At 35.1% G+C, this 60,948-nt stretch overlaps 1 protein-coding gene across 2 annotated transcripts; it reads left to right on the top strand.

Moving 5' to 3' along the window:
- The first annotated feature begins 942 nt into the window (after positions 1-942).
- EIF3E (eukaryotic translation initiation factor 3 subunit E) lies at positions 943-55,501 on the top strand. Of its 2 annotated transcripts, XM_019467856.2 has the most exons (14): positions 963-1,074; positions 3,864-3,967; positions 5,209-5,323; positions 7,004-7,121; positions 9,755-9,797; positions 11,467-11,571; positions 17,128-17,253; positions 17,927-18,051; positions 34,408-34,534; positions 35,590-35,691; positions 37,025-37,134; positions 54,043-54,145; positions 54,435-54,569; positions 55,324-55,501. In XM_019467856.2, exons 3-14 carry the CDS (start codon positions 5,266-5,268, stop codon positions 55,360-55,362), a joined length of 1,191 nt encoding a protein of 396 aa, XP_019323401.1. In that variant the 5' UTR covers positions 963-1,074; positions 3,864-3,967; positions 5,209-5,265; the 3' UTR covers positions 55,363-55,501. The 2 variants fall into 2 exon arrangements, with proteins under 2 accessions (XP_019323400.1, XP_019323401.1); XM_019467855.2 differs by lacking the exon at positions 3,864-3,967 and having other exon boundaries at positions 943-1,074.
- Positions 55,502-60,948: the final 5,447 nt, after the last annotated feature.

Raw genomic sequence — 60,948 nt, 5'->3', positions numbered from 1 at the left:
CTGCGGCTAACTAATAGTCTGTGTTGGAGCTATACTTTGGGAGTTGTCAAGGTATAGATTGCACTTAAAGCCCTTAGGTTGAATGATATCAACTAGGGCATTAACATAGAGAAAAGCTCCAAGACCCACAAGGACTCCAAAATGAAGAGGCCTGAAAGATGAAAACGGACTAGCAAAGGAAACTTGAGAATAAAATCCACATTCCTTATCTTAATCATGACATAGCCCTTTTCAGAGTCGTTTACCTTACTGTGTAGTCACACAGGATATTTAGCTATTGGAACATACCAAGTCCTTTCCTGTCTCATGGCCTTTGTGTTTGCTAAGCTTTCCACCAGCATAGTTTTACCCTGGCTCCAATTTTCGTGGCTTCCTTCTGTCAGTACAAACTCTCAGTTAAATTGTTACCCTAAGTTTTCTCTTACCCCCCCCCCCCCCCCCGCCAATTAAACAGGTCCAGCCCGACCACCCCCACTAAATTATGGCTTTTACTATAAACTAAAATTATTTCACTTGTTTCCTGTCTAGAAACGCATCCCACCATAATTTAACAAACGATTACAAAATGATCAATATATGCCAAACGAAACCTCAGGTCTATTCCTTCTTGTACGCAACTTTTCGGAATACAGGAGCCTCATTATCTTGTCCTCTGCCGCATCCCAATGTAACCGACAATCCCTCAGCAATCAATTCTCAATTTTCAATATTTATTAGCGAAATTCACTGCAGGATACTGACAAACTTTCAAACGGAAGATCTGGAGCCCGCAGCTCCGCCCAGTCCCAGAGTTGCCTAGAGGAAGGAACTACCTTACCTTGGCACGCATGCGCCGCTGTTCCCGGAGCGCTACGGGCTGAACCCCGCCCCTTTCTCCCTGGCTTGTTGAACTACTGCTCATGCGCAATGTGGGGCCTGTCTGTTCGTTTGTCGGCGCTATGAATAAAGTTTTAGTGAGCTCAGACTCCCTTTTTCCTTGCCAAGATGGCGGAATACGACCTGACTACTCGTATCGCGCACTTTTTGGATCGGCATCTAGTCTTTCCGTTGCTCGAATTTCTCTCCGTAAAAGAGGTGAGGGGGGCTTTGAGCGCGAGGAAGGCGTGGGAACGCGTGATACACTGGGGAAGGCCGAAAGGCGGTGACTCTAGCCCTAGGCCTGACACGTGTGAGGCGGCCGCCAGTTTGGTCCTGGATCGGGCAGTAAGGATTTGCTGGTAGTTTAGCGTCTTCTCAGTTGATTAGCACCGCAGAATTCGGTTGTGAAGAGAGGTGAAGTGACAGTAGGCAACTTAGGGGGAGAAAGAGGTCTTTGCTTCACTTCTTGACGTGACGGTGCCGGAGGGACTTCCGCGTCGGTTCCTCTCGGAAGTTGATCATTCGCCAGCTTCGCTGGGGTAATGCTTGCTTCCAAAAGCAATTTGGTGTGTGAGAGATTTTTATTTTTCTTTCAGAAACTGTGGGAAGGATGTGCTTGGCTTTGTTTTTGTTTGCTGGAACTTTGGAATAATTTTCCTACCCTTATGTGAAATAGCTAGACTTTAATTTCCATAAAGTTGTGCATTTTTCCCTTAGAGTTTTCCTGGTCTTTCTTGCCACTTCTAGAAGCGTGGCGTATTTTGTCGGATGGGGACGCCCTCCTGCCCCCGCCAAAAATTGGACAGTTTTTACTTAACAGTGCTTTTTTCGGTGTATACAGACTTCGAGTAATTTGAGTGTTAACATTCAGTTAGCTACTCAGAATATCGTGAGATTAGTCTGTGGTTTTGGTACCTCATTTTAAAACATCTCAACCCTAAAAGTTTTGATATACTGGTCTTAGTTATACCTTGAATTTGTTGGGAAATTGATACATTTTATTAATTATAATAAAGTAATATTATTATGGTGAAAGGATTCAAATATTGGCCAGAAAAGTAAATGAATTCTGCATGTGAACGCAGATTACAACATAAGTTTACTTAGGGAATTCTAGATTTGGGGAGTAGATTTGTGTGTCCCAAAAGCAATAAGACCAAAAAGCCCTTCAAAGAAACATAACATTGTTCTGATAACTTTTCAAATCTTCCTGGTAGTTACGGTTCATTAGATATGTGTACTCCTCATTCACCTGATCCTTTTCGAAATACATAACACAACTCCAAAGTTGTGATGTTAGGGAACAGCAAAGTTCCCTTACGGGATTGTTAGACAAATTACATGAGATAATGCATATAAAGTACTTAGCCTTGTGGGACAAAGTAAGTACTCGTGAATATTTTCTATTCGGAGGGTAGGCCATCCTGTATGAGAGAGGAGTGAGGCAACCACTTGGGGTTTTGAGGAGTGAGGTAAGGACAAGAAATGGGGACTGAGAAAACTGACCAAATACAAGAATTGGTTAGTGTGGATGACCCAACTGAGATTGAAAATCATACATTTATAAGAGCTCATGCCAGTCACTCTCAGATTGAAAGGAGCATTGGAAGATGATTGAAGTAGTATCAACATGTTTGGAGGTAGACATGTAAATATATGTCATTTAGAGATGGATTGCTGATCAGCAGAGAAAAAGCACAAATGTGATTGAATAGCATTGTTGCCTGCTCTTGAAACATTTTATAGTCATCCTTAGCCAGAACATAGAAAACAGATGATTTTTTTTCCCCAGAACTAGGGATTGACACTGAATTGTATTTGGTTTGAGAAAATGGATGGAATCAGTGATACTACTACTAATGAGGAAATCTTTGAAATAGCTAAAAAATGATATCTAAACTAATGTGGTGACAACGAAAAAGGGTGATATAAAAATGAGAAAGAGCAGAGGGTACAATGGGATGATGAAGCATTTTAATGATATTGGTGACCAAGATGATGAATTTAAGTTGGAAGTCTTAGAGATGAGGTACTAAGTGAAAGTTGTGAGATAAAGAAATTTTAAGGCTTGAGGGTTTTTTTTTTTTTTAATGTTTATTTTTGAGAGAGCGCAAGCAGGGAAGGGACGGAGAGGCAAGGGACAGAAGATCCGAAACAGGTTCTGTGCTGACAGCAGAAAGCCTGATGTGGGCTGGAATTCAGGATCTGTGAAATCATGACCTGAGATGAAGCTGTACGCTTAACCGACTGAGCCACCCAGGTGCTCCAAACCTTGAGTTTTTAAAGATCTTCATTGTGGATGTTGGATTTTGTGGAGGATGACAGCAGGAAGAGATGTCAGAAGAATATTTTCAATCTCTTAAAAAGTTGGAGCTGTTTCCCAGAGATTGATAGACCACAGATTGGCAAACTATAGCCCGTGAAGCAAATACAGCCCTTTGCCTGTTTTGTATGGTCTGTAAGTTAAAAATAATTGTAACAGATGGACGTTTGCAAACATTTTCAGTTATAGAACACTGACTTTATACCCCAATTGAGTGAAACAGTTCCCACCCAGAAAGAATGACATTCTTCTCATTAGTATATCTCTTTTACAAAAAAGTTTACTCCATTATTTTTTACTTAGAAAAGAAATTGTGGAAACTCTTACAGTACTGATATAGCCTATCCTAGATTTTTGCTTCTTGGTTTAAAAGTCTAAAATATTTCCTATCTACCCTTTACAGAGTAAGTGTGGGTGGGTATAAGGCAGAATTTAGAGAAGGTGATATAAGCAGATGCAGATTTAAGAGGCTAGTAAGGTCTTAATGGCAGAGGAGCGATGCTTTGAATCTACAGTAGAGACGATGCAAATTAAAAGCTATCAATGGGGTGGCAAGAAGAGGTTGACACACTAGAGAAAGATGTTTTCACTCAAGATTAGGTTCTCCTGTTTTTTTAAGTAAGCTTTTTATCAGGTATAACATTCATACAGAAAAGTGCCAAATAATAATGCCTTTTTTCAGAGTGAACCCACTTGTGTGACCACCATCCAAATCAATAAATAAAACATTACAAACATCCTAAAAACCTTCCTTCTGACCTTTCCTAGTCATTACACCCCCCAAAGGTAAGCGCTAGTCCTAGAATAGTTTTGCCTGGTTTTGAAATTAAGCATTGTAGTGCTTTGTATGATTTATTTCCTTCACCACTGTGAGAGTCATCCAGGATGTTAGGGTAACTGTAGTTCTTTCGTTCCCAGTGCTGAGTATTAATATGTTAGATGAGTAGACTACAGTTTATCCATTCCAATAATTGATAAACTTGGCTATTACAACTAGTACTGCCATGAACATTCTTGGAAATGCCCTTTGAATATATTCCCCCATTTCTCTTGGGTATCAAGGATCAGAATTACTGGGTGAAAATGTATGTTTGATTTTAGGAGATAAAAACAGTTTTCCAAAGTGGTTGTACTTCTGCCAGAAGAGTTAAGTGTTCAGTTACTCTACTTCTACACCAACACTAGTATTGCCAGTTTTTTGTGTGTGTGTGCGTGTTTTTTTTTTTTTCAAATGTGGCTTTAACTTGCATTTTCTGTGTGATTAATGAAGTTGAGAACCTTTTTCGGTGTTGGCCATTTGATTATACTCCTGTAAAGTGGGTATTAAAATTTTTAGCCATTTTCAATTATTTTTCTTATATTCTGTAGGAGTTCCTTATATATAGTTTGGAAGTTTCAGTTTTGATCTCATAGCTGTACCATTTGATCACCTTCATCTTTTCACAGGCAGTGAAATGTGGAATCTTCTTGTGTTTTTTCTTTCCTTGACAAAATTAAATTTAGTATGCAGATCTTTTGCTGAAGCCTTATCTTGGTAACTGTTCACTTAAAAAAAATTTTTTTAATTTTGATTACTGTCTCCTTAAATACTGTATAGGATCCTTACATGTTGCTCATTGCACTAAACTTCACATTTATGTGAGTTCGCTTGTGTGTCTGTTTGATTCCTGTAGTATGGGTTAAATTGTTTCTTGAATTCCTTGCAAAGCAAAAACCTGATACGACATGGCTGACCTAGAGAATGGGTGCTAGTTCTGTTTTAGTGGTGTGGATGGGTAAGGATTATGAAGGATTCAAATGATTTAGCAAAAAAAAATATGTGGGGGTAGAGGAGAACCCACCTCAAGGAGAGATGGGTAGGCATCATGTGGATGTGAGAGATAACTAAGAAGGTAAAAAATTTGAGTTGATTGCTGGTGTGGCAAGGAAACCACTATATATGCTTATCAGTAGAGTTGGTGTGGATATTTATTAGTTTATTTGTGGGAACTTAAACATAGTCATTAGAAAGTAATTTTCTCTTGCAGATCTATAATGAAAAAGAATTATTACAAGGGAAATTGGATCTTCTTAGTGATACCAACATGGTAGACTTTGCTATGGATGTATACAAAAATCTTTATTCTGATGATATTCCGCATGGTAAGTTTTGTCATTTGGAACTACAGCTTGTCTTGTGAACTGAGGATATGTGTGTTAAAGTTTTGTGATGTATAAAAGAGCTTTTAGCCAAGAGCCTTTAATGCTATTTGAGGTTATTATGGTTTAAAAGTTCTTTGGATGAAAGGTAATGTGAAGGTTACATGTCATCTAAAGTATATTATTTTCTCACCACAAAAAGTGTGAGACTACTTTAAAACATGGTCTTTAAATATTTTCAGTTTATAGTATGTATCATCAAAATTGTGCTTATGAATGAATTGTCTCCTTGGAATTATCTGAGAATGTGGCTGTTTTTGGTTTGCTAGTAACTTTTTCAGTTAGCATCTGTGTGCCTTAGAGATTTTTTTTTTTTTCCCATCTTGAGGCATCTGGGTATAGTCACGGTTCTCATAAATAATGTCCCCAGTCCCAGCATCGTCAGTTCACCTGGGAGAGCTTGTTAGAAATGCAAATTTTGAGGTCATACCCCAGGTCTACTTAATCACAAAGTGTTGGCTGAGGCCCAGCACTCAAATTGGAGAACTGCTGTGGTATGGTGTTTTCCACGTTTCCTATGGTAATAGATGTTCCTTTAAAAAAAAAAAAAGTTTCCCCGTAAGTTTGAAAAATGCTGTATTATTTCTTTTGTGAGCATGTTATTTTAAAAGATTCTAAGAATGCTTTCAGTACATAAATACAATTTATTTAGTTTAAATTGACATTTTCCATAATTTAAGCACATATCCCCTTCTATGTTTGAGAAACATTGTTCTAGTAATACTTTTTAATGTGTAACACAGAAATTATTATACTAAACATAATCACCTTTTTTGCTTATATTACAGTAAGTGACAGTAGCTCTTTAAATTTTAGTTTGTGATGAAAAGGTTAACTTTTTAAAAAAATTTTTTTAATGTTTATTTTTGAGAGAGAGAAAGTGCGCGCGCGGGGGAGGGGCAGAGAGAGAGGCAGACACAATCGCGGAAGCAGGCTCCAGGCTCCGAGCTTCCAGCACAGAGCTCGAAGCGGGGCTCTAACCCACAAACTGCAAGATCATAATCTGAGCTGAGCCGAAGCCACCCAGGCGCCCCCAAAAGTTAACTATTTCAGAGTAAAAGTTTAAAGCATGCCTGCAGGGTAGGTTATGTTCAAGTTTTCTGTGGCTCTTCATAATGCAGTAAAAAGAAACTAGAATTGGGTTTGATAGATTACAAAAGTAGGTTTATAGTGAAAAGAGAGATTATTGGTTGGATTTAAATTCCATTCAGTCTAATTGAAAATCTATAGTAATGTGTAAACCACTCTGAGTCTCTGTTCAGGAACTCCGGGATAATACTCATCTGAGAAAATTCATTGAGAACAAATGAAACACTAGGAGTAAAGTATTTGAAATGTGGATTTAGATAATTTCTCAGCAGCCACCCCCCTCCCCCAGCTGTATTTGTATATTCCTCAGTTTTCCTTAAGAATAAGAAGGGGACTTCTTTATGTGCTTCTGCATTGCTAGAAAGAAAAAAAATGGATTTGCGAGACTTACCGGGTTGGTGGTTCCTGGCATGTGAATATACTAGGGGCAAATAAATCTATGTACAACTGAAATAAATTGAAATTTTTCCAGAGATATTCTCATGGTGAGCAGTATAGTTCAACATTATAGTACTCCTTTGCATTTTTAATTAGCTTTGAGAGAAAAAAGAACCACAGTTGTTGCACAACTTAAACAGCTTCAGGCAGAAACGGAACCAATTGTGAAGATGTTTGAAGATCCAGAAACTACAAGGCAGATGCAGTCAACCAGGTAACCTCCCTTAATTTGAATTCTAAAAATTCTTTTCTGGATTAATACAAATGTTAATTCAAATTTTATTTAATATCCCATCATAAAAGTTCAGGGTTTAATTGATAACTTTATCTGTTTATTTTCATTTATCCTTATTGTGTATGGAACAGGAATTCCTTAATAAATATTAATACTAATTTTTTTTTAACTTCTTTACCAGTTCCCCAAATCTGATCATGCTACAGCAGTTCTGCCTTCCTCCCCTCTTCCTAGGGGACATTTGGCAATGTCTGGTGACATTTTTTCATTGTCACAATTGGAGGGGTGCTACTGGCACCTAGCAAGGAGAGGCCAGGAATGCTGCTAAATATCCTACAATGCATTAGACAGTACCCTACCCTCCAATAAAGAATTATCCACCCCAAAAATGTCAGTGGTACTCAGGTTGACATACCTGTGCCTGGGCAATACCTAGAGGGAAACCTGAGCTCACTTTATCATTTGGCTACATTCTCTCATATCCTTCCAACCTCATTGCCCAGCCCACGGAGGGAGGGTGGTGTGGAGCTAATAAAGTTATTTTATTCTTAACTTCTCCTTAATTAGAAATAAACATAGTGCTTGGTTTCCAAAGAATGCATATTGACTTACTCTGTCTTAATATATATCATTAATTGAAGCCCTTTGAGTTATTAGAAACTTTTTAAAATAAAATCTCCTACTAAAATTGAATATTGCCATTGTGGTAAATCTTAGCTACCAACATATTTACTAGAAGAATTGCTGAAGATCTTGCCATGTTGTATCTTCAGCTTTTACAATATATGGCCAAACCAACTATTAAGAGAGATTAATTCTAAGTTGTCATTTGTGATCTGGGGAAGTGTTACTAGATAATTTTTAACAAGACAGCAAATACTACACTATTATTATACCATCTTTTAAGTTTATTTTTCAATTTTATTTTTATTAAAATTTTTTTTTAATATTTATTTATTTTTGAGAGAGAGAGACAGAGTGTGAGCGTAGGAGGGGCAGAGAGAGAGAGAGGGAGATCCAGAATCCGAAGCAGGCTCTGGGCTCAGAGCTGTCAGCACAGAGCCCAATGTGGGGCTGGAACTCATGAACCTTGAAATCATGACCTGAGCCGAAGTCAGACGCCCGACTGACTGAGCCACCCAGGCACCCCATCTTACAAGTTTATTTATTTTGAGAGAGAGAGCACACGTCTACGTGTGTGCATTCAAGCTGGGGAGGGGCAGAGAGTGAGGGAGAGAGAATCCCAAGTGGGCTCTGAGCTGTCAGCGCAGGGCCTGACACGGAAGCTCAAACTCACGCATGGTGAGATCATGACCTGAGCCGAAATCAAGAATTGGCACATCACCCAGGAGCCCATATACCATATTACAGTGTAGCCTGCTATATTACTAACATACACTGTGTTATACTACATATATATACACAGATTATATACACACACACAAACACAGATAGCTATACGTAAAATATATATGATTGCTTAGTAAGATAAAGCCATCTGTGTGTGTGTGTATATGTATATATATATGTGTGTATATATATACATACATACATATATATATATATATATATATATATACACACACACACACACATACACACACACGCTACATGTATACACTTATAATGATTTAGGCCTTCAGGTCACATGTAAATGCCCACAAAGGAACAGCTGAAATAATCTAGCTGTTAGGGGACAATCAAAAATTTAGAATTTAAATTCGAATTTATTCTAGTCACTTAAATACGAGGAAGTAATGAGATTAGGGTTGAATAAGATGAATATAGATTTATTCACCAAATATTAGAGAGCACTCCTTGCAGTTTAATAGGCATGGCATTGAGATAAATGAAAGAATGGAATTGTTTTAAAAACTTGTAATTAAACTACTTATTTTCAAAGTAATAACCTCTTCCTGCCAATTTGTTTTTAAATTTTGTTCAACATACTGTATTTCTCATACTTTCCCAGAAATACCCAATCAACCAAAGGACAGTGATTACATACTAAAAGGTACAAGGAGTATAACACAAGTAATTCACTATGATCCACAAGAAATGTTAAGCTTTTTTTGAAATCTTATGTTAAAAAGTTATACATGTTTCATATTCAGTATTATAATATACCCATGTTGATTTTGGTGATGATATATTCCTTCCCCATTAAATCTCAAGTAAAATTATGTTCCAGAAAAGCATTCCACAGCATTCCCTCTCGTGGTAAGCATAAGAAAATGTTTCCTTTTTTGAAAATGCCCAGAAAGTGGGTCACTGTGCCATCTATCACTTGTTCCTTGGTGTCTTTGTCATCATTTTGTCTTTTACCCGCCTGGCAACATCTTAGTTATGCAAAGCTAATTTAAGAAAAGTTAAATTGGATTGACACTGAGTTGGATAATAATTATACAGGGTGTGTAGCATAGATATATAAGTTAAGCATAATTGATTAATCTTGTAATGTTCTGTTTATTTGATTCTGGAAGACTTACTTTGTTTCTAGTGTTTAAGTATTAAGATATTTAGATGGCTTTATGTGGGTAATAGGAATGTTTGGATATGCTCATTTTGTTTTCTGTGGCCTATCAAATCAGTAATTTTTGTTTCTAATTTAGAGATGGTCGGATGCTGTTTGACTACCTAGCGGACAAGCATGGTGTAAGTGGTATTTTAAAAATTTCCTAATTTTCCCATTTATAATTCATTCTACTTTAAATCATTGTTAATGCATTTGATGGCAGTTGTATTCATGTTGGCAATGATTCCACAAATCTAACAAAACATATTTAAGTGATATATTGGTCAATAAAGGGGCTCTTTCTTATCTTTAAAAAAAAAATTTCTTTAGGGCACCTGGGTGGTTTAGTCGGTTAAGTGTCCAACTCTTGGTTTCAGCTCAGGTCATGATCTCAGTGGTTCGGGGGTTTGAGCCCTGTGTTGGACTCCCTGCTGACAAGGGGGAGCCTACTTGGGATTCTTTCTTTCTCTCTCTCTATCTCTCTCAAAATAAATAAATAAATAACACTTAAAAAAAAATTTCTTTAGTTGTCCTGTTTCAATAAGGTTAAAGAATAGTGCTGTAAAGACAGGTTTGTGGCTTAACAAGAATACAATTTCCAGATTGACTTATTAAATATATGATATGTTTTCAAAACATCAGTTTTTAAATTGGTGCTGATAAGAAAATGAGATGCTTATACTTACCTTTATTTTTTTATAAATATTATTTTGAGCGAGAGTGTGAGCGCAAGTGTGCTTGTGAGTGAGGTGGGGCAGAGAGGTAAGGAGAGAGAATCCTAAGCAGATACCACACTCAGGTCATCATGGAGCCCAACATGGGGCTGGAACTCATGACCCTGAGATCATGACCTGAGCTGATATCAGGAATTAAGGGTCAGATGCTTAACTGACTGAGCTACCCAGGCGCCCCACTTAAACTTACCTTAAATCATAGAAATTCTCAAAACTTTTTATTTTTCCTAGAATACTCAAGTAATAGGTACCATTTATTTTTGATGGATTAACAAATAAAGATAGAACTAAATTTGAATTAGAAATGCTTTGAGCAGTAGAATTAAGTAATACTTTGGCTGCCTTGTGGAATATAGTAGCTCTTGACATTATCGAGGTTTTCATAAATACCCAATAAGGGAATTTTATTGTAGGCTTTTCTAGTCATCTCCCAGTCTCCCTTCCCTTGTGTTAACTCAAAGCATAAGGATTTACATATAATTAATTCTTTAACTTGCATTCAAGTTTTATCTCTCATTTAACAATTACTTTGGCAGGAGGTATGCTGACCACTGTGCAAATTATTCTTTCTGGTTTCCATATAGAATGTTTGGTGTATTTGATAATGTTCTAGTTCGGAGTCCTTCTCTTAGATTTCTTCACTTTCACTTTGCTTGCATTGCTAATGTTAATATTTCGTGTCATTTGGAGGCCAGTTTTCACAGAGAATTGAAGTTTACTGTACATATTTGTACAGAATCACAAGACTGTATAGGGATGCATATATTTGGTAGTTATCTAAGCTCATTAACCAGCTGGGAGACCTTCCCACTGCAATTCAGATTTGGATTGCAACAAATTAGGTATTATAGAATTTGTAACTCTTTGAGACCAGAATTGTGAATGCTAAATCCACCAATTCCTAACATATGTTTTAAGAGTCATATGTATTTCTGATCATGGATTTTGTTTTTGTTTTTTGTGACACTTGGCATACACAGAATTGACTTCTAGGGACGTTTAAAGGAGTGAATGGTTTGAATTTTAAAACTCAAAGTTAGAAATAGAACTGATGCTTTTTCTTTTCTTTTTTTAGTTTAGGCAGGAATATTTAGATACACTCTACAGGTATGCAAAATTCCAGTATGAATGTGGGAATTACTCTGGAGCAGCAGAATATCTTTACTTCTTTAGAGTGTTGGTAAGTAATTTTTTTTTCTTTCAGATTTTGTAGGTTTTACTTGCTTTGTCAAAACATGTCTATAGATTTGAGTCTGTACATTAACTTTTCAAGAATTCTTAGGGAAAGGAAAAAATAAAACTTTTCCTAACAAAGAACAAATAGAAATAGGAAAGCTTATATCAGGACCTCAAAATTTGAAGAAAGATTTAACTTGTCCTTGAAATCCAAAAGTAGGAGCCACTAATTTGTTATTTTATGTATAATTGTATGATTTTAACATTAGCAAAATTCTATCAATTTGTTATGTTACTGTGCAGCACAGTGAGCAGCACATTGTGGGTACTTAATAAATATTTATTGAATAAATCCATTATTCCTAACTTTAATTCATTATTTTATGCCGTATATCTCCCTTGAGTTTGTTTTAAACACTGTGGAATTCTTATGATATTTGAAAAAAAATTACACCTTAATAGTAACTTTTTTCCATTTACTTCTGTACTCAGCTGAGTTTAGAATATGAAACTCTGTGTGTGTGTGTGTGTGTGTGTGTGTGTGTGTGTGTGTGAGAGAGAGAGAGAGAGAGAGAGAGAGTGAGTGTGTTTAATGTAGGAGGTAGGTGAGTTTAAATGGTATTATTAGAGCAAATTTCTAACCATAAAGAATCCTGTTTGTTATTTTCATTTGGCTATTTGACATGTTCCTAGATTACTGCCTTTTTAAAAAATTTTCAATGTTTATTTTGAGAGAGACAGGGATCAGGGAGGGGCAGAGAGAGAGAATCCCACGCATGTTCCCACGCATGCTCCATGCTCTCAGCACAGAACCCATAGCCTCATGTGCGACTTGAGGAACCATGAGACCATTACCTGAGCTGAAATCAAGAGTTGGACTCTTAACCAACTGAGCCACCCAGGTGCCCCTAGATTTTAGGGCTTTTGTTTGGGAGGAAGGAGAGTTCCATGAAGCCACAGAAAAAAATCAGCATTTGAAATGAAAAGATCTCTTTCTCATTTTGCCTTCTGTGTAGGTAATTGTATTAATAAATGCCTTGTGGAGTTATCAAAATACCCTTGTTTTAACTAACTTCTCATTTGAAGAATTACAATTTGTTACCTTGGGTTAATAAGCAAGTACCTAAGTCTCTGATTTCTCTAGTTAATCCTAGATGTTGGGAAATGATCTCTTAAGACAGGGACTTGACTGTTTTCTAACCTTGGAAGAGTCTGTTTCTTCTGTCTCTGTTTTCTGGTGCCTTTCTTTTTTTTTTTTAGCCGCATATGTCAAAAGATGTAGGGCTGCTATCTTTGGTTGTTTTCCAGGAAATTAAATTTTCTTTTGGGGGGGAGCAGGGAAAGGGAAGAGATTGATATGTTATTAATTCAAATAATTCCTACACTTAAAAAAAGTACTTAGAGAACTTCATTTTTTAAAACTACCATCTATCCTTCAAAGAAATAAAGATTTTCAGTTTATTTCCAAGTTTGATTTGAAAAAAAATTATTTTTCTCTTGCTCCCGTTTGTGAATATTCTTAATTTGCAGATTAGCTGTGGTTAGCTTGCAAGTGCATTGAAGGTAATCAGTGATGCTAAACTTGTAGTGGCTTATCAGAAAATTCCATCAGTTTTACTTTGAATATTATGAAGGATTTAGGAGAGCAAAAGTTGATTACTTTGGAAATGTAAACAGCTTAGACCAGGATTGTAAAATCAGAAGCCTGATATGATTACAGGTACATGAAAAGAGTTGGTTATTCATATCATTTGTTAATGCTGGGAGTGAATTTTGAGAATGAAGATTTAGTGTCATGTTAGAGTTCTAGCACAGTAAATTTATTGTTGCTGGTCAGTGAGTGAATGTGCCATTTTGCTAAGACATGGAAACTTAAGGTAACTGCTGGAAATCCAGATATTGAAACTCTTCTAGCATATCCATCCTTGAAAGCAGGTCGGTATGAAGAGCCAACTGTAATGACATGGACTTGAGCCAGAGTAGTACGCATGAATCTTTGGGGGATTAAGAAACTTTCTATGCTGTTACAAAAAAGCTTTTATCCTAACAAATATAACATTCTAGTCTTAATAGTATATTATATGTAGTAATATTTTGTAATTAGTCTGACAATTTCTACAAATGCTCGTGAAGTTTTTATACTTATTTTTTTTTTTTTTTTAAATGTGAAGATCTAAGTTAGTTTCCTAACTTAAAAAAATCCTCAGTTTTAAACCTTAGCATTACCTAACAGGTCTTGTGTTGGAACTCAAATGACATTTGTTAGGTGATTGATTACCATGATTTGAGCACAAAATCAATGTTTTACGTTAAGAGCAGTTAAACTAGAGTGATTAGATAGTGCTTAGAAATTAGGTGAAATTTATTTTTAAATTCATGTCCCATCTGTGTGACAAGACATTTGAGTAGCTGGGAGTTGGTTACTTTCTGTTGGCATATTGATGGAGGCTAACAAAGCTAAGTTTTAAAAAATGAATAATTTTACTTCTCCTTTTCTTTTGTTTGGATAGGCATTACTATAAAATGTATGTATATGTGAAATCTTGTTAATAGCAAAGATTAAAAATCCTGGTTTTGATTTGGGATGAATAATGTCAGTGTTTTACATGTTAGTTATTTACTTTTATTTTTTTGTAATAGCCTTTTTTTTTTTTTCATTTCTAAATTCTTGTCTGGTGGTTGGGTATTCTTTTAAATCTATAGTTAGGGAAACATAAGATATGAAAGAACCATTGTAACTATGATCTGAGATTAGAATTTGACTCTCCAGGTGACCTATTGTAGGTCAGTGTTGTGTAAATTAAAGCAGTGTGACCTCGGAATCTACCTTTATTTTTAAAAAGTTTGGTGGTTTTTAGAATACATCAAGCAGTGTTTACATGCACCCTATATGGTTGTACTCTGAGAAATGCATTAATTTGGAATGAAATGGTAGAGCAGATTTAGTAGGAATTTTTGAACGTTTTTGTTTTAAAAGTTATTTTAAAAAATTAATAAAAGGTATTAACACTGTATTTTAATTATTTTGTGAAAATCTGCCTTCTCTGTGGCCTCTGACTCTAAAATATAACCCTCCCTTCATCCAGCAGCTATTTGAAATAAAAGTGATTTTAAGATGCTAGAACTATTTGTGATCATATTTTACTAGCATGGGTTTTTGTTGTTTTCACTCAGAATTTTAAATTTATCTCCTGTAAGTACATGCCATTTGGTTTAAAGGTACTTTCCCTTGACTTAAGAAAGCTTAAGTAGTGATGACTTTTGGAAGCTTTAGGATCTTAGGTGATGTTTTGGGTCTGATGTGCTCTGTTTGATAATGTTGGTGTAAAAGATGTTTGGGGCACCTGGGCGGCTCAGTTGGTTAAGTGTCTGACTCTTGATTTCGGCTCAGGTCATGATCTCAGTTTTTAGTTCATGAGTTTCAGCCCAGTGTCAGGCTCTGCACTGACAGCATGGAATCTGCTTAGGATTCTCAGTCTCCCTCTCTTTCTGCCCCTCCCCTGCTCCCTTGCATGCTCTCTGTCTCTCAAAAATAAACATTTTTTAAAAAGTTATCTGTTTCATATTGATTTTCAGATACATAGATTATCACATTTTAATACCAAACTGGGTTGTGTCTTAAATTGGTTGTGTTTTGGAAACATAAATAATAGTGTATCTTAAGATTGATGGCGTCTTAAATTTGATAAAATATTCCTCAGATTTTAAAGTAAGGATCAAACATTTTATCCTTTATAATTTGAACAGTGATTTTATGGATTTCTGTAAATCAATTTTTAAATTTCACTGAGTTTTGACAAATGCATATACTTGTACAACTATCACCATATCAAGATAAAGAATATTTCTGTTAATGCAGAAAGACCCATTATGCCCCCTTGTAGTCACAACTCACCCTGATTTTATCCACTGATCTGTTGTCCATCCCTGTAGATTAGTTTTGTTTGTTCTAGAATTGTATGTAAGTGGGATGAAATATGTAAGCTTGTGCCTGGCTCACTTTGACCAGCAAGTTTTTAAGTTTCATTTCTGTTACTTGTGTGCTTCAGAGTTGATTCTTGATGCGCCTGGGAGGCTCAGTCAGTTGAGCATCTGACTCTTGATTTCAGCTCAAGTTATTGTCCCAGGATCTAGCCACACATTGGGTTCTGTGCTGGGTGTGGTGCCTACCTAAGATTTTTTTCCATCTGCTTCTCTCCCCAACTCACACGCACGTGCTCTCTCTCTCTGTGTGTCTCTTTGTCTCTCTGTCTAAAAATAAGTAAATAAATAATAAAAAAGAGTTTGATTCTTTTTATTGGTGCATAGTGTTCCATTCTATGACTATACTAGAATTTATTTGTTGATCATTTGGATTACTTCCAGTTGTTATCTTAAAAATAAAATTGCCATGAATATTCAAGTACAAGTGGTATGTTTTTTTGTGGACCTATATTCTAATGATAATAAGAAGAATCAGTGGTTTCATGGATATGTTTCAAAATTTAATTTATGAATTTAGTGTCTGTTATTAGAGTTTGCTAAATGTTATTCAGTATATTTGAGTTAATTACTGCTGTCAAAGTCCTTAATAGGTGTTTTGGCCTTGTGACTCTTTTCCATCGGTGACAAGAAGAGGTAGGGTACTCTACCCTTTTGTAGGTTTAGATTGTGGTATAAATTTATATCTTTCATGATTAGAAGTATAACTTTGGGGATGCCTGGGTGGTTTAGTCGGTTAAGCTTCAGGCTCTTGGTTTCGGCTCAAGTCATGATCTTGCAGTTTGTGAGATAGAGCCCGCGCCTGCCTCCGCACTGACCAGCATAGAGCCTGCTTGGGATTCTGTCTCTCCCTCTCTGCTCCTCCCTGCTTGCGTGCACACTCTCTCTCTCAAATAAACTTAAAAAAAAAGTTTAATTTTGGGGGAATTAGGGTCTCCCATGTGTCAGGTTCCCCTCTTTAATTAAAATGGAAAATATTTACCTTTATAGTGTTTTTATTAGGATTATATATGAAAATTAACATTTATTGCTCAGTATGTATACCTTTGATTATTATTATTATTATTATTATCCAGTAGACCTGCTTTTCCCTCTGTCTCTTTCTGACCCTTTTCATTTGTGTCATAATTTGGATATTTTTTTCTAAAAATAATTTTTCTAAATTGTGAATAAAATTCACAAGTCTGGATTTGCCACACATTCATTCCAGTGATTTTAACAACAGATTTCCTTTAAATCTAACTGGTTTCCAAAGTTTTAGGTGCCTAAAATTTGATTAGTGTATAAATTACCAAAAATGGGTTAAACTAAAACACTGGTGCTGTGTCCTAGTTTTAAATCACTCTTTCTGATTTAGACTGAATATCAAATGGCTGAGGTTTTTTTGTAAATCAAGTTAAATGGAAGCTGTTTGAATCAGTTTAGCCAATGTGAACCAATAAGAACTTAGATAATTACAGTTTGGGGTAGAAAGCTACAGGTCTTTTAGTAGGCAAGATAGATATGTAAAGTATAAAATGTACAGCATCTTTTTTTTCCAGAGTATTCAGAATATAATTAATTATGATTGCCTAAACAGGTTCCAGCAACTGATAGAAACGCTTTGAGTTCACTCTGGGGGAAACTGGCCTCTGAGATCTTAATGCAGAATTGGGATGCAGCTATGGAAGACCTTACACGGTTAAAAGAGACCATAGATAATAATGTGAGTTACATTTTTCCATGGTGATTCTCTGAAATTTCTGTGTGACCTTCATACTTTCTGATGAGGAAAACACTGTGTACTTTAAAAAATAGAAAGGTGGGGAGAGGAAGGAAACTGTTCAGATTAGCTTTTGTTGACTTGACATACAACTCACAGTGGGTTAGTGGATTGACTAGTTTCACTGAATCTCCTTGAGAGAAACTATCAAACTTCTTTTGGCTCTTAGAGAAAAGAACTGTTTTCATTTCTCTTACAGCTACTGTGCCTTTTTTATTTGTACAGTGAAAATGGCGTAATGCTATTAGTGCCATCTCAGTAATAAGTCCTCAATAAGACAGTTTTCATCTATAATTATTTCTAATAAAAGCACTTATTATGGAGTATTTAGTTCAGTCTGCTTTTAAAATGTTTTCTGAAATGGGTATAATTTACAGCTTCTGGCTTAGCAGAATTATTGAATTTATCTCTCAGAACAGGGAGATAATTTCTAATGTCGAGATTTGTGCAGATAGTAGAGGGTCCAGGGGTTAGGACTTTGATCGTAACGGCTCTAGGGTATGCCTCAGAAGGTTCTCATTTTTAACTAAAATTCTGAGATCAGTGTTTATTCTTTTATTCTCTTGCCTCTTTCTCATATTAATATTTCCTATATACTTATTTTTTAACTCTATAGTCTGTGAGTTCCCCACTTCAGTCTCTTCAGCAGCGAACATGGCTCATCCACTGGTCTCTTTTTGTTTTCTTCAACCACCCCAAAGGGCGTGATAATATTATTGATCTCTTCCTTTACCAGCCACAGTAAGTTATTTTACTATATAATTTGGTTTTAGTCATATGAAATAATACGGATTTTTTTTTAAACTTAAAAATGTACTTCTAACATTTGAATTTGTTGTCAACCTTTTTTCCCTTCATGTGGTAGATTTGCTTATTAAAGTTTACACGTAACTCTAAATTTTTTGAAAAAAGTATACTTTAAGTTCATTGAAGTGCTATTTAGTGTGCTTCCTGGGCCAGCAGCATAGGCATCATGTAGAATCTTAGGCCTCGCCCTAGAAAAACTAAATCAGAATCTGCATCTTAACAAGATCCCAGGTAATTAATATATTAATTAAAGCTTTAGAATTAGGGCTCCATGCCAAATTACTAGAAGAAATATATACATCCTAGAATCCTTTATATCATCATTGCTCCATTATCCATCTTTTGGTGATGAGAAATTTACTGCTTTATGAACATTGTTAGCTATATCATTTTTTTAAATTTAGTTTTCCATTTGAGCTTAGGTGCCTTTGAATCTTCTTATTTGCTTAGAACACCAGAAAACAAGACTGCTTTGTGAAAACACTTCAGATATTTGAAGATAATTTTTCCTTATCTCTTCTTTCAGGCTAAATATCTATGGTTTTATCAATATTTAATTTTTCAGACTCTTTAGTATTTTGGTTGCCTTTCTTAGATAACAATGCCAGTTTATCCATAGCCTTCTTAAAATATGAATCTTCAGAATTCTAGGTTTGTTACTTAAGTTTTATAGGTTACTGGGGCAATATTAGCTTCTTGACCTGTACATGTGCTTATATAAATATAGCCCAAGATTGCAATAACACTTTAGCATTTGTTTCATGGTATGCCATATATTGACTATCTTGTTAGCTAAACTTGATATAAACACTTGAGCCATAGGTTTTGTTATATCTTACCCTAAATGAAGATGTAGTTCTATTTCACTTGATTTTTGTTTATTATTGTCTGTCAAATTATCAGATTTTAACATTTTTGTCTAAAATGCATATTTATTTTAACTTATAAAAGTATACCTCAGAAATAGTTGGTGTAATACCCTTCTGATACAAAACATCAGTGAAGATTGAGCAACCTGTTTTTAATTTTTGTAATTTTCAGTCTTGAAAATAATATCTGTGGCAATATATTTGGATAAATTGATGAGATAATCTAAACTGAGTCCCATTAATAAATGTGACTTTGATTAATAAATCAAATACTCATTTTAGTAAGATTTTTCAGACTAATATATTTGACCTCCTCAGTGAAATTGTTACCGTAATCAGTAGCACTTTGAATTTAAGAGAAATTAAGTTGTTAATGGTAATACAGATAAATAATATTCAGCGAACTGAGAAATGCCAGTAATTATTTTTATGGAAAATTAGGGAGCCAGTTTTAAATGGTGTATATTCTGTTCTCTGCATTAGATGCTAAATGTTCCCCTGAATTTGGTAAAAAGTACTTTTAACAGAAATAGACCTGTTTTATTTTACATTGCAATGTAAATTGAATATTAATGTATTTAGTCAGTATAAATGACATGGTGACCCAGTATGTTAAAACTAAACATGGGCAGAGGAGTTTTTGAAACAGGAAATTATGTTTTTCTTTCCTTGAAAAAAAGAAAAAAAAAACCCTACATGGCATTAGGTAAAAAACAATTTTTGATCTTTGCCTGCATCCCATTTTAAATATAAATGACAAGAGGTGAAAATTTATTTTTTATAACATTGTATTTATTTTTCTATTTGAGATATTTTATAGTATTTTATAGTATTTAAGCATGCCTTCTAGATTCACGTTATTCACTAATGTGTTCATAATAGCCTCATTCTTAGCTGTTATACCTTAAAGAAATCATATTTGTGGGAAATTCATTATTAAAATTATATATATAGTTTTAAAATTATAATTGTATTTGCATATTATTTGCTGTTTGTTAGATGCCTTGATAAATTGTTTATAATCTGGAAAGTTATATAAATCATAGTCTGTATGTTGAATTAAGTAAAAGACTAATGCAAAAGATTAAAAAGACAAAGCCCAAAATAACTGTAAACTAAAATAAGATTCTACAAGGTGTAATACTTGTTCTGGCTTTTAGCATAGAAAGCTCAGCAGCTTTACTTGGTAGTGTCTTAAAGGTAGATTTATGAAGATCGAAGCTGAACCATCCTCAGAAAGACTGATGTGTAAAACCAGAATACCATCAGTAATTTATGAGAAGTGTAAGTAGTAAGAGTTCTCACCCTATAGGTTTAACACATAGGAAGCTGTGTAATAAACATAAGATTGCTTTATGAGTACTTAGAACCAGAATGCAAAGTTTAATTATGTGGGTGGACTGTTAATGGCACCATCAGGTTAAGCTGGCCTAGTATATCTATCTTCACAATAGGACTATTGCACTGGGGCCAGATCATGAACATTTTTTTTTTTTTCTTTTAACGTTTATTTATTTTTGAGACAGAGAGAGACAGAGCATGAACGGGGGAGGGGCAGAGAGAGAGGGAGACACAGAACTGGAAGCAGGCTCCAGGCTCTGAGCCATCAGCCCAGAGCCTGACGCGGGGCTCGAACTCACGGTCCGTGAGATCGTGACCTGAGCTGAAGTCGGACGCTCAACCGACTGAGCCACCCAGACGCCCCAAATCATGAACATTTTTGACATATGTTACTCTCAACATTTGGATGGGCATTTCCTAGATTTGCTTTTTTATTTCTCTTTTCTTGATTCCATTTCAGATCAGTACTTCTCACTGTGCTCCTACCCCCACCCCCCATTCTGATTTAAGTATGTTAATGTCTTTTATCAAGTTCTACTCAAGTTTTATTTGGTAGCTTTCTCTTACCAGAGATTAAACTGATTAATCTCCCTCTGCTGTGGTGAATTGTTTATTTAATCCTCTCAGGGCAGTGATTCTTGAGAGGTACCTTTTGGGAAGTACTTTTGTGCAATCATTACATTTTAGAAAAGGCTTATTTACTTGTGATACTGACAATTACAATCTATCTCATGCAGTGATTGAGACACAACAATAATGGACAAATCTGGAGTATCCAGAAAAATGACTAGTAAATCATTGCAAGAAATTTGGGAATGTTGATTGGTAAAATAGCTACATATCTGTTTTTAATGTTAAACTATGCATCTTTTAGAAAAGATGTTTTCTAAGAATTTCACACAAGAATTAAGGATATATTTCTTGTTATTTATGGAGATTTAAGCAAACATGCATTCAAATGAGAAGAGATTAAAAATAACACAAACATTAATATTTTGTCTCTCTCCTGATTAATAAAACCTGTAAGATTGTCTTAAGAGTTGATTGGTATCCCCAAAATCAGGTGTGCGAGGATGAACCTGCCATGAAGAGCAAATTTAACCCACACTTTGGCCTGTAATATGTGGCTATAATCCTGACACCTAGGGGATGGGTTAAGGATAAGGGCAGCTCTTCCTAAATTAAGCCATTGGAATCACTAGGAATTGGCTTTCCAGGGTACTGCTTATTAGTAGACCCACTCTTCTGTGTTTTTTGCAGTTACGTCTGTATTTAGAAAGGAACATTAAATAGGTAGGCTTTTTGAATATTTCCAAGTAATGAAAAGCATGCAAACAAGAAAAATAAAAGTATTCAGGGGCGCCTAGGTGGCTCAGTCGGTTAAGTGTCTGACTTTGTCTCAGGTCATGATCTCACAGTTCCTGAGTTCAAGCCCTGCATCAGGCTCTTTGCTAACAGCTCAGAGCCTGGAGCCTGCTTCAGATTCTGTGTGTCCCTCTGTCTCTGCCCTTCTCCCGCTTGTTCCCTTTCTCTCTCTCTCTGTCTCTCAAAAATAAACATTTAAAAAAAAAAAGAAAAATAAAAGTATTCAAACCCACTGTGAAAATTATGTAATACAAACAAGAGGGAAACAATACAGATTAATTCCTGACAATTTTATGGCTCATATGAAATTTTAAAAGCATATGTTTAATTCATTAGTAGAACCGTTTGTTATGGATACTAGAAATACAAAGGTAGTTCAGTTGAGATTACAGAAAGTGTTAAGATAAAAATCAAACTTTTCAAAAAGCAAATAATGCAAAAATGTAGATTATTTAAAAAAACTCCAGTGTAGTTAACATACAAGGTTATATTAATTTCAGGTGTACAATATATTGACTCAACAATTCTATACATTTCTAAGTGCCCATCACAATAAGTGTACTCTTAATCCCATTCACCCATTTCACCCATTTCACCCATCTCCCCACCCACCTCTCTGGTAGCCACCACTTCTGTATAGTTAAGAGTCTGTTTTTTGGTTTATCTCTTTTTTTCTTTGTTTTTCTCAAATTGCACTTGAGTGAAATCATGGTATTTCCTTTCTCTGAATGATTTACTTCACTTACTGTTATGTTGCAAATGGCAAGATGTCCTTTTTTATGGCTGAGTAATATTACAGTGTGTGTGTGTGTGTGTACTACATTTTTTCTTTATCTACTTAACTTAGGCTGTTTCCATAACTTGGGTATTGTTAATAATGCTGCAGTAAACAAGGAGTGCATATATTTTTTCAAATTAGCTTTTTAATATTCTTTGGGTAAATTATTGGATCAAATGGTGATTATATTTTTAATTTTTTGAGGATCATCGTACTGTTTTCCAGAGTGGCTACAGCAGTTTGTATTGCCATCAGTAGTGCATAGTTCTTATATCCTCGCAAACGCCTGTCGTTTATTGTGTTTTTTATTTTAGCCATTCTGACAGGTGTGAGGTGATACCTACTTTTGTTTGATTTGCATTTTTTTTGATGAGAGATGTTAAGCATCATTTCATGTTCTGTTGGCCATCTGTATTTTATTTTTACTTATTTTTTAATGTTTACTTATTTATTTTGAGAGTGTGTGTGCACACGTACATGCTGCGCTGGTGGGGGAGGGGCTGAGAGAGGGAGAGACAATCCCAAGCAGTCTCCACACTCAGCACTTGATCCCAAAGCAGATTATGACCTGAGCTGAAACCAAGAGTCAGGTGCTTAACCAACTGAGCCACTCAGGTGCCCCTCTTTTACCCGTTTAAAAATTATTACTATTATTACTACTACTATTTGGTCTTGAGTTTGAGAAATTTTTGGTAGATTTTGTATACTAAGACCTTTATCAGATATATCATTGTTCAGATGTCTTCTCCTAGTCACTAGGTTGTCTTTCAGCTTCTCTGATTGCTTTCTTTGCTTTCAGAAGCTTTTTATTTCAATGTAGTGCCAATAGTTTACTTTTGCTTTTGTTTTCCTTGCTTCAGGGGCCTATCTAGAAAAATTTTACTATGGATGATGTCAGAGAAATTACTGCCTGTGCTCTCTTCCAGGATTTTTATGGTTTCAGGTCTCATATTTAGGTCCTTAATCCATTTTGAGTTTATTTCTGTGTATGGTATAAGAGAATGGCTCAGTTTCCTTTTTTTGCATGTGCTTGCCAGTTTTTCCCAATACTGGTTGTTGAAAGAGACCATCCTTTTCCCATTGCATATCCTTGTCTCCTTAGTTGAAGTTAATTTGACCATATAGTCGTGGGTTTCTTTCTGGACTCTCTGTTCTGTTCCATTGATCTTTGTGTGTGTTTTTGTGCCAAGTACCATACTGTTTTGATCACTAAAGCTTTGTAGTATATCTTGATATCTGGGATTGTGATATCTCTAGCTATGTTCTTTTTCAAAATTGATATGGCTATTTGGGATCTTTTGTGGTTCCATATAGATCTTAGTATTATTTGTTCGAATTCTGTGAAAAATGCTAGTGGTATTTGGACAGGGATTACATTAAATCTGCAGATTGCTTTGGTAGTGAGCACATTTTAACAATAGTTGTTCTCCTAGTCCATGAGTATGGAATATCTTTTATTAGTTTCTTTAATTTCATCAGCGTTTTACAGTTTTCAGAGTACAGATCTTTCACCTCTTTGGTTAAGTTTATTCCTAGGTATTTTGTTATTTTCGGTGCACATGTAACTGAGATTGTTTTAATTTCTCTTTCTACTAGTTTGTTATTAATATATATACAAATGCAATGGACTTCTGTATATTGCTTTTGTATCCTATGGCCTTATAGAATTCATTTATCAGTTCTAGTAGTTTTGGTGAGTCTTTCAAGCTTTATATATAGTATCATGTCATCTGCAAATAGTGAAAGTTTTATTTCTTACCAATTTGGATGTCTTATTTCTTTTTCTTGTCTGATTGCTGTGGCTAGAACTTCTAGTACAGTGTTGAATACAAGCAGTGAGAATGGAAATCCTTGTCTTATTCCTTGACTTTAGGAGGAAAGCTTTCAGTTTTTCACCAATGAGTGTAATGTTCATGTTATCCTTGAGTTTTTCATATGTAGTTTTTATTATGTTGAGATACGTTTCCTCTAAACCTATTTTGTTGAGGGTTTTCAACATGAATGGATGTTGTACTTTGTCAGATGCTTTCCCTGCATGTATTAAATGATCATTATGGTTTTTATCCTTTCTCATTGATGTAATGTATCATGTTGATTTATTTGCAAATATTGAATCACCCTTGCCTCCAGGAATACCCACTTGATTGTGGTGAGTAGTTTTTTTGTACTGTTGGATTTGGTTTGATAATATTTTGTTGAGAATTTTTGCATCTATTTTCATCACAGAACTTGGCCTGTAGTTCTCTTTTTTAGTAGTGCCTTTATCTGATTTTGGTATCAGGATAATGCTGGCCTCGAAGGATGTATTTGGAAGCTGTCCTTCCTGTTGTATTTTTTGGAATAATTTGAGAAAAATAGGTATTAGCTTGTTTAAATGTGGTAAAATTTTCACCTATGCAGCCTTCTAGGATTTTTGATTGTTGGGAAGTTTTTGGTTACTGATTCATTTTCAGTGCTGGTAGTTGATAAGGTTTGCATGCGTCTCTTGTGGGAGCCTACAGCCACTTGAGAAAACTCCTGCTGGAGGGAGTAGGCACTCCTTGCTTGCAAGGTCCTAGCTGGTCTGCTGTGGGAGGTGGTCTACAGCCTCCTGGGAGGGAGACTGGCAGAGCTGGAGGAGGTGGGCTTTCAGAAGAGGGTGGAACGGGTGAGGATGCAAGTGTCAGGAAGCGTTGTGCATTATCTGCTGTGGGAGGAGACCCGGACCTGGCTGGAGAGGGTGTGTCCACAGGAGAATGTCTGCGCTTGACACCATGTTAGCCAGCTAGGTGGAGAGTGTTAACGGCACTGGTTCCTTGCAGGTGTCCAGGTACCTAGGCTGGGAGGCAAGGGAGGGGAATGGCCCCTGCCAGCTCCTTTGTTCCTAGAGAATTCTCCCATGATTCCTGCCCTCCAGCATAGGCCCTGAGATTAGTAAACAAATCTTCCTCCTGCATACCCCAGGTGTTTTTCAAACTGCTGCTTTTATGCTGTATCTCCTAGGAGCTGTTTGTTGTGCTGTCTCTTTTAAGGGTGGGGACTCTGATTCCCCTCTCCTGGCTGTCCTAGAGCCACACCACTGCATTTTAAAATTTCAGGTGTTGAGCCAATGTAACAGGTCATGAAATTCCACCCTTCTGTTTTTCAAAACCAAATGTTATGGGAGTTTGTCCTGCCTGTTCACGCTTCTGTGCCTGGAGTGCTTGGTGTGAGGGTCCTTTTCTCTCCATTCTTCACGCCCAAGGCATCCTTCCATTTTATGGACAGTCCCTTAGGTCCCTTTAGCTCCCACCCACGTCTCTGCTTTTTTTTACCCATTTCGATGAGGCTTCTTTTCTACATTGAGCTGTGGAGAGTCTGTTCTGCCAGTCCTTAGGTCATTTTCTGGGTTATATACACTGTTTTGGGTATTACTTAGTTGTATCTGTAGGATGAGGTGAGCTTGGGATGTTCCTACTCCCAAAGGAGTAGGAATTCCCCAGAACCCCTCCTAAAAAGTAGATCCGTATATGTGCTGCCAAAGCGAGCACTAAAAAAAAGTAGATTTGTAAAAAATTTTAAGGTATGGTAGAGAGGTTCATGGTTATAGAAACCCTTAAGCTATTCTAGATAAATAGGTTTAATTCTTCGTTTATATTTCCATATTTCATATATAAAAAAGAATACATTTTGCCATTTAAGATGTAATAAGGTTAAAAAAGTATACATTTTATAGATTGTAGTTTCTGGGCAGAATACAGTGAAACTAGAAATCATTCCAAGTTGTAAAAATAACAAAGAAGACAATAAATGTTAATCATGAAACTCTGTCAAAGAAACACTTAGATTAATTCATAGCTTTGATTACTTACTCAGCTTTTAAAACCTTGATTGAAAGTACAGACAAACACAATAAAGGTGATGAAAATAAAATTACCAAATATATAATGTTGAAATTATTATTATATTAATATTAAAACTGATAATTTCATTTCAAGAATAAAGAGTTAGCAATGAAAATGGGTTTGTATGTCAAATGATATAATAAAAATTATAAGGAATACTATATATACTTGCACAATACTTTCCAAAACCTGAAATGCTCCAGGTGACACACCTTATCACATCCGTTAAATGAGGATGGAATTTTGAGGTGGTTTTGCTTTGTTTTGTCTTTCAGTGATTCCACTAAAGGATTATTGGCCGTTTGGGTACATTTTAAAGTGTTATGTGTATATAGGGAGATAGTCATCTGTCTTTGTAAGGCAAATAGGACTCTGTTGAAATATCTAGTAAGAGCTTCAACCCCCCCTCAAAGAGTCAAATTAATGTAAATAACAGAGGAGCTATTCAATGTTAATTAAAAAAGAAAGTTGACAAGGCACCTGGGTGGCTCAGTCGGTTAAGTGTTCTACTTTAGCTCAGGTTATGATCTCACAGCTCGTGAGGTTGAGCTCTGCATCAGGCTCTGTGCTGACAGCTTAGAGCCTGGAGCCTGCTTCGGATTCTGTGTCTCCCTCTCTCTCTGTCCCTCCCCCACTCGCACTCTGTCTCTCTCTGTCCCTCTCTCTTAAAAATAAATAGTAAAAAAAAAATTTTTTTTAAAGTTGACATTAGAATTGTCTTTGGAATGTTATTGCTACAAGTGAATCACACTTAAACTTTTTGGTCTTGAAACCTTTTCATGCTTGAAAAGGTTTCATGGTCTTGAAACCTTTTCATGAAGAATTGTTGAATGTAATTTTGTCTTTATTGGCTAAATGTATTGATATATATCTATACCGTATGAGATAGTAAAACTGAGAAGTTAAAAAATATATTTTATAATTGACGAGTAGTAAATTGATTACGGTTGATTTTTTTTTTTTTTTTTGAAAAATAACTTAAAAACAATTTAATGAGAACTGTGAATGTCACGGTTTTACATTTCTGCAGGCTTTTCACTTGCTGGCATGTTAGATTTTCCTATCTACTTTAATCCTTGATGTTATTTTGTTAAGAAAATCTAGTCTCACATATATGTAGTTGGACAAGAGCTGTTTTAATAACCTTTTCAGATAATTGTGAATATTCTTTTTTGCTAATCTAACAAAACTCAACAAGTAGTAATATTTTAAAGTTTATTATAATGTGGAATCTGAAACCTTATTCAGTTTTTTGGATTCTAAACTATACTGGTATTCTAAACTGTAGTGGCCCATCTTGCTCTTTAATGGATCTTGTACTCATGCTTGACTTTATAACATCATGCATTGGTTGTTTGGGAAATCTTGGATCATTGAGTTATGCAGGTATTCCAGATATGTTGACATACAATACCAAAAAAAAAAAAAAATCACTCATTAATATCACCACTAAACCTATTAGAAAAGGTTTAAAGTATTGGAAAGTAGTCAAGCTCTTTGTGACAGGTATTTTCCAAAATTCTACCTTTTTGGGAAAGCTCTAATTTTATCTTTTATTTTTCTGAAAGTTTAGGCTCACTTTATTTTCTAGAAAATGTCTACCAAATACCCAATTCTGAATAGCTTTGGTTTATCTGTCATTCTTTGTTTCAAGTAAAAATAGTATTCTGTGAGGAACACAGTTAAGCATACAGTTCAATCATATAGTTGTCCTTAAGATAACTGTGACAACTACAGTATGCAGCAGAAGAGCATTACACATACTTCCTTTTGTCATACAGAATATTATGAAGATTAGTACACAGGGATTGAATTTTTTTTAAATTAATAATCTGTACTACCTGATTAAGGACATAGTTGAAACTGGCTTTTTTTGTTTTTGTTTTTTTAACTGTAAGAGTCTGGTAGTGAAAAAAAAGTGATTACTGGTATAGAATGATGCCACTATCTTGATTTGTCCTAAGATACTCAAAAAAGATTTCATTTATTTGTTTGTTTCCAATTCAGTGAATTTTAGTGACTTTACCAAGTGTTGCAGCTGTCACTGTAAATCAGTTTTTGAATAGTTTCAACTCCCCAGTAAGACCTTCCTGACTGTGAAACTTTTTTTTTAAAACAGAAACAGCCTGTTAGCAAAATGTGGAAAATAAACTACTCCAGTAATATTACAACTTTCTTTTTTTTACTAAAATACTGTGCTTATTCTTTTCACTTGCCATTAGATCAGGTTATCATCATATTTTCTCCCTCATTAGTAATGTCTTCCTGGCTTGTTTTGAGTTTTACTTGATTCTCACTTTTTTCAAATGAGAATATACTCAGTTGGCTTGACAGATTGTTCATTGTTCAGTTATTTTTCTGGATTTTATATTCTTTAAGTAGAACAGCTACTAGTAAGAAGTGTGTTACTGTCATTTGTATGTCTATATTCAATGTGCTTTTCAGTTGTCTTTGATAAATAGTAGAAATTAGTGGAGAAGGTATATTCCTGTTTTCCATTTCTAGTAGCACAGTAATAACAATTCATTGTGTTTTGCTGGATATGTTAATTGATAAAATTGTGTTAGATTGATAGTTTTTTATAGATTGTGGACTTTAGGCTTTTTTTTTAAATATAAAAGTACTTTGTTGATAATTAATACATTTGTTCTTGAAGTGAAAGTTTAGATGCCAGTGCAGGTTAAATAAAGTATCTTGCATCATATATATTTCCATTTTTGGCATAATTTATTCTGAATCTAAAATGGAGATGATTTACACATTTTAAAAATGTTGAACTTTTAAATGTAACATTATATATAAGATAAGGTATCTGGTTTAAGATAGAGAAGTGTTCATAGGCTATTAGAGATGAGGCTTTGCCACCAAATGTAGATGCTGTTAAAGAATGTTTTTGTAATACAATGCTCTAGTTATTACTCTCCAGTTGTAAAAAGAAAGATTCAAAGTTTGAATTAAACACTCCTCTGAATGTTTAACACTCAATAAAATAAATATAAAATAGTAACATGAAATAACATAATAAAAATAACATAAATACCCTAAGAAATTGCAAGTTTTACTTTTATAGTCCACTGGGTGGTATTCAGAAGTTGTCAACTTCTAGTCATTCCTGCTAAGAAAGCACTTTTTTATGTAGGTATTTTACCTATTCTAGCTCAGGATAATGGCCTTTTAAGGTGTCCATCTAAAAAAAAAAAAAGCAAAAGTAAAATTTCATCCTTTGAGGTTCTAGTAAGTGCCCTGCCTTGTTTTTTTCATGTTTTGTTTTGTTTTGTTTTTTGTCTGTCTTTCCAGAAATGCCCTTATTCTCTTGTTTGTAAGTATTCAAGCCTGCCTTTTTTCAAAATCTAGCTCAGCTTTATTTCCTTAATTAAGTCCTGTGTATAGTGTCTACTTTATGTTTGGTATTTAATTATTTAATACCTGTAAAATAAACAATTTATAATTGCTTTAATTTTCCTACTATAGTATAAGCATATTTGAGGGCAGAATTTTTATTCTTTATTTCTTGTAGCATGGGCACATGATAGATATTTAATTTTTTTTATTTTGGGAAATTTTTCTTTTGATTACTAAATGATCTAACTTGCAGTTAGAAAACACTGTAAAAAAACTTTCATAAGATTGTACAATTGGAACAGGGTTGTACTAGAGAAAATAATATACAAAAATATCTTTAATTACCTATTATGAAATTATACTTCAGAATACAATAAATATTGATGCTCTTATTTTTAAAAAATAATAAAGTTAAATTTCAGAAATAATGGAGTTACAGCCTCTGTTCTTAAATAGTTTATAATCCAAACAAATAATAATAAGAAGTAGCTTAACATTTAACTAAGTACAGATGTATTGTGCATTATAAATACACTGTAGGTATCACAGCTATCAGTGAGATCTGGAAAAGTTAGAAGAGTGCAGTGAAGATGAAAATTGACCCTTAAATTTTAGTTGACAGAAAAGGAGATAGTAAAAAGAAACAGAACAAAAGAGCACAGTGGTCATGTGTAGACTGTTAAGCACATCTGTGGTTTTGCTTGGATTTAAACTAAAATATATCATCATTGATTCAACAAGATTGTAAATTTTTAAGATGGTAAACTAACTTCATAAGAGTTACTCTCTTAATCTGCACTCCCCCTTTTTATGTATTGATGTGTGTAGATTCATATACATACATACATAGGAAGGATCACTTCAGTTCTAGAAGATAGGGAGTCCCTGCTATGTTGGGAAGTCCAGAGCCACGGTAGTGCTATATACTGGAAGTCTGGACTATGGACCAAATCTGGCCCATTGCTTTTTTCCTTATGGCCTGTGATCTAAGAATGGCTTTTACATTTTAAATGATTGAAAAAAGAATATTTTATGACCTGCAAGTTATATGACACTACAGTTTTAGTGTCCATCATAAATTTTTATTGGAACATAGCTGGGTTCATTGATATACATAGCATCTTTGGCTGCTTTTGAACTATAAGGGGGAGTTGAGAGTTGTGACAGAGATCATGCATTGTTGCATTCTTGTTGCCTCACACAGCTACTCAGTACACTATGAATCCCCATGATGCTGCAGTTACGCTTGGCCAGTGTTTCAAGGGTCCTGAATATTGTCATACTGCCAACAGTTTATTCCCAATGCATACTCATGTCAAAACAAGAAAAGTCGACTTCAGAGGTACTCTTAAGGCACAGTGGAGTGGGATTACTTTGTATTGAATTAGAAAGCAAAGCATTAAACTGACACTATAGGTATGCTGAAAGAATATATTTTAATTCACATTGCAAGACTGTAATATTCCAACTGACAGCAAAGCAACTATCAGAAAAACTAGGAAATTTAAAGCAGAATATCTCCTCATAGCAGAATTTCCTCACAATTAATGAAAATGAGGCTTCAAGCAAAGTAAGTCTCTGAATGGCCATGCAGGGAAAGCCATTTTACCAGTGGTGATTCTAAATCATGTTCAGTTGCAGCAGCCAAAGAAATAATGTCCAGAAAAAATACACGTGTTTAAAAATATTAGCTTTTTGGTGAGAACAGTTACTCAAGAGTTGAAGATATTTGGAGCAACATCAATAATCAATTAAAAAAACAAGGCATATGATTTTTAGTGATTTTCCTTGGCTCTTGATGGGTTAATAGATATTATTAGTATGGTTTGAAGAATCATAGCTGGATTTGAAGTGACTGAAGAATACGCCTTTATGAATCGTCTGTGGAATAACTACAGGTGAAAATATTTTCAAAGTTGGTAAAACACTAATTTAGTACAACCTGAAGTGGAATCTGCAAATATATGTGGAGGGAAAAATGAGAAGTGTTCAAAATACGGTTATTCAGTACATTGTTCGTCTCTAGACACTTTGTGGAAAATAGTTGAATCTGTGGTGTAATTTTGAACCATTTTAGTCAACTGTGAACTTCATTTGTTCATGTGGACTTAACTGTGTTCAGTCCATGAACTTTTGTCAGAAACAGAATATCCTGACTTTCTCTACTTAACCTTTAGATAGCTTAGTAATGGCAAAGTTTTAATGTGATTTTTTTTTTTTTTTCTGCTAAGGGCAAGATTGAAATTTTTCTGAATGAGAAAAATTGCCCTCAATCTTTATTATCAAGCCTTGGGTGGCTCTGGAAAGTAACTTTTACTGTAATTTGTTATTGTTTCTTAATTCACCCTAAAATATTATAAATATAGTAAATATTATATTATTTATAATATATTATAAAAATATAAAATATTATAAATATTATAAATATAGTATTTATTTGAAGAACTATATTGCAGTATGTTGTCACAATGATGACAACTAACATAGCATGAATAACAAGTAATGTCCAAAATTTTAAAAAAGGTAATGTCCAGTGGCTTTATCTGTTTGCCTTTCTTTCACATGTTAAAACAAGAAGGGAAACCTTCATTCCCACACAAATTTGCAGCAGATATATTTTTCAAGCTCAAATTGCAATTCCTGAACTTTTAGGCCTCACTGTAAGTACAAAGGAGATTTCCATTTCAAAATTCATTTAGCTGTGCTATTGAATTGGAGATGATTTATCTGCAGTGTAATGATATGCTAAAGGGCAATATCATAACAAGAATTTGACAGAATTCCATAATGCCTTTCAGGTGATAAATATGCTAAATTAAAATCATTTCTGTCAGTTGATATCAGCATTTGGTAGTACTAGATTCATGAAAAACATTTATAAAGACTGAGTATGTAAAATCTCATTACAGAACAACAGTTACAGATAAACATTTGCAACTAATTTTAATGTTAGGGATTTGTAACTTTGAATGCAATTAAACAAAATTATCCCCAATAGATAATTTCTGTTCTCATTAGTAGATGAATTACAAAAATTATACTCAACAATTAATATTTTGACTAACATATTTTGGAAGTTTGTTTTCTTTTCATATAAGAACCTGTACAGTATTCTCAATTGTGCCTCCTGACCTGCAAAACCTAAAATATTTTGCAAAACTTTTACAAAAGTTTTGCTAGCCCCTACCATCTCAAAAAAAGTGAGATACAATTTCCTAAGAAGTTATCCTTCATTAAAAACAATGAAGATATACATGGTGCAGTGATATAAAGTTAGGATAGGTAAAAATAAATATGTTTAACATCTTAGACAATAAACTTATAGTTTTTTAAGCTGTATGGATAAGTTTATGAGTGAGTTCCAGAAATGTCTACTACAATTATTTACTTCAAAACTGATACTGAGATAAACAGTCATCCTTGTGCTTGTGCATGAGATCTCTGGCAGGAGAGTATTGAGACAAACAATTGTTCTGAACAGATTGCAATGTAAAAAGTTTCTGCCTAAAATTCAGGCTTAATTTTTCAGGTGATGAAACTTTTAACTGATGTTAGTTATCTTTTCCTAGAAGTTGTTTTATTCTTGAGTGTTGATTGTTTTTATACCCTGCCTTGTTTAGAGGGAATATAAGAAGGGACTAAATATTATTGTTAGGTTATTATTATCAGATTCTAGAGTCCTCTAAGGAGTTCAAACAACATTTTGTGGAGAATCTACAATGTGGTGAAATACAAAGATTTATTAATATAGTCTGGAAGAATTTGGAAGATAAGGTATCTGAGCTGGATCTTGAAGGACACCAGAGTTGAGGATTTCAGAGGGATGTGTTTGGGGGAGCAATCCATGTGGAGTGAACTTTAAGAAGTGAGAAAACCAGGAAGTGGTCAATGATGGTCTGGTGGGAGGTGGAGCTGGATGGGTACTTTGGGGTTTATATATAGCCAAGAGGAATGGACTTTATTGACAAATATTTCCAAACCTGGCATAGTGCCTGACACTTAGAGGTACTTCTTGAGTAAAAATTAGGGAGCTATTTAAGGAAATTGAGCAGGAGGAATACAGGATAAACCCCAAATGACAGAGGGTGGCCAGCTGCTGATCATCAGAATAGCAGGATTTGTTAAATATTAGCCAAGGCCCTGCTGACATTTGTCTGACATCTAATCCTTCCTTTCTAATTCCCAGTGCTACCAATTTAACCAAAGCCTTATAATACTATAACAGTTTCCTTCTCCCTGTAGTTTATAGACTTTCATCCTTTGAATCTTTAATTTGTTTAAGTGCCTCATTTTCTGATTATGAGGACTTATTTGAACATAGAATGTTTTCATACATTTTTTTTTAAAAGGTGAATGACTGAGAGTCATAGCTTAGCAATCTTTTGAAACAGACTGACAGTGTATATAGGGGGCTTCCAAAATCCTTTTACTCAACAATAGTAATAGGATTATTTACCTCTGAATTGAGTCTTCTGTTTCCCTTCAAACTAGGGAATACAAGCTGGTGTCCTCCTCAGGCTTCTGGTTTTTTTATTTCTTGGAGGAGATGGTCTTTATAATAATCATTGTTAATTGGTCACATTTAGGTTATTGAAACAGCACAATCTAATGGGCTGCTCAAGTGTGTGGTTTTTTTTTTTTAATCACATGGTAAATTAGGTCTAGAGAAACTGGGTAAATTATTAATAATTAACTGTTAAAAATATTAAAGTTATTTATATTTTTACCTTAGGTATCTTAATGCAATACAGACAATGTGTCCACATATTCTGCGCTATTTGACTACTGCCGTCATAACAAACAAAGATGTTCGAAAACGCCGACAGGTACTAAAAGATCTGGTTAAAGTTATTCAACAGGTAAAAACTAAAATCTTTTTTAAAAAATGTTTATTTATCATAAGAGAAAAAAAGAGACCGTGCGTGTGTGTGCGCACACGAGCAGGGGAAGGGCAGGGAGAGGGGGAGAGAAAATCCCCAGCAGGCTCTATGCCCATTGCTGAGCCTAATGTGGAGCTGGATCTTACAACCTGAGCTCATGACCTTAGCCAAAATCAAGAGTCAGACACTTAACTGACTGAGCCACCCAGGTGTCCCCCAAAACTAAAATCTTTGTTAACTTTTAAAACTCTAAACTAGATCTAACATCTGTTTCTAAAGTAGGACCCTTAGTTCTTAAGGTAAAATGTTTTAAAAATAGGAGAAAGGTTACATGAAGTATACATAGAGAGGAGCCCAGGATACTCAAATGGGCATTTACTGTCTTTAATTCCAGTATATACTTATGCCAGATGTAGTATGGAATGACTACTCCTCTCTGCTAGGTGGATACTTAATATACATCGTGTATTAGCATTGCCTTTATTGCAGAGTGAAGGAGATTTGAAGCCTGGCATTTCTGGGAGATCTCTTACCTACCTAATTGCAGAGTAGTGATCTCTACATAGAATATGGTATTAATAGTCCCCAAGTTATACAAAAGCTGCAGCCCTACTGGTTGATTTTTAGTCAGTTTCTCAGTAATCACTATGGGTTAGAAAAAGAACTTAAATGCTGTTTTGACCTAAGGATAAATTAAATACCAAGAGACAAATTCAGCAGGTTATGAATGAATGCCCTTATACTTGGGGTTGTTATTGAGTAAGGAAGACTTTTGGCAATAGAGGAACTTGAAAGCATTTGGAATGGTTCTAGGATGAGAATATATAGAGAACTCAGTCTGGAAGACATTATATGCTTAAGGTTGGGCCTAAAATCAGGATATGAGCAATTGCTTTGAGATGATGACACTAGGTAATTTGCTAGAAATTAATAACAAAGGAGGAGAAACTAGGAATATTGGGATATTCTAGGGTCAGTCTACCACCAAACAGTGTTGAATCAAATCCAACTTGACCTTTGACATAATTTTACAGGAGTCTTACACATATAAAGACCCAATCACGGAATTTGTTGAGTGCTTATATGTTAACTTTGACTTTGATGGGGCTCAGAAAAAGCTGAGGGAATGTGAATCAGTAAGTATGAATTTTTACTTATAAATTAATATTTAATGTTTGGTTATTGTAAAAGTTAACTTTGCAGTGTTTTATTAAAGTGATTATATCAGAAATATATATTAATCTTAAAATGACTGATGTTTTAGAAATGTGCGGGATGTAGACATTTTTAATATTGCCATATGTGTATGCTTTTGTTAGTACAGTTTGTTAAAACATCGGTGGCATTAGAAATTCACACATATGCCCATGATTCCATATCTTACTCTATATTAGTGAATATGTGAAGTATTTCCTGTGTGTGTATAAGATTGTATAGAACTGCACATTCTATCTGAGATTCTAAATTTGTTTCATAAGTGGGCCTGTCTTTAGAATTTTTCACATGATTGTACTGAACATTTACTATAAACCAGTCAAGGTATAAGGGCGTGAATTTTATCACAATGTCTTCTGTTGATTGGTAGAAACTAAAGTACCTTCAAGCAGCTGAGTTAGATTTATCGGCTTTTTTAAATGTTAGTTTGTAGAGTTTTAAGAAATTAAGAACTTACCTGTTAAATGCATTTACCAAATCGGTAAGTTATCAGTTGTCAGTTTTATTTTTGAACCCAAGTGTTAACACAAAATATAAAGAGTTTGTTGAAGGATTAAGATCTTATTTCCCTAAGGACAAGAAAATTATCATGTAAATACAACTCCAGGGGTGATTTTCACACATTGGACAAAATAAAATAGACTCGAGTGTGATAATTTGTATTCATGTAGTCATATGTAGTGTTATTATGTATTATGTCTTGGTATATGCCAATACACTAAGTAGCTGGTTAGGCCTGGTTGAGGCCAAGGGGCACTTGGTTATTACTGTGAAGTTAAAATACCCTCTTTTAATTATGATACCTTCTGTGGAATAGGAGCCACCCCTTGAATTTTTCTCCTTTGTAGATTTCCAAGTCTATTTACTTCACAAATATGCATATATTTAGTCTTCATAATGATTTTGAGTACCTAGAAGAGATATGTTATCTACACAGCATTTATTTCGGATAACGGGCAGGGCAAAACTACTTTGTCAAAAGGTTGCTAAAGTCATCAATAGAACAAAGGAAACACTGCAGTGCTTAAATTAGGTGTTGTTTTTTTTTGTTTTTTTTTTTCATATAGCATTCATTTACTTCTGGTTAAATTGTTAGAGGCTTGAGCATAGTATTCTAGAAAGTGCTGTGGTATATATAACTTGTGATGTAAGGTAAGAGAATTGCAGTAAAGCACACGGAAAGTATTTTGGGTCACATTTTTGAAAATTGCTTGTCAGTGCTGTTAATTTTTTTGTTACACTTTACACACATAGGTACTTGTGAATGACTTCTTCTTGGTGGCTTGTCTTGAGGATTTCATTGAAAATGCTCGTCTCTTCATATTTGAGACTTTCTGTCGCATCCACCAGTGTATCAGCATTAAGTAAGAACACCCTGATTTGATTTGTATTTCTACTTTTAAATTCCTGGAAATTTCCATTTCCTGTAAAATTATACGTAATAGGATTCCAGTTAATTGGATTTTTGTTTTATTTCCCTTTGCTTTAGAAGGGAAAGAAAACAGTCTAGTGATTTATTAAAAATCCTAACTTTTGTTTTTATTATGGGATGGTACAGATTCAGAAATACCTTCTTTGGCTTCTATATGTGTGGCATAGTATGATTTTTGAAAATGGTATCTTCATGGCAGTATTCTGATTGTTGAGTACCTTTTTAAAAAGTACTGTTATACTCTTATATAGGGAGAAGAGAGAAAATAACGTTTTAGAATGGTTTCAACAGGAGTTCAAATAAGGAAGAGATTAGCCCTTAGTGATTCAGAAATACTGTTGAAAGACTACATTTGGTAATCATTTCAGTTGATTGAGTTTGTTTTATTTAATTATATATTTGAATTCTCATATAGTAAGCTGTGACCTCCTAAAATGTTGAAACATGGAAAGTATGGTGAATTTCAGTTCACATTTCCTTTGTTGTGTGAGAAAATTATTGGGGGAAAAATTGTGAAACTTATATAACCTATTAGAAACTAATTGTACATATTAGAATTTGAAAAATAACTAGTGCTGTTTGGCCACAGATGAAGTCAAACAGTAAATATGTTCCATAAATGTTTAAAAAATTACTTTAATGTTTGCCTCTTTGGAATTGTGTGTAGACCAAAGTTTTTCTTTAGTGCCATTTGTTTTTGCTGAGGCATCCGTACTTGTTTGCCTAATTTTACTGGGTGGTTATTGAAGTGGTTTTTCAGTTTGAAGTATGGTATAATCATGGTGCTTCTCCTATGGGAATTAAAGCCTTGACCAGTTTTATTAGTACTTTACTATAGCTAGCAGACATAATTTAAAATATCTGATTCTCTTGAAGAATACATGCATATTCCTAATATGTTATTGGTTATTGGTTGTGAAATAAAGAGATGTGGGATGCAGTTACAATAGGTAACAATTCTTGCAATGCCCTTTTTCTTCTTTTTTTAGAGATTTATAATTCAGTCTTATGAAAGAGGGATGCTATTATTTTGTTTTTTCTTGCAGACTTTCCCCCATTTCTTATTAGAATATGGTCACTTGGGTGTTTTGCTTTGCCTAGGACTATATTTATCCTTGTTATCAGCCTTTTGAAAGCAAATTCTCCTTTTTATATCTTTAGTACCTAGTATGGTGACTCTGTACATTAGAGATGCTCAGTAAATACTTGTTAAATGAATAGATTTCTTTGCATTAGTGAATTTGTGTTTTTGTCCACAATGCTTTTTCACTGAGGTACCATGAGCAAAGTTTGTTCCAGCTCTAGCTTCTTCCCTTTATTAACTTGAGGACTTTGTATTCATTATTTTCCTTTTTTGAGATTTGGTTTACCATGCTTAACAGTGAAATAAAGTATTTGTCCTGTGTACTCAAGAGAAAAGTGCAGCTCACAGGATATAATATAGTGGAAATACATCATCTATAAGCTTTTATGTGACTTTATCATTACCTAATAATTTTTTAAAGTTGGTATCAGTGTAGTTTTGATGTTTTTCTTTGAATGCTGTAGTTCTTTGATCCCAGTAGTTTTTTATGTAGCTTTAGACAAAGTCTAAAGCATTTTCAGACTAAAGTTCTAGTGGCTTTCTAAAGTCCAGAAATCTTTTCTCTTTTATAATGATAGTATTTCCTTTGTATTTCAGTTGTTTAAATGCTTTTGGCTGTGTGTGGAATGTTCTATAACTCAGGTGATTTTGAATACTTACATTATAATGCATTTTCTTCAATTATTAAGGAATTTTAGAGTTGGAAGAAATCTTGGGGAGCTTCTGATCCAACAGTGCAGTTACTGAATCATCAACAGTAGGGCTTTTTTCTGCACTGATGGAAATGTTATGTATCTATATTGTTTAGTATAGTAGCCAATAGTCCATTTGTGGCTTTTTTTTTTTTTTTTTTTTTTTTTAAAGAGAGCAGAGAAGGGGCAGAGGGATAGAGAGAATCTCAAGCAGACTCCACGCCCAGCACGGAGCTGATGTGGGGCTTGTTTTCACAACTCTGAGATCATGACCTGAGCCAAAATCACTTAGCCACCCAGGCATCCCCATTTGTGGCTTTTGAACACTTTACATGTGGCTCAGATTTCAAATTATAGAACCATGGTTTAAATCATGTGTGTTGTGTGTGTTAGAACTTGTTTTCAAATGTGACATTATATATATATTTGTGTATATATAAGTCAAATTAAAGTCCCTTTATGCTTGCTTAGCTTGTACCTCTGTTCAGCTTTCCTCCTGACTACCGAAGCACTTCGGTGGATGCTAAGACTTCTGGAAACACAGTTTTACCAAAAAAACCCACAAAAAACAAAAAACCAGATCTAGTACAACTCCTTTGTTTTCTAGCCCCTTATTTATAGCTAGGAAACTTAATGCTCAGAGACATTGAGCTGTGTAGTTCTTACTTAATGACGGAGCCTGAACTAATAGATCTCTGACATTCATTGTATTATACCTCACTATAAATTCTTTTTTTTTCATTGTGCACAGTTGATATTTTTAGAAATATCAGATTGAGACTAATTTATCATTAGTCTTTTCACTAAAAGCCAGAGGATAAAGATGGAAACCGTAAGTCACTGTTTAACTTTGTGTCTCAGAATCATAGAGTTTTATTTTATTTTACAAATACAGATTTCCTGAAGCCATTTCAAAGTTTTTGGATCAGATTTTCTGGATATGTTCTGCTGTGATGTCTAACAGAGCTGCTCCCCTATACCTTCAAAGTGTTTATTCACCAAAGCTCATCCAGGATTGAGAACCACTGCATCAAGTTGCCAGTTTTTTAGGCACACATTTACATCCTGTTAAAGTAATGGAGTGAAAAATCAGTGATTTAGTATTTTTAGTATGTAAGGAATTAAGAAGATAGGGGCAGAGCAGAAAGTATAGCTATGGGTGAAAAAGAAATAGTTGTCTTATAGCAACAACGAGATCTCTGTAAGGTTCATTGGCAGGGTGGAGGGTGTGTACAGTAGGACTTAGTCTAGGGGTTAGGTTTTTCATTTTTTAAAGCTGCTTTAATGGGTTTGGAATATGGTTTAAAATAATGTTAAACATTTAAGTTGGGCTTTTATAAATACAGAAAATGTCAAAATGCAGACTCTAAGGGTTTGAAATCCATGGTAATGACCAACAGAGCTTAATGTTTACCTTTAAATAGTACATAGAAAAAACTCATTGTTCTGTAATCCAGATGTTTCTGTTTCTATTTGTTTAAGATAGAAAGAGACACATGCAGAGAGTATGTGAGTGAGCAAGGGACAGAGAGAGAGAGGGAGGGAGAGAGAATCCCATGAGAGAGGGGGAGAAAGTGCAGAGCCTGAAGCTAGACTCAAGCTCACCTGATGTGGGGCTCAAACTCAGGAACCAGGAGGTCATGCCCTGAGCCAAAGTCAGATGCTTAACTGACTGAGCAACTCAGGTGCCCCTGTAATACAGGTTTTTAACCCAGGTGTACATCAAAGTCATCTGGAGAACTTAAAACAACATTAACTTAAATTTTAAAAAGTATAGATTTCCGAATCTCTGGGATCAAGGCTTGGGAATCTGGGTTTAAAGCTTCCCAGGTGCACTCAGCCTTTGGTGGAAACATTGCTCTGAATTAGTGAGTTGTAGTCCTGACAGCATATTAGAATCAAGTGGGAAGCTTTTAAAATGAAATAAACAAAAATAAAGAAGGACTATGTTTTTTTAAAGCTCCTCTAAGTAATTCTGATGTAAAACCCGTTTTTAATTACACTTTTTATTTTGTGATGATTATAGATTTACATGAAGTTGTAGGAAATAATAAATCCCCTTTGTTCTTCACAGTTTCCCATTTACACAGTTCACATTTCCAGTGATAACATCTCGCAATAATATCTCACAAACTGTAGTAAAATATTACAACCAGTGTATTGATATTGATACATTCTCATCTGTTAACCATTTCTATAATTTTGTTACTTGAAGAATATGCAAAAACTTTTTTAAAAGGTAATGTTCAACTTTCCAGAGAGGATAGACACACTAGGTGTCATGATTATGATGTAATTAGCAACAGTATAACTAGTATAGGTCTTCAAAGAAGAAAATACTGCAGATGTGAATGAGTGCCTCTTGTGGCCAAGCACTGGTTAGAAGGTAGTGAGCACAGCCTCAGAACTTTAAATCCAGAGGAAGAAGCAAATTAAATAAAGACAAAATTATAAGTTATGATAGGTGTTTTGAAGAAAAATAGAGTAATGAGAATGACATGGACATAATTTATAAATTGTGTGTTGGAAAATCCCAGAGTAATTTAGATTAAAGCTTTAGTGAACCCTGTTAACTCTGCAAATGGAATATGTTTAAGCTGCAAAGTAGACTTTTTTCCCCACTGTATACTAATTATGACACAGTATTCTATTCACAAGTTTGTGCTGACCTATTTCTCTGCTTCTAATTAATCTAAAATTATTTAATATTCTGTCCTTTTTGGGGGGACCAGGGAGATTGGTCTCCGGCCTCCTTTCTGTCCAAAAGTGGACACATTTTAAATGCTTAAGAGAATAGTACATATTCTAGAACCAATGGTTGTTTATTAAACAACTTTTTCCATTAGTGATTTGGAACATTCTCAGTTGATAGGTTTCTTGACTAAACACATGTGATAGTCATATCTTTATAAAAATGCATATCTTTATAAAGAATGTTTTTAGGGGTGCCTGGGTGGCTCAGTTGGTTGAGTGTCTGACTTCAGCTCAGGTCATGATCTCACGGTTCACGAGTTCAAGCCCTGCATTGGGCTCTGTGCTGACAGCTGAGAGCTTCTAGCCTGCTTTGGATTCTGTCTCCCTCTCTCTCTCTCTGCCTCTCCCCCACTCATTCTCTCTCTCTCTCTCTCTCTCTCTCTCTCTCTCTCTCTCTCTCTCTCAAAAATAAATAAAAACATTAAAAAAAAGAATGTTTTTATCAGTTTATATACAACCGTATAGATTTGTAGGATAAGTTACCAATCTGTTTACCATAAAGTATGCAACATCTGTCATAAAAGATTACTGTGGTGGGATTTAATTTAGTATAGTTGAACAGTTTATGAGATATGGTGTGTGTCTGAAGTTTAAAAGCTGCTCTAGAGTAATTCTTGGACCGGTTTTCAATTGTAGATAAAAATAAAGTATGGAAGTAATACTTTGAATGTGTGTGATAAACATGTTGGAGCATACATTAATGTAATTTTCCTTTAGAGAATTAGTTTGACTTTTCAGAAAAGAAGATATTTGCCAACTACTCTTGAAGCCATTCTACTTTGTTAAATAACATTTTAGATCTTAATATTTTTCTTAAAGTTCTTATTAACTTTCTTACAGTTACTATTCATAATTTTATTTCCTGATATTAAAGAAAAATATAGAAAGGTGTATTTCCAGATGGAGATAAACTCGTTTCAAAAATATTTTTGTATTTCTGTGTTAACTGTTAAGTAATATATGACATACCTTGGAGATACTGCAGGTTTGGTTCCAGGCCACTGTAATAAAGTGAATATCACAATAAAGCTGTTCAAATGGGGGCACCTGGGTGGCTCAGTTGGTTAAGCATCTGACTCTTGATATCGACTTAGGTCATGATCTCAGAGTCATGAGATCAAGCCCTATGTCAGGCTCATCACTGAGTGTGGAGCTTACTTGGGATAAAAGCTAGTTGAATGAATTTTTTTGTTTCCCAGTATATATAGTCTCTAGTCTGTTAAGTGTGCAATGTAGCATTATGTCTAAAGAATGTACATACCTTAATTTAAAAATATTACTAATGGAGCACCTGGGTGGCTCAGTCAGTTGAGTGTCTGACTTGATTTCGGCTCAAGCCATGATCTAACAGTTGATGGGATCGAGCCTCACATTGGGCTCCATGCTGACAGCTTGAGATTCTCTCTCTGTCTCTCTCTCTCTCTGCCCCTTTCTTGGCTCACATGTGTGCTCATTCTCTCTCAGAATGAATAATAAACATTTTTTAAAAATATTACTAAAAAATGCTAACCATCATCTGAGCTTTTAGTGAATCATAATCTTTTTGCTAATGAAGGGTCTTGCCTCAGTTTTAATTGCCCCTGACTGAACAGGGTGGTGGTTGCTGAAGATTGGGGTAGCTGCTGCAATTTCTTAAAATAAGACAATGAAGTTTCCCACATAATATTGACTCTTCCTTTCACAAACAATTTCTCTGTAGCATGTGATGCTGTTTGATAGTATTTTACCCACAGTAGAACTTCTTTCCAAATGGGGAGTCTGTTCGCTCATACCCTGTCCCTGCTCTATCAACTAAGTTTATGTAATATTCTAAATCCTTTGTTGTCATTTTCAATAATCTTCACCAAAAGTAGATTCCATCTCAAGAAACCACTTTCTCTGCTCATGCATCAGAAGCAACTCCTTATCTGTTAAAGTTTTACCATGAAAGTATAGCAATTCAGTCACATCCTCAAGTTCCACGTCTCATTCTCGTTTTCTTCCTATTTCTACCACATCTGCAGTTACTTCCTCACTGAAGTCTGGAATTTTTTTTTTTTTTAATTTTTTTTTTTTTTTTTTTTAACGTTTATTTATTTTTGAGACAGAGAGAGACAGAGTGTGAACAGGGGAGGGGCAGAGAGAGAGGGAGACACAGAATCTGAAACAGGCTCCAGGCTCTGAGCTCTCAGCACAGAGCCTGACGCGGGGCTCGAACTCACAGACCGTGAGATCATGACCTGAGCCGAAGTCGGCCGCTTAACCGACTGAGCCACCCAGGCGCCCCCAGTCTGGAATTTTTAAAAATCATCTGAGGCTTGGAATTAACTTCTTCCAAACCCCTGTTAATGTTGATATTTTGACCTCTTCCCATGAATCACAAATAATCTTAATGGCATCTTTTTTTTTTTTAATTGTTTTAATGTTTGTTTATTTTTGAGAGGCAGAGAGAGAGAGAGAGAGCAGAAGCTGGGGAGGGTCAGAGAGAGAGGGAGACACAGAATCCGAAGCAGGCTCCAGGCTCTGAGCTGTCAGCACAGAGCCTAACGCAGGGCTTGAACTCAAACTGCGAGGTCATAACCTGAGCTGAAGTCAGACGCTCAACTGACTAGGCCACCCAGGCGCCTCTGTTAATGGCATCTTAATGGTGAATCTTTAGGAGGTTTTCAATTTACTTTGTCCAGATTCAACAGAAGAATCACTGTGTATGGCAGTTATAGCCCTAGGAATTTCTTAAATAATAACACTTGAAATTACTCCTTGATCCGTGGACTTCAGAACAGATGATGTATTAGCAGGCACGACAACAACATTAATCTCATTGTACGTCTCCATCAGAGCTCTTGGGGTGATGAGGTGCATTGTCAGTGGGCAGTAATATTTTGAAAGGAATTTTTTTTCCTGAGCAGTACATCTCAACAGTGTGTTTAAAATACTCAGTTAACTATTTTGTAAACAGATGTGCTATCATCCAGGCTTTGTTGTTCATTTACAGAGCATAGGCAGAGTAGATTTAGCATAATTCTTAAGAGCCCTAGGATTTTGGGGATGGTAAATGAACCATTGGTTTCAACTTAAAGTCACCAGCTGCATTAGTCCCTAACAAGAGGGTCAGTCTGTCTGTCCTTTGAGGCTTTGAATCCAAGCATTGACTCCTCCTCTCTAGCTGTGTAAGTCCAAGGTGGCATCTTCTTCCAATATAAGGCTGTTTGGTCTACATTGAAAATCTATTGTTTGGTGTAGCCACGTTCATTAATTATCTTAGCTAGATCTTCTGGATAACTTGCTGCTTCACCTTGGGTACTTTTATGTTCTGGAGATAGCTTCCTTTCTTAAATTTCATGGCCAGCCTCCAGGAACTTCAGTTTTTTTTTCCTTGGCCTTTCTTACTTCTCTCAGCCTTCATAGAACTGACAGGGAATGTTGTGCCTGTTTTGGTCTTTTTTCCAGACCACTAAAACTTTCTATCAGCAGTAAGGCTGTTGACTTCTTATCATTCGTGTATTCACTGGAGTAGCACTTTTAATTTCCTGCAAGAACTTTTCCCTTTGCATTCACAACTTGGCTAACTGGCATAAGAGGCCTACCTTTCAGGCTGTGTCAGCTTTTGACATGCCGGCCCCACTAAACTTAATCATTTCTAGCTTTTGATTTGAACTAAGAGACATGCGACTCCTCCTTTCACTTGAACACTTAGAGGCCATTGTAGGGTTATTAATTGGCCTAATTTCTGTATTGTTGTGTCTCAGGGAATAGGGAGGCCTAAGGAGTGAGAAATGGGGAACAGCCATCAGTAGAGCAGTCAGAACACACACATTTATGGGTTAAGTTTGCTGTCTTACGTGAGTTTCATGGTACTTCAAAACTGTTAACAGTAGTGACATCAATTATCACTGATTACAGATCACCGTAGCAAATATAACAATAGTGAAAAAGTTTGAAATCCTGTGAGAAGCACCAAAATGTGACACAAAGACATGAAGAAAGCAAATGCTGTTGGAACAATGTAACTAGTAGACTTGCTCTTTGCAGGGTTGCCACAGACATTCAATTTTTAAAAAAATGTAGTATCTGTGAAGCTCAGTAAAATGAAATTCAATTAGAGGTATGCCTATATTCTTATTTTTGACTAAGGAGATACTGGAAAATTCAGTGAGAATTTTTAGTTGTCACACAGCATTAAGCATTTCTCAGTTTTCTCCTTTTTTCTTTCTCCTATTTCCTTCCAGTTTTACAGTTCAGCAGTTTATTCTTAATACTCATTCTTAAATTAGTTGTCCTACCTTTGTAAAAGACTGGAGTACTTTGGATATGCTAAATAGTTGGCCTCAGTCTTCAGTGAAAAGCAGGCAAGAGGACCCCATGGGTAAATGCTTAAGTTCATAGTTTTTGAAATACATAAAATTAGTAATTAAAAACCTGAAAGAAAATTGACATAGAGTTGGTGGAACCCTAATTGGTTCTCTAGATTTAGACTGATGTTCCTAGGAAGGACCACTGGTCTTAATTACTGCCCAGAAACAAGGAAAGTATCTGGTTTTGTGCTAGAGGCATGAACGTGTTTAATGAAACAGAACTGAGGGTGAAATACTTATTTTCACTTTGTCTTTTTGAAATAGCACTTAGAATCCTATATATTTCCCCTTTTATTTTTTATTTATTTTTTTTTTTTGGTCACTGAAAAATTATTAACATTTTGCTGTAGTCAGAGTTACTACTAATAATTTGTCATACTGGATTTTGTATTTTATTTAAAATTCTTTCTCACAATAGGTTTATATGCTATTTATGTTTTTTCCTAGGACTTTTATGGCTGTATTTTTTCTATTTAAATTCACCTAGGATTTATACTTGGGAATAGAGAATAAGGAAGACACTACCTTTTTTTTCCCCTAAATGGCCAGTCAACATGATTTATTGAAAAATTATCTTTTCTCCCACTAATTTGAAATGCCACCCATATCACATTTTGAATTGTCATTTGTATATGGGACTTTTTCTGAATGCTTTAATCTGTTGTAATTATCTCTGGGTTCCTGAACAAGCACCAAATTGTTTCAAATAAGATTTGTAATGTGTTTTAGTATTCACTATACTCTGTGGAGTTGGTAATTGCCATTTTCCTCCCATTTGCTTAGTTGTTTTTCTTAGTGTCTTTATCACTAATTACACTTCAGACTGTTTGCCAGTTTATAAATCTCTTCTCAAGACTAATTACTCTATCAGTTATATCTATGGGAAAAAGATCTGGACTTGTTGCTCTCTATGCCTGTTGCACATTTGTCTCCCTTTGTCCTTTGTTCTGAAGATTCCTTTAGTCTGTCTCCTGTAATAGAGCTCCAGTTTTATTGTATTCCTTTTTTTCTTGATTTACTATCATATTTTGGTAAAGTTTGTCCTTCAATAGCTTTATAAGGGAGGTTGTTTAGAGGTAAAATAGTCATATCTAAAAATGTCCACTTTACTCTCATATTTGAATAATGGTATTAGGCATGGTATTCTAGGTAGAAAACTACTTTATTCCAGAATTTTGAAGACTTTGTTCTGTCGCCTTCTAGAAGCTTTCTGCTCTAGAAGTCAGAAGCTATTTTTATCTCTGATCTTTTACATATAGGTGTTTTGTTTCCCTCTCTAACAATTTGAAGGATTATTTTTCTTTGCTCCCATTGCTCTGAAATTTCACGGTGATATATCTTAGTGTAGGTTTATTTTAATTCTTCATACTGGACCCTTTTAATTTGGGAACTCATGCCCCAGTTCTGGGAAACTTTTTTTTTTGCATTATTTCTTCAATGATTTATTTTCTTTTATTTTCACTGTTTATTCTTTCTGAAACTACTGTTGTTTGGATAGTGGATCTCCTGGACTAGACTTCTAATTTTTTTACCTTTTCTCTCCAATTTCCATACCTTTGTCTTTATGTTCTACACTCTGGGGAGATTTTCTCAACATCTTCTTCCAAACCTTCTGTAGGTAAAAAAACAAATCCATGATGTCACATCTTTCAGTTCTTATTTTATGGATGCAGTATCACAACAGTTTGTAATTTTTCAAAGGATATTGCTAGCCTTTTATTTTAGTGTTTTTGTTGAGCTATAATTGATATATATAACATATTAGTTTCAACATCATGGACAACATAATGTATAACATAAGGATTTGATGTGAAATGGTCACCACAATAAGTCTAGTTACCATCCATCACCACGCATAGTTGCAAAGATCTTTTTTGGTGATGGGAACTTTTAAGGTTTGCTCTCTTGGAAACTTTCAAATATACAGTGCAATATTATTAACAGTAGTCACCGTGCTATACATTACATCTCGTGAATTATTTTATTATTAGAAGTTCGTGCCATTTGACCCCTTTAACCAATTCACCTGTCCCTCCACCCATCACCACCTCTGGCAACCACCAATCTGTTCTCTGTATCAAGGCCTGTTTTTTTAGTTTTTGTTTTGCTTTGTTTTGTTTTGTTTAAGATTCCAGGGTTGCCTGGGTAGCTCGGTCGGTTGAGCATCTGACTCCTGATTTTGACACAGGTCATCTTCCCAGGGTTGTGGGATTGAGCCCCGCATTGGGCTCCATGCTGAGTGTGGAGCCTACTTAAGATTCTCTCTCCTTCTGCCTCTCTCCCCGGTTTGCAATCTCTCTCTCTCTCTCTCTTTATATTAAAAAAATTATAAATGAAAAGAAAGAATTTCCACATATGGAATCCACATATAAAGTGAGATCATATAGTATTTGTCTTTCTCTGTCTTATTTCACTTAGCATAATGCCCTCAAGGTCAATGTTGTTTTCCATCCAGAATGTATCAGTTTACATTTCCACCAACAATGTACAAGTCTTCTCTTTTTTCCACATCCTTGCCAACACTTGTTATTTCTTATCTTTGATAATAGCCATTCTAAGTGTGAGATGATATCTCATTGTAGGTTTGATTTGCATGTCATGTACCTGTTGGCCATCTGTATGTCTTCTTTGGGAAAATGTCTATTTAGGTCCTCTGCCCACTTTTTAGTTAAATTATTTGGTTTTTTGTTTGTTTTTGTTTTTTGCTATTCAGTGGTAGTAATTCCTTATATATTTTGGATATTAACCCCATAGATATGTCATTTGCAATATCTTCTACCATTTGGTAGCTTACTCTTGGATTTTGTAGATGGGTTCTTTTGCTATGCAGACTTTTTAGTTTGATATAGTCCCACTTGTTTATTTTTGCTTCTGTTGTCTTTACTTTTGGTGTCAGATCAAAAAATCATTGCCGGGGCGCCTGGGTGGCTCAGTCAGTTAAGCGTCCGACTTCAGCCCAGGTCACGATCTCACGGTGCTGAGTCCGAGCCCCGCGTCGGGCTCTGGGCTGATGGCTCAGAGCCTGGAGCCTGCTTCCGATTCTGTGTCTCCCTCTCTCTCTGCCTCTCCCCCGTTCATGCTCTGTCTCTCTCTGTCTCAAAAATAAATAAACGTTAAAAAAAAAAAAATCATTGCCAAGGCTGATGTCAAGGAGCCTACCACCTGTGTGTTCTTAGAGGAGTTTATAGCTTAGGTTCAGGTCTTTATTCAGTCTTTAATATATTTTGAGTCAATTTTGTTTATGGTGTAAGATAGTGGTCCATTTTCAATCTATTGCATGTGGTTGTCCATTTTCCCCAGCATCATTTATTGAAGAATATATAATCAAACAATATATAATTCTCCATTGTATATTCTTAGCTCCTTTATCATAAATTAGTTGAACATCTATGCAAAGCTTTGTAACAATAGTTTGAAATTAGGAAGTGTTATGCTTCCAGCTTTGTAATTCTTGCTCAAGATCGCTTTGGCTACTTAGGGTCTTTTGTGGCTCCATATGTATTTCTCATTTAACATATTCAATATGTTGTTGCATTACTTGAGAAAGGTGTGCTAGTCAACTTAAAGATATATATAAGGGACATTTACACAAATATTTAGATGTCAGCTTTAAGCTGCCAGATGAGGTTGAGAGTTTCTATAAAATCTGAACAATCTGGAAATTATTTTTGTGTTTAAAATCTAGATCAAATAGATACTTTTCTCAGAAATTCTGCATTTCGGTACATTTTGTCTTTTAGTGTATTAATAAACTGAGTTAATTTAAATAACACAAGGTAAGCATGGTATAGGATAGCTTAAGCCAACGTTTTGTTTTTTAAGCTTTAATAGGATTTATAGTTTTATTTTTAAAACTTTACTATTTTTGCATAAAATCACTGGACTATAAGAGTATTGTCAAGTTTTGAGGATTTCTTTCTATCAGTCATTTAATTTCTTTTACCCTGTATATTTTCCTGTTACTTAAAAGACACTGGACTGTTGCCACATTCTTTAATTCACTTTCAGAGTGATTGGTAGCGTAGATAACCTGAGATGCCATCAATAATTTATTAATACTTCTTGGACATTATTCAGGTTTTTCTTTGACTTGATTTAATACATAAAGGATCAACAAGCACAATGCAAAGCAGTAAATCCCCAGCGTAGGATTATGGGTCAGAGTTTGCAGATATTTGTGGGTCTTGATGCATGTTGCCACATTGCCCCAGCCATGTTGGAATATGAGATAGAATATGGATGTAAAGAAAGAAAGGATGAAGAATTCTCTATGGAGTTATACAGAGTAAACTTTTCTGTCTTTTATGTTAAAATCTGACCTTAAATATTTCCTTAAATAAGAAGTCCCCAAACCTCCAGACTAGAATAGTAAACTCTTGTGCATCTCACATAGCTCTTTCTACTTTATTCATCTTTACACTTAAAATAGTTTATATATTTTGGGGATGAAGTTATTGTCCTCTACTCCCCAACCCCTGGCTTAAACTTTATAAAAGTAAGGAACAGACTGTATTTTATTGTTAACATCTAACAGTTCATATTTTGTTGAGTGAATGCCAAGGAAGGAAGATAATTGGTTTGGTTTGGCTGGCATGTAGTGTTCATGGGAGAGAATAATGGGAATTTGGAAAGTTAGGTTGTAGCCGAATTGTATAGAACCATGAATGAGATATTTAGAAGTTTGGATTTTATTGTTTTGGTAAAAGGACTGTGTTAAAGTTTTGAAAGGAATTTGGGAATAAACTGGTTAGTTAGCAATTATATAAAATAGATTAAGGAGAGACTGGAGAGGTAGATGAGTTAAAAAACTAGGAAACACTAATAGAGCCTGAACTAGGGAAGTGACTAGTATAGGAGTCAGACAGTAAATTTTTATTAATTGTCTCCTGTAAACCTGGCATTGTGCTAATTGCTAGGTAGATACAGTGAACAAAGAAACTTTGGTACATTCTCTTTGGTTGCTTATACAGTGTATCATGAAAGCAGATACTCAACAACAGGAAGTTACACCTATTATGACTGCTCCAAAGAATATAGAGGGGCTATGAAATCAAAGATACATTACAGTTTACAGAGGTGTCGTGGAAGGCCTATGAGGGTACTGTTTTAGCTGAGACCTGTGTAACAGTTAAGTGAAGATGATGGATGAGCCTTTTAAGCAGAAGGCACAGTATATGCAAAGGTCCTGAAGTGATTAAAAACCTGGCAAGTGTAATGAATAGAGAGGTTTAGTATGGTGGGTGGAGAGGAAAGTCTTTCAAGATGACAGTAGAGTGGTTAGATAAAAGGCAGTGGTTAAAGAGAGAATTCTAGGTCTTCTCAGTTAGATGTGACAGCATCTAGAGGAATCTAATAGATAACCTAGGCTTCAAGACCATGTTTCATTATAATTTTAGTTATTTAAACAGCCTCATAAATAGGTTATATATTATAATTTTAAAGCATCTTTACACTACCAACTCTACATAATTCATAGCTTACTGGGAATAATTTTTCTGCTCTTTAAAATAGAATATAGTGGTTTGGCCAAACCATAAGAGACTCTTAAAAACTGAGAATAAACTGAGGGTTGATGGGGGGGTGGGAGGTCGGGGAGGGTGGGTGATGGTCATTGAGGAGGGCACCTGCTGGGATGAGCACTGGGTGTTGTATGGACCAATTTGACAATAAATTTTATATTAAAAAAAATAAAATAGAATATAGTGATCTTAAACATTGGAATTTTAATATATTTAGTACAGTTTCTTTTGGCTTTTCAGAGTAAAATGCTTTGGCCTCACTTTAATGAGTTATGTTTGGGGAGATGCAGGAGGCATACGAAAGATAAATTGCTATAGGAGGTGATAAAATAATCCGTATGTTTTGGAAAATCTGTTCTTTACATTTAGAGTTGAGTTTTAGGTAAGAGTAGCAGACATTTGCTTACTATAGAAGTGTAGAGACAATGAAATTTACACATTTCTAAAATTAGTCAAGCACCAGCAGGAAACACAGGAGTTTATGGGAAACCACAGGAAACACCAGTTGCAGGAATTTTTACTAGTCAAAAACACACCTGCTTGTTTAAGTAAGTTGATGTAGTTCCCTATTTTTAGTAGCTTAAATAAAATTAGGGTTATTAGAGAACAGTGATAAAGAGAATAAAATGAAGTCATGAAATTGAATTAATAGTCATGGATTAATTGTTCTTTCTGCTTGCTGAGAATGTTGTATTTAGAGCAAAATCGATCACAGAAAGACAGAGAACAAAATTTTGACACATAAATCCAGGGAGTTTTATGGTGGTGTTTTTGCTCGTATTCATCAAGATGTTATTAGCTCCAAGCATATTTTAAGGATAAGTTTTTTTGTTTTTTTTTTTAAGCTTATCTTTTTGAGAGAGACAGAACGAGCTGAGGAGGGACACGGAGAGAGAGGGAGGGAGAGAGAGTCCCAAGTAGACTCTGCACTGTTAGCACAGAGCCCTACACGAGGCTCAGACTCCCAAACTGTGAGATCACGGCCTGAGCCGAAACCAAGAGATGCTTAACCGATGGAGCTATCCAGGCTCACCTTTATGGATAAATTTTAATTGTATATCTGCATAGATTTAGTTTGTACTTATTTTATTGATAACCTAACTTAAATTTTTCATTAAAGATTTTTTTTATGTTAATTTTTAGAGAGAGAGAGAGAGAGCGCGCGCGCGCAGGCAGGGATGGGGCAGATAGAGGGGGAGACACAGTCTGAAACAAGCTCCAAGCTCTGAACTGTCAGCACAGACATGGGGCTTGAACTCAGAACAGCGAGATTGTGACCTGAGCTGAAGTTGGACGCTTAACCCATTGAGCCACCCAGGCGCCGCATTAATTTTTACATTTTGAACGAACTTCTGTTAACTCTTTTTCAATAAATGTGTAACATGGGGATAGCATAGATAATATTATTCTCATAAGGGTATTTTTATAAATTAGGTTATTTGTGTTGGAAAGTCTGGAATTACATAATGATATGATTGCCAGTGTCTTGACATCGGATCAGGAATTTTAGTTTATAATATTCTAAGGAAAGATTGTATTATTGGTACTCTAGTTCTTTTCATCAAACCAGTGATAACATTAGAGGGCCTGGCAAGTGTGTAATGTCTTCAGTGAAGACTGATGAAAAGAGAACAGTTAATGTTTAAACATGCATATGTGAATACATTTATACTCTGTACTCTTTAATACTATATATGCATACTATTCCATCAGCTGAGTGGTTTACTTATGTACTGCCAAGGGGTGCTTTTATTAGTCCTGATAAATTGAGCTCTATAATGGTATCTTTTTTACCCCAGGCATCTCCCTAGCTCCCTTCTCTCTCTCTCTCTCTCTCTCTCTCTCTCTCTCTCTCCCTCCCTCCCTCCCTCCCTCCCTCCCTCTCTCCCTCTCTCCCCTCTTTGTCTTCCTCCCTCCTCCACCCTCCTCATATTTTATGTATGTGTATCTTTCTCCTTCCTTTGAAATTCATTGGCTAACATTTAGGTTGTATAGTGTACAATTCCCAGAGTGCCCTCGGAGTTTAATGCAAACATATACACCAGACCTGAGTTTTAGTTACTTCATTATATTATACTTATCACTGATGTTCCTTGTAGTAGGTTTAATTTGTATAATCTTTATACATTATAAAACCTTTCCTCTCTTAGAGCATTATTAATTGAGCACCTGCCAAGTGTAAGGTACTATTCTAGAAGCCAGAAAGATTTCTATAAATGTGAAATGTGGTCCTCTCCCCTCAAGGATCTTAACAGTCTGGTTGGTGGAATGGGGATAGGTCATGCACAGTATTAGATAATTGCACAAACATGGAATAGTGCAGTTATTAAGTCACAGTATTTAAGAGAGGTGATCCATAAATACCTGAAAGTCTCTATGCAGAGTGTGGTTCAAAGACTGTGGACATGAAACCAAGGTTTTAGACTCCATTAACATTGTTTTTACTTTTTTCATTAGCATGTTGGCAGACAAACTGAACATGACTCCAGAAGAAGCTGAAAGGTGGATCGTAAATTTGATTAGAAATGCAAGACTGGATGCCAAGATTGATTCTAAATTAGTGAGTATTATGTTAGTTATGCTACATCTTGATATAAGTTGCTGATTATTTTATGCTTTTTTGGGAATTTTTCATTAAGGACATTTTGTTCTATTCTGTTAGAATTTTTGCTTTGTTTTAAGGCAACAGCAACCACCTGTTTTTTTTGTTGCTGGAGTTATATTGTCACCTCTGTACAGTGCATAAAAATGTGTGCAACAGTCAGGTAGTGTTGTGATGTGATGCTCATGACTTACTGGGAAACATGGTTGTAATATTACAGGATCAATTTCCCTCTGTCTTATTTTAGGGTCATGTGGTTATGGGTAACAATGCAGTCTCACCCTATCAGCAAGTGATTGAAAAGACCAAAAGCCTTTCATTTAGAAGCCAGATGTTGGCCATGAATATTGAGAAGAAACTTAATCAGAATAGTAGGTCTGAGGTAAGAACCACATATTTTCTATTCAGTCTCGAATTTAGCAAGAATATAACATCGTTATTACATCTTACATGTGTGGTTTAGTGTTGATCTTTAAAAAATTGATTTTATCTGTCATATTTAACTATGTCAAAAAATATATATATCCCTTCTTTTGGTAAATATCCTACATATTAGATATTAAACTTGAACAGCCATGTAATTTTGGAATCCCAAACCAGCTTTAATGCTTCTTAGCTATTACGATTATGTGTAACTGAAGGGTAGGAAGTTATTATTTTTAGGAAGTACAACTGCTTCCTAAAATAGATGGAACATTCAGAGACCTCATGTGATTGAAATTTTAACAGAAGGTTTGTGTCCTTTGAGTAGTTTTTCAAAGAAGAGAAGGAAGAAATGGGAAATTATTGTTCATGACTGTTCCAGCCACGTCTAGAATAACTCAACCTAAAAAGATAACTTTTATATGATGTTATTTTCTGTATGCTTAAAGACCAATTTGTATTGACTTTTGTTATAATGTTGGTGATACTGTCATTGTTATACTTTATAATTGGTCAAAAACTGTTTCAGATGATATTTTGACTTGTTTTTTATTGTTGTAAGTGGCATGATTTAGAAATTGCAGAGGTCATTAAAATCTTAGAGAGGGGTTTGGGCAGGAGTACTGAAAGGAAATGCTAGTATCACTTTGTAAGTTAGCTTTTTCAGAAAGTACTTTCTTCTAACTCTGTCAATTTCCCTTTGCATGTTTTAGGCTCCTAACTGGGCAACTCAGGACTCTGGCTTCTACTGAAGAAGTGTATAAAGACAAGATGAAAAAACTATAAAAATGAAATAATAAAATCATTATATAAAGGATGACATGCATTTTAGAAACAACATTGTGTATAAATTTGGGGGAATTTGAATAAAATTGGCTGTGTTTCATTTTATCTTGTGAATTTCCTTGTGTATAGATGTGTGTATTTTTTTAACTTTTCATTTTGGAATAATTATAGATTCACAGAAAATTGTGAAAATAGTACAGAGAGGTCTCTTGTAGCCTAAACCTAGTTCATCCCAATTTTTTCATTTATGTTGCTATGATGCATTACCGCAACCAGGACATAGACATAGGTACAATGTGTGTAAATAGTTCTATGCCATTTCATCACTTCTGTAGATTTGTACAGCCTTCAGTGCAGTCAAGATAAAGTACTATCTTCTTTTCTCTGCCATCATAGTGTGTTGGGTTGACTGTTCCTGGCTAAGAAACAAAAGCAGAATCACCCCATTCCCAAATGGATTCAGATGGAAACTAGTAATAAAATCAGGCACAACTCCCAACAGGCAGCGTTGGAGAAGAACCAGGCTGGGTCTATAAGGGATTGTATATGGGATGGCACACATATTTATGCTGCATGAAGGTCATGTGCTTGTATCCTATCACTCTGTAAACATCACTACTACCTGAACAATAGATCTGCTTTATTGGGGAAATGATTTTTCTGTTACTAGGCTTTTGCACCACTGGGTTGGTAAGAACTTTTTTATATGAAAAAAAAAAGACAAAAACAAAATATAAAGAACTATCATCATGACCTTCTCCCTCATGCTACTCCCTTCATGTTTATACCTACCTCCGCCAGCTCTACCCTTAGAAACCACTAATCTGTCCTCCATCTCTGTTATTTTATCATTATGAGAATATTCTAGAAATGGAGTTCTTCAACACACACAAGGATAAAAGATACGTGCATATTGGCTTTTTATTTGGCTTCTGATCAGGTCACCCTCAGCCTGCAGTTAAGTTTAAAGAATATGGGCCAGATTTGACCCATGTGCTATTGTTTAGACCTCTGGCTTATAGTATTGGTTCTTCTAAACTGTAGCCCAAAGGTGTTCAAGTGAGGGGGAGGATTGCTGGTTAGGATAGCCCAAATACTAATACTAATTTTTTATTCATCTTTTGCCAGTGTTCTGAAAATGCCAACTTTAAAGGATCATCTCTAGTACAAAGGGCAAAGTTCATAAAGTACCAAAAAGTGGCATTTCAGGAACTAGATTGAAACAGGTCCTTCTTACCTTGTGTGTAGGAGCTAATTCCATGAGAATCAGAAGTACAGATCGCTAAAAACTAGAGATAGTTACACAAAACTATGTAAAATTACATATGTTACTCAAGTTAGATGTTAAGATGACTTTCCCTCTTCACAAGTGACTCAAGGGCAAAAAAGAGACATCATTAATGACTTTTTAAGACTATAGCTCAACCAAACCAGATTTCTAGGCAAGGATTTCTAGGTGATTACCTAGCAGCTAAAAGCAAGTTGTTTAATGTGCTTTAGTGGACCAGTAACACAGGGAGGAAAGATGGGAAGCTATTTGCTATGTATCAGGCATTTTCACACATATGTAGAGAAGCAAAGCTAACATTTGAGTGCCTCACAATGCCTGGAAACACTGAAATTTTGGTGCTAATATTTGTATATTATTGATGAGGAAACAGATGGTTACTCAAAGTCACACCTATTAAATGTTAAAGCAACTAATTGAAAAGCTTTTTCAGTTATACCCCAGTGCCCTTTCTTATATCATTATTGCCTTAAACTTATAAAGGGTTAAGGGGTATATGTTCAGTAGGTTGCAAAGGAGGATCTTGATCCACAAAACTGTTCAAGTCTCTTGGCACCATTACCTTCAAATGAGAGCAAAGGATATTCAATTTTTCTACCAGTATAATCATTTCTAGTGACCCCACTAAAAAAATCTATTTGGAATAGACAAGTGATGAGCAGACAGATGATGAACATCCCTTTGATTTTTTTCTATTTATGGTTTGCTCCTTCAAGGTTATCCATTATATGAATAATTAATGTTCACTTTTCCTATCACTTTTTGCTTTTCACATATTGCTGCCCTTTGAACTTGAAAGATGATGCCACTATAGATTATTAGTATTGGAAAAAAAAAACCTGTAATGGCCATTTTTACACATTACCAACATTTGTTCATTGTTAAAATGCATTTTTGAAGCTTGCATAAAAAACTTATCTGGTTCTGGATTTAACCTTAACGTTTAATAACAGGTAAACTGTACCAGTAAAGATGGTGAGCACAAATAACGTACTGATTAACTTTCTTTTTTGTGCCCTGTACTTTCATTTGTTTCCACTTAGTAGACCCTCCTATGTGTCAGCAACTTTTACAGGTACTGGGAACACATTAAAGAACAAGAGTTCATGAAGCTTATATTAAGTAAGTAGTTGCTTGTGTGTTTTTTTTTAAAGTTTCTATGTATTCACAAGCATATGTGTTTATGGTTTTTAAAATATATATATAGAAGCTAAAAAAAAATAAAATCAATGCTCATTTACACAATACCTCCTACTTGGTACTCAGCTTAAGAAATAGAATGGTCCTAGTAACTTTGAAGAGCTTGTGGGCCCCTCATTAATTGTATTTTCCTCTTTGCCCTGGAGAAGCAACCACTACCATGACTTTTGTGTTAATAATTCCTTTGTTTTTCTGCATAGTTTTATCATACACACACAGACACACACATTCCTAACAAAATGTTTTTGCATGTTTTTGACATGTACTTAATTGAAATCATACTTCATAATTTATTTCTTGCTTTTCCCAGCACTGAGATTCATCTATGTGGATATATTCACGTTGGTGTATTCAGCTATAATTCATTCTTTGTCACTGCTTTGTAGTATTGTCAAATATACCATATTTAATTCATCCCAGTGTTGATGAACACATTGCATTTCCAGGTTCTTGTTTTAGCTAGAGTATTCAGAACCAGTCTGAAAATTGTGTCTTTTAACTGGTGAGTTAAATCCATTTCCTTTTATTATGATTACTAATCTCTGTGAGTTTATTGCTACCATCTTTTTTCTTTTTAATTTTTTTTTAATGTTTATTTATTATTGAGAGACAGAGAGAGACACAGAATGAGCATGGGAGGGTCAGAGAGGAAACACAGAATCCGAAGCAGGCTCCAGGCTCTGAGCCGTCGGCACAGAGCCCGACATGGGGCTCGAACTCACGTACTGTGAGGTATGACCTGAGCCGAAGTCGGATGCCCAACCGACTGAGCCACCCAGGCTCCCCATGTTTTTTAACTTAGTGTCCTAAAATTATCTCTGTTCCTCCCCAACAATATAAGGAAGATATTATGCCAGTGATCCTCCTCCCCACTTAATTTTGCCCATATTCTGTTCTTTTTTATTGTACTTTACAAATCAGACATTATTTTATACAATAATGCCCTTTTTCTTGTTCATTCCTTTTGTAATGAGACTTTCGTCAGGTTGCTTTTAGGATCTTTCATTAGTGTTCTACAGTTTCACTATGATGTGTCTAAGTGTGAATTTTATTTATACTGGTTGAGATTCATTGGCCTTCTGATTCTGAAATGGCTTTTGTCTTGCATTAGTTCTAGAAAATTATCTTTTTGGATAATTCTTCCTGGTTCATTGGTTGTTGTTGGTTGTTTTTTTTGTTTGTTTGTTTGTTTTTTTGAGTTTCCCAAGAAAACCTCCCTCCCTTTCATAGTTTTGATCTCTGCCGCCTGTGCTGCATTGCATTTTGCCTAATTTCCTCAGATCTTTCTTCCAGTTTGTTAATGATCTGGTCAACTGTGTCTAATTTGCTCTTAAACCTCCATTGAGTTTCTTCTTTCAATTGTTTTTCTTTTCATCTTTGATGGTTTATTTTTCTTTTACCATTTTTCAATGCCAACTTGTATTCTTTAAATTTATTTTATATTCTATTTTGAATCCATCTACTTCTGTGCCACCACCATTCTTGCCCAGGTTAGTATCCATCATTTAGTGAATATAGTATCTTCTGAATTATTCTCCCTATAACTATGCTTGACCCCCATTCCCACCTGTTTTCCAAATTACAGAGAAATCTTTTCAAGTTGAAATCTGATCATTTTTCTCTCCTACTTAAAACCTGTCCATGGCTCCCTATTGTTCTTAGAGTAAAGACTGAATTCTTAACATGGCTGTAATTATCTGCTATCTTCTTCTTGTATCAACCTCATGTTATGCCACCCTCCAGCTACACTGGCCTCTCAGGCCTTCAAGCTATTTTGACTACTGCAGAATAAGAAAAATACTTTACATCATGATTCTTTACTATAAAAATAATACATATATTTGACTGATGGAAGTTTTATAAACAATACCCATCCTTAGTATATGTAATGATCTCTATTTTTTTATTGTTTTTGTAATAGTTACTATGTCCCATAAATTAATTTCATTATCTACCAGTTGGATTATGGACATTTGAAGAATACTGCTCTAAAGAGCGAAAAATCCTTCCTATGGTTTGACTTTTGTAATATTGTTCCCTCTGCCTGGGAATGAATTTTCTCTTCCTCTAACCCCCACTTCCCATGCGCACATGTATTTCTAGTTTGTATTTTATTTATCCTCCAGAACTCAAAGATAAAGGAAAACTTGACATTTCCTTTCTGTAGGAAACTTTTTCTTACCCCTAGACTGGGCTAGATAGTTATCTGACTTGAAGTTACAGTTATTACTTTATAAATTTTATAATTAGTTGATTAATGTCTTAGACTGTCATTTTCATTTGTTTATGGATGATATCTGTCTTACTCATTACTGAATCCCTAATGCCTGGCTCATGTTAAACCTTTGATAAGTTATTGAATAAATGGAACAAATGAATGAATGAATCGTGTTTGGAATGGCATAATGGAAAAAAACAATGTGGACTTAAAAATAAATAAACATACCTATCAAAAATCTTTAATTTTCATTCTATTGGGTGAGCATAAACAAAATCATGGATTTCTTATTCACTGATTTCCTAGTCGTTCCAATGGCAATATTAGCTGCTTTGTGTGGCTGGTTACTGGAGATAAAAAGACTCCCACATCTTTTTTTTTTTTTTTTTTACATGACTATACAGTTGATGTCTGAGACAGACACACAAACATAATACTATATGGTAAGTGCAGTTGTTATGTGAAAACAGGTTACACTCAGGAAGTATGGCTATAAGATACTTTTTTAAATGGTTAAGGTCAACTGAAGACTTGCAAAAGTCACCGTTAACTACAATTTATGAAATGTTTCAAAACTTATCTTTCTCTTGGTCTTGGCTCTTTCTTGGCAATGATGGAAATAAAAAGAGAGAGAGATACACTAATGATCTCAGATGTTTTGCTTCCTCTCTACTACCCATTGGTTAGGAAAATAGCTGGACAGCATATAAAACTGTTGATTTCCAAATTCACAATATTGTGAACTCATGTTGTTTGCCAGCCTATTGTTGATCTTCACATATGACCCCTGTTTTCTTTTCTAGCTGGTAGATGTGTGGACAAAGGAAGAGGTACAGGTATCTTTCG

This window comes from Panthera pardus, unplaced genomic scaffold (genome assembly GCF_024362965.1).
Source record: "Panthera pardus isolate Hobbes unplaced genomic scaffold, ASM2436296v1 HiC_scaffold_7, whole genome shotgun sequence".
Taxonomy (NCBI): Eukaryota; Metazoa; Chordata; class Mammalia; order Carnivora; family Felidae; genus Panthera; species Panthera pardus.
The sequence above is the reverse complement of the archived record's forward strand: the minus strand, read 5'-3'. Positions and strand labels throughout refer to the sequence as shown.

Excerpts from the sequence above, each read along its gene's own strand:
- EIF3E (XM_019467855.2), top strand. The coding sequence starts at position 985 with ATGGCGGAATACGACCTGACTACTCGTATCGCGCACTTTTTGGATCGG. Across the intron at positions 34,535-35,589 it reads TGGTTAAAGTTATTCAACAG|GAGTCTTACACATATAAAGA; the intron begins GTAAAAACTAAA and ends ATAATTTTACAG. Across the intron at positions 54,570-55,323 it reads ATCAGAATAGTAGGTCTGAG|GCTCCTAACTGGGCAACTCA; the intron begins GTAAGAACCACA and ends TGCATGTTTTAG.